Genomic DNA, 72,089 nt, shown 5'->3' on the forward strand with positions numbered 1-72,089 from the left:
AACATTTTGTGGAATCTCCATAGTGTTTTTCTATAGTGGCTGCAAAAATTTAGATTCCCACCAACAGCATATTAGAGTTCCCTTTACTCCACATCCTCACCAGCATTTATTATTTGTTGTGGTTTTGATGATAGCCATTATGAAAGGTGTGAAGTGATATCTCATCGTGGTTTTGATTTGAACTTCATGGATGCTTAGTGATGTTGAGCATCTTTTCATGTGTCTGTTGGCCATCTAGATGTCTTCTTTGAAAAACTGTCTATTCAGCTCTTCTCATTTTTTAGTTGGAATTGCTTATTTTATTCTGAAGTTATATATCTATTTTTGGTATTAACCCCCGATTTGAAACATCATTTGCAGATATCTTATCCCATTCAGTAAGCTATTTATAAATTTTTTTGATGATTTCCTATACTGTACAAAACCTTGTAAGTTTGAATAGGTCTCATTTGATTATTTTTGGTTGTTTCTCTTTTCTGAAGAGATAAATCCAAAAAAGTATTGCTAAGACTTATATCAAAGATTGAACTGCCTGTTTTTTTGTTTTTTTTTTTCTTCCCTAGGAGTTGTATGGTTTCCAGTCTTATGTTTATCTTTAATCCACTTTGAGTTCATTTTTGCATATGGTATGAGAAAAAGTTCTGATTTCAATCTCTTGTGCATAGCTGTCCAGTTTTCCTAACACCACTCATTGAAGACTGTCTTTTTCACCTTGTGTACATCTCCTTTGTTGTAGATTAATTGACCAGAAGTGTGTGGATTTACTTCTGGGCTATCTATTTTGTCCACTTGATCTGTGTCTGTTTTTGTGCCACTACCATATTTTGATTACTTTAGCTTTGTATCATAGTCTGAAGTCAAGGAGCATGATACCTCTAGCTTTGTTCTTTTTCCTCAAGGTCATCGGTAGGTAATTCAGGGTTTTTTGTGGATTATTTGTGCTAGTTATGTGGAAACTGTCATGGATATTTTGATAGGGATTGCATTGAATCTGTAGATGCCTTTGGGTAGTAAGGAAATTTTAACAGTGTTGTTCAAACCCATGAAAATGGGATATCTTTCTATTTCTTTGTATCATCTGCAATTTCCTTGTTTGGTGTTTTATAGTTTTCAGATCATAGATCTTTCACCTCCTTGTTTAAGTTTATACATAGATATTTTATTCTTTATGATGTGATTATAAACGGAGGGTTGGTTTCTTGCTTTCTCTTTCCGATAGTTCTTTATTAGCATGTAGAAAAGCAACAGATGTCTGTTTATTAATCTTGTACCTGTAACTTTACTGAATTCATGTATTTGTTCTAATTATTTTATCATTGAGACTTTAAGGTTTTGTGTATATAGTATTATACCATCTGGAAATAGTGACAGTTTTACTTCTTCCCATCTAAGTTGGATGCTTTTTGTTTCTTTATCTCTTCTGGTTGCTGTGGCTAGAATTTCAAATACTGTGTTAAATAGAAGTGATGAGAATGAGCATCCTTGTCTTATTTTTTATTTTAATGGGAAAACTTTCAACTTTTCACCATTGAGGATGATGTTAGCCAAGGATTTTTCATAAATAGCCTTTATTACTTTAAGAAATGTTCTTTCTGTATTTGTTGAGAGGTTTTAATCACAATAGGGTTTTGAATTTTGCTAAATGCTTTTTCTGCATTCATTGACCTAAGTGTTTTTTAAAATTTATTTATTTTTTAATTGAAGGATAATTGCTTTGCAGAATCCATGCAATATTTTATCCTTCTTTTGTTAAAATGGTGTATCATATTGATTTTTTTTTTTTTTTTTTTTTTTTGGATATTGAGCCATCCTTGAATCCCTGGGACAAATCCCACTTGCTCATGAGCATGATACTTTTTATGTATTGTGGAATCTAGTTTGCTAATATTTTGAGGAATTTTACATCTCTATTCATCAGGGGTACTACCTGTAATTTTCCTTTTTGTGTTTGTAATGTCTTTGGTATGTGTGTAACTAATCATGGCCTCTTATAGTGAATTTGAGAGCATTCTCTTATCTTCTTTTTTTTGGGGGGGGGGTATTAACTCTTCTTTATATGTTTGGTAGATTGCCCCTGTGAAACTACCTGGTTTTGAACTTTGTTGGGAGTATTTTCATTACTAATTTCATTTCAATACTAGTAATTTTTCTGCTTAGATTATCTGTTTCTTCCTGATTCAGTCTGAAAAGATTGTATGCTTTTAGGAATCAATCAATTTCTTCTAGATTTTCCAATTTGTTGACATATAGCTGTTCAGAGTATTCTGATAATTTTTTTGTATTTCTGTGGTATTGATGATACTATGTCCTCTTTCATATTTTGTGTTTTGGGTCCTCTCTTCCTACCCACTTTTTTTTTTAAGATTTATTTATTTTATTTTATTTTTTGCCTGTGGTGGGTGTTCGTTGCTGCACATCAACTTTCTCTAGTTGCTGCGAGCAGGGGCTGCTCTTAGTTGTGGTGGGCAGTCTTCTCGTTGCAGTAACCTTTCTTGTGGAATGCAGGCTCTAAGTGCAGACTTCAGTAGTTGTGGCTCATGGGCTCTAGAGTGCTGGCTCAGTAGCTATGGGGCAAAGACTGAGTTGCTCTGCAGCATGTGGGATTTTCCTGGACCAGGGATTAAACTGATACCTCTTGCACTGCAAGGCAGATTTTTAACCACTGGACCACCAGGGAAGCCCCTATCCCTCTTTCTAATGAACCTACAGGCTTAGCAATTTTGTTTTATCTTTTTGAAAAACAGTTCTTACTTTCATTTCCTATTTTTTTCCCCATTCATTTATTTTCTCTCTGATCTTTATTATTTCCTTCCTTCTGTTGACTTCGGACTTTCTTTGTTTTTCTTATTTTTAAATGGTAGGCTATGTTGTTTATTTGAGATTATTTTTGTTTCTTGAGACATAAACTTTCCTCTTAGAGTTGCTTTTTCTGCATCCCATAGATTTTAGAAAGTCATGTTTTTATTTGCATTTGTCTCAAGGTTTTCTGTGATTTCCCTTTTGATTTCTCCATTGATCCATTGAATTTTTTGTTGTCATGGTAACATGCTGTTCAGTCATCACGTGTTTGTATTTTCCCATTTTTCTTCCTGTAACTGATGTTTAGTCTCATACAAACAGAAAATAAGGAAACAGTGGCTTTAAATGAGAAAATAGATGTGTTGGACTTGATATCTATCGAACAGTCCATCCCTAAACAGCAAAAACAAGTATTCATTTCAAGTGCATATGGAACATTCTCCAAGTTAGATTACATACTGGGCCACAAGTCTCAACAAACTTAAGAGAGTAGAAAATAATTCAGACATCTTTTTCAATCACAACTGTATTCATGGTAGAAGAAACATTGGGTTAAGAGTTAGGAAGGCCATGTTTGAAGGCCCTGCTTATTTGCAGGACCTGTGGAATCTTAAGAAATCCAAGTCACCCTGCTGAGTCTACATTTTCTCATTTGTATCTGAGGGCAAATCATAGCCATTTGTCTCCTAAGCTCATTTCAGCAAGTCAAGTTTTGCTTGGAATATTTGATGGACAAAGTATATAGGCTAAGTCCTCATTTCATTGAAAGCTGAAATTTTTCATAATGAACTTACATCACATCTCTTTCATGGGTATTTATTTGATGTAAATGTCACCATGTGGGCTGCAATTTTTTGTTTTATTCAATTAGTCAAAAGGACCAGTAAGATATCCTGAAAACTCTTTTAAAACTCTGAATGTATTTATGTTGGATTAGCATTCTTGCAGTGATTAGTTTTAACTAAGCTGAGCCCTGGTGGCTCAGTAGTAAAGAATCTGCCTCCAAGCAGGAGACCTGAGTTTGATCCCTGGGTTGGGAAGATCCCCTGGAGAAGGAAATGGAAACCCACTCCAGTATTCTTGCCTGGGAAATCCCATGAAAGAGGAACCTGGCGTGCTATAGTCCATGGAGTCGAAAAGAATCAAACGTGACTTAGCGACTAAACAACAACAGCAAATTCTCTCTTTATTCTATGCAATTATTTTTTTAAAGATCTCAGATGTCACTGGGAGTTTAAGATTGTTCTGTAACTGTCTCATCACTCATGTAAGAAGTTGCATTAATTTTTTTTTTCCAACATAGTGTTTCTGGTAAGTCAATGTATCTGACAATCACAGGGAATAAACTACTTATCTTTTCAGTTATGTTTGACTAATTTCCTTTTTCTGAGGAGAATTGAAGAAGGAGGCCTCTGGAATTGTCTTTAGCTCTGCGGTGAACTGCTAATTCGAAACCACAGGGTGCTCTTTGAGAAACTGCAGACTTGCATCTGATAACCATTTTATGGGAATGTGCCTTGGTCCTTTAGTTGTGGTTCCCCACAAAATGCCAAGATGAGTGACATGCTTCCAGCAGATGAAAGCTCCACAGGGGTCTGTGCCAGAGACCTCTGACTACATCACTTGGCATTTGCTGATTTCTGCCTATTTTCGGTATAAGTGAATGTCTCTGGGCTACGCTCTCATTTGAATCTTTGGTATTTCAGTGAAATTCACATGTGGTCTAATGGAAATGCTGTCTCCAGAATGATACAAAGTGAACCAAGAGAATTAGATTCCAATGTTTGAGAAAATATATAGAGAAGTTCTCCAATCATTGCCTTTAGGTGTCTTTTTAGGAAGAGTGTTTTATTTGTAAGATGTTCAGCACCTCCATAAGCACTGGCTTTTGAATTTCTGCTCAGTTAAGACAGGGGTGGAAGTACATCAGAATAAAAAGGAGACAAAAATGAAATAATAGTTGTTGAATCCTAGGAATATAGTATGCATTTTTAAAATATAGTATTCTCTTAGGGAGGCAGCAAAATTGCTAAAGAGCCCTACACTGGAACTAGACCGCCTGGTTCAAATCATAGCTCTATCATTTAAAGCCCCAGGACTTTGAGCAAATCAATTCACTTCTGTGCCTTGGTTTTTGCACCTATAAAATGGAAATACTTTTAGTAGTATACAAGGTTCTTGTTAAGAGAACAAAGGCATTGGAAATTATGAAACATTTGTGATTTCTCCTGTAACACATTGTCTTCCACGCCCCTAGCTCCAAAAGGACTTGACATGCTCACTCACACAAGAGGCAAAAGATATGTTTTTTTTTTTCTATTTATTGATGGTTTACTCTGTTCTGATACACTACATGCCAGAAAATGGGCATTAAATTATACACCCCCATTGCCCTTCAGACATTTATAGTGGGATACAAAAAACACAGATAAGAACAAATAACTTACTATTACTTTTGTAAGCCTAGTTCTTTTTATGGAGGAAGTGTATTAATAGAAAAAATGTCTTGGTCTGCAGAGAAAATAACATTTGGGCTCTATCTGAAATAAATACTAGGGATTAGGCATTGCAGACAGAAGGAAAAAGCACTAACAAGACAGAGGCAGGAGAGCACATGGTGTCTGAGTGCACATTTGCCAAGCCTCATCTTTGGTTGGTTGTGGACATTTGATCTCACTCATTATATTTAAAATGGCCTAATGGCCAGCAGAGACTCTTCTATCTTTGCATTTCCTTAGCAGAATGTCCTATATGTGATGTAAGTTCAAGAAATGTATAGTGGATTGGTTTTAACTGAAAATGTGACTTAGATAATAAGTGCTATAGGATTTCAGAAGAAAGAGTAATTCATTCTATCCTGGAGGCTTTATGGACAAATGAAGGATCATGGGGCTTCCCTGGTTGCTCAGCAGTAAAGAATCTGTCTGCCAATGCAGGAGAGACCACAGGTTTGGTCCCTGGATTGCGAAGATTCCCTGGAGAAGGAAATGGCAACTCACTCAAGTATCTTACCTCGGGAAATCCTATGGACAGCGGAGCCTGACGGGCTACAATCCATGAGATCACAAGAATCGGACATGACTTAGCAACTAAACAACAAAACAACAACAAAGGATCATGAGGTTATTTTGCAAGTTAGATTTTGGTAGAGAGGAATCCAGTTATAGCAAAGAACATAAGCAAATGAACTTTTAACCCCACCCTAGTTATCCTTTGGGTTCCAGGAGTCACAGCGTCAGAGGAATATATAAGCTAGCTCCATGGTACTCATCTCCCCTTTGCCAATGTCTCTCTCTCCACCTTGAAAAGTATCCTATTCCAAATCTACAGGGATGGACACACAAGATTCAAGTTGGTATCTACCTGTCTTCACTGGTTGTCCTGAGAAGGACAGTTACCCAATCAGAAAGAATCACCCCAAAGATGATATAATCACACACCATGATATTATCTGAGATCCTCCAAAATTTCACAATTTTCCAGGTACATTGCAAAATAATCTCTCTTTTTCTCTCTTGTTGGTTTATATTTTCTTTCTGTGCTTTCAAATAAAAGATTCTACCCTAATATGAGATGAGTGGCAAAGGTTGAGAAACCATCATTTGGGGAATTACCTCCTTAGAATCAGAAGTTCAAGTAGCATATGGGAAGAAATTTTGCAGGTGTGATCTTAAAAACAGCTAACCAAAGAAGCCATGATTGGACTCAACATAAATAACTGATTACTCAGGTACAATCTAATGTTGACTCTCTATTACAGAAATTGGATAACCTCATACCAGGACTTGAAAGTTATACACATAAGCAACAGCCTACGGAGACTACATGTATAGCCCCAGTCTTTAGTGACCATGTACAGTTGTCATTAATTTATGACTCATTCATAACACAGACATAAATTAATTATTAGGGCATTCATTCAGCAAATGATCATATGACCAATTTGAAGAGTGTGAGAGAGGTTGGGTATATCCTAGAGAATGGGAAAGCTAACTGGTTTTAGAAATTATTTTCTTCAATTCCCTAAATTTGCCTAAAGCATACCTCCAGCCAGTGTTTCTGCCAACTACTGTTAAAATAGTGTTGTATAATTGTTCTAGGCTATAGAGGTGTTATAATACTTGAAATACTGTCAAAAGGCTTTCCCCAGTTTCTAATTGCCTTCTGACCTTTATCCCCTCTTTCCTCAACCATGTACTTGAAAGAGGACCAGCACTCAACCTGATACTTTTTTAGCTACTTTGTAACACATCTAACCCATATCTTACACATCTTCCATCAGCTATCATAACTTTTAAAAAACCACAGGGTACAATATAAATGGGGGAAAGGTGGATCACGGTGAAGTGAGCAGCATGGTGGCCTGTTGCAGAGCATTCGCAACTCATGTTAACATGGTAGAAGTCATGTGTCATTGGCTGAGACCTATTACAGCGAGGTTCACCAAAGGTCACTGCCCAACCAACTTGCTGAGAGTTATAAGTAAAAAATATACTAAGGGCAAAATGTCATATGTTGAGATGTGTATAAATTAAAACTATTATAGACACAAATAGCTTTCTACTAATCAATGCTATATATGGAGTCATTCAAGAGATACATGTTTTTATCATAAGTGCAGAAATCGCATTAAGAAAAACCTGGTAGATGTTATCCCACACACTATGCATTATGCCACAGAACTGGTGTGATCCCACTTCTGAGTATATGTGCAAAGGAAAGAAGATCATTATCTGAAAGAGATACCTGAACTCCCATGTTAATTGTAGCATTATACACAATAGCCAAAATGTGGGAACAACCTACGTGTATACTGGTGATGAATGGGTAAATAAAATGTGCTTGTGTATAGAGACAGAGACCGAGTGTGCATGCCTGTGTTTATCTCTCTTCAGCAGCAGTGGTCTTTCCCCAGATTTCAGCCTGTGTGGTTCCCTCTAGCTTCAGGCCTTACTGGGTTGAAAAAAAGCTATAATCTTCCACTCAATGCTCTTTTCCAGTATTCTATATATTAAGTAGAAATGGAACTCTACTCTTTCAACAAATGATTCTGGAAGACCCATGATATTTCAGTAACCTTTCTGTGTGCTGGAGTAACAGGTTGAAAATTTAGTTCCTAACTTTTAGATGCTCAGTCTTTTGAAATAAAAAATGTCTCATATTTTAATTCAACTTAGCAAATGCTCTTACAGGAATATAAGCAAAGAACTATAGGAATACAAAACACAAAGTGAATACTACTACATAGCAAGTTTAAACTGGATGACAGAAACAGTTACACCTGAGTTGGAGTTGAAAGAAAAACCTTAGCTCTGCTATGGAGTATTCAGAAAAGAATTTCATGCAGAAGAAACAGCATTTGAGAAAGCACAGTGCTGTGAAAAGTCTGTTGTGTCCAAGGAGTGTTCAGCAACTTAATGTGCCAGAAGCATGAGTGAGCATGTGGCAGGTGTGAAGTAGAGATCATCCGGTATGTAATAGATTTTAAAGCAAAGCCAAGTGGCTTCTATTGTTGTTATTGTTATTGGTTTTGATGTAATACAATTGGAACACACAGGTACTCAGGTACTGCTGGGTAGATTCAAGTAATTAAACCAAGTGGCTCATTTTTCTTTCAAAGATCAGTCTTCTCTGTTTTTATAGAATAGGTAATTCATGCCCAGTTTATTTTTTTCATTCACTGTAACATTTTAATTCCTATCTTCTCTTGAATTAAAAAAAACAAAATTCAGTTTATGTCATGTGGAAATCTCTATTTAGAGCTTCCCACAAATAATTGGAAGAGTCAGCACTTCTGGCTGGGATTCTTGTATGGGAGTGATAGACTGGGGCTGAGAGGCTCTTTCTTCCTTTGAAAAGACCGCGTGCTATCTCAGTCCCCACCTGAGATACTCCCCAGAGTCCTCAGCTGGCCTGCTTCACAGCGTTTCTTTATGCCCCTGGTCCCTGTAGCATTTTGAACATCTTTGCTCTATTATCTTCAAGTGCCCCTCTCATTATAGATTGGACTGCAAAAGTAGGAAGTCAAGAGCTACCTGTAGTAACAGGCAAATTTGGCCTTAGAGTACAAAACAAAGCAGATCAAAGGCTAACAGAGTTGTGCTAAGAGAACACGCTGGTCACAGCAAACACCCTCTTCCAACAACACAAGAGAGGACTCTACACATGAACATCACTATATGGTCAATACAGACATCAGATTGATTATATTCTTTGCAGCCAAAGATGGAGAAGCTCTATACAGTCAGCAAAAACAAGGCTAGCAGCTGTCTGTGGCTCAGATCATGAACTCCTTATTGCCAAATTCAGACTTAAATTGAAGAAAGTAGAGAAAACCACTAGACCATTCAGATATGACCTAAATCAAATTCCTTATGATTATACAGTGGAAGTGACAGATTCAAGGGATTAGATCTGATAGACAGAGTGCCTGAAGAACTGTGGATGGAGGTTCATGACATTGTATGGGAGGCAGCAATCAAGAACATCCCCAAGAAAAAGAAATGCAAAACGGCAAAAGGGTTGTCTATTGAAACCTTACAATTAGCTGAGAAAAGAAGAGAAGCTAAAGGCAAAGGAGAAAAGGAAAGCTACACCCATGTGAATGCAGAATTCCAAAGAATAACAAAGAGAGATAAGAAAGCCTTTCTCGGCAATCAATGCAAAAAAACTAGAGGAAAACAATAGAATGGGAAAGGCTAGAGATCTCTTCAAGAAAATTAGAGATACCAAGGGAATATTTCATGCTAAGATGAGCACAATAAAGGACAGAAATGGCATGGACCTAACAGAAGCAGAAGATATTAAGAAGAGGTGGCAAGAACACACAGAAGAACTATACAAAAAAAATCTTCACGACCCAGATAACCATGATGCTGTGATCATTCACCTAGAGCCAGACATTCTGGAATGTGAAGTCAAGTGGGCCTTAGAAGCATCACTATGAACAAAGTGGAGGTGATGGAATTCCAGTTGACCTATTTCAAATCTTAAAAAACGATGCTGTGAAAGTGCTGCAAATTTGGAAAACTCAGCAGTGGCCATAGGACTGGAAAAGGTCAGTTTTCATTCCAATCCCAAAGAGAGGCAATGCCAAAGAATGTTCAAACTGCTACACAATTGCACTCATCTCACACACTAGCAAAGTAGTGCTCAAAATTCTCCAAGCCAGGCTTCAACAATACATGAACCGTGAAGTTCCAGATGTTCAAGCTGGTTTTTGAAAAGGCAGAGGAACCAGAGACCAAATTGCCAACATCTGCTGGATCATCAAAAAAAGCAAGAGAGTTCTAGAAAAACATCTACTTTTGTTTTATTGACTATGCCAAAGCCTCTGATTGTGTGGATCACAACAAACTGGAAAATTCTTCAAGAGATGGGAATACCAGACCACCTGAGCTGCCTCCTGAGAAATCTGTATTCAGGTCAAGAAGTAACAGTTAGAACTGGACATGGAACAACAGACTGGTTCCAAATCAGGAAAAGAGTACGTCAAGGCTGAATATTTTCACACTGCTTATTCAACTTATATATGCAGAGTACATCACGCAAAATGCTGGACTAGATGAAGCACAAGCTGGAATCAAGATTGCCGGGAGAAATATCAATAATCTCAGATATGCAGATGACACCACTCTTACGGCAAAGAGTGAAGAAAAACTAAAGAAAGAGTGTCTTGATGAAAGAGGAGAGTTAAAAAGTTGGCTGAAAACTCAACATTCAGAAAACTAAGGTCATGGCATCTGGTCCCATCACTTCATGGCAAATAGATGGGGAAATGATGTAAATAGTGAGAGACTTTACTTTTGGGGGGTTCCAAAGTCACTGCAGATGGTGACTGCAGTCATGGAATTAAAAGACGCTTACTCCTTGGAAGAAAAGTTATGATCAACCTAGACAGTATATTTAAAAAGCAGAGACATTACTTTGCCAACAAAGGTCTGTCTAGTCAAAGCTATGGTTTTTCCAGTAGTTATGTATGGATGTGAGAGTTGAACTCTAAAGAAAGCTGAGTGCCAAAGAATTGATTCTTTTGAACTGTGGTGTTGGAGAAGACTCTTGAGAGACACTTGGACTGCAAGGAGATCCAACCAGTCCATCCTAAAGAAGATCAGTCCTGAATGTTCATTGTAAGAACTGATGCTGAAGCTTAAACTCCCAATATTTTGGCCACCTGATGCAAAGAACTGACCCGTTTGAAAATACCCTGATGTTGGGACAGATTAAAGGTGGGAAGAGAAGGGGACAAGAGAGGGTGAGATGGTTGGATGGCATCAAGGACATGATGGACATGAGTTTGAGTAGGTTCCAGGAGTTTGTGATGGACAGGGAGACCTGGCGTGCTGCAGTCCATGGGGTTGCAAAGAGTCAGACATGACTGAGCAACTGAACTGAACCAAACTGAACCCCTCTCATGTCTGTCTTCTCCCATCTCCCAGGCCTTACATGCCTGGCACAGGTCATGCCAGGGTGGTCTTCATTTTTTAAAGTATTTGTTGATTTATTTTGGCTGCCTCAGATCTTAACTGCAGCTCATGGGCTCCTCTTGCATCACACAGGCTTCTCTCTGGTTGTGGCACATGAGCTCAGTTGCCCAGCAGTATGTGGTATCTTTGTTCCCTGACTGGGGTTTGAAACCTCATCACCTTCCTTGGAAAGTGGATTCCTAACCACTGGACCACCAAGGAAGTCCCCAGGATTGTCTTCTTTAAATTCTCGTCATCAGTTATAGCCCCTGAGTTGAATTTACCAGACACATTCACATTCATGATTTTATTTGGCACTCATCTGTTGAGGTGTGGATAACAAATATAGAAAGTGTTCTATGTGTGAGTGTATAAACCCGTGTGTGTGTGTGTGTGTGTGTGTGTGTGTGTGTGTGTGTAGTTGTTGTTCAGTCACTAAGTTGTATCTAATTCTTTGCGACCCCATGGGCTGCAGCACACCAGGCTCCCCTGCCCTTCACCATCTCCCAGAGTTTGCTCAAACTCATGTCCGTTGAGTTGGTGATGCCATCCAACCATCTCATCCTCTGTCGTCCCCTTCTCCTCCTGCCCCCAATCTTTCCTAGCATCAGGGTTGTTTCCAATGAGTCGGCTCTTTGCATCAGTTGGTCAAAGTATTGGAGCTTCAGCATCAGTCCTTCTAATGAATATTCAGGGTTGATTTCCTTTAGGATTGACTGGTTTGATCTCCTTGCTGTCCAAGGGACTCTCTAGAGTCTTCTCCAGCACCATAGTTCAAATGTGTGTGTGCTAACTCACCTCAGTTGTGTCCGACTCCTTGAGACCCTATGGACTGTAGCCCACCAGGCTCCTCTGTTCATGGGATTCTCCAGGCAAGCATACTGGAGTGAATTTCCATGCCCTCCTGCAGGGGATCTTCCACATGGTTTAAATGTTTGAGGATATCAAGTCCATACCAGAGCTAGTAAATAACTAAAATTCAGCTAAAGACTTACATCTTTTGTCACTTAGTTTCAGACTTTTTCTCTTAGACACTGAGTTTCACATTTCCAGATTTTCTTTGTATAATTCCAACCAGAACTGAGCAGTCCACTCATTGCAATAGTCTCTCACCTCACTGCCTTTCTCCAGGTTTCCACACATTTTTGGTTTCCTTATTATGTCTTTCTCACTAAATTTGAGGTAGTCTGGAATGAAGCAAATGCAAATTGTTTTAGTGGTTTAAATATTTATGCTCCCACCCCCCTCCAAAATCAACAAAAGCTGCTGAGTCTTTAAATTTTAAAAGTAGAATTTAGACCAGTAATTATAGTTATAGAGTTAAAGAATTTTCAATGTTTTTTTTTTTTTTTCTTTTCTTAGACTTATCATCTCAAAGTAGAAATCTGAATTCCTGATTCTCTTTTCCCAGTAATTTCATGTGAGAAGAACAAATCTGTTTATATAGCATTCCTAATGACCATTAGTAGGGTAAATAAGGGGAATCAATAGACTTATTATTTGAGTCTGTCTTTTGAAACATAGCAACATCACATGACACATGTTCCCAGAGGAATCAACTGCCTTTTTAAGCAAGGTATGTTTTTAAGACAAGGAATGCTTTTTTATTCTCCCCAACCCAGAGGAAAGTGTGAGAATTCAGATAAGATCAACTCAAAAATGAATAATGTGGGTATTTGCTATTGTGTGGAATAGAAATAACTAACCTTTTAAAACATTGTTATTTATGAATTTGACTTTAGCTGTTCTGTGTAAATCTTTTTTTTTTCTTTCCTGGCCAAGTATTTGTGACAAGAAAAATGGAATGGCATTTATCACTAGTTTGATACTTTTAGAAGTATATTAAGTAGGAAGAAGTTGACCTCAGTAAATGAAAGGACATCACACCTGAGAATTCAAGGAGCAGTTCACAGCTATCCTCCTTGTTTTACCTGCTCTTCTATTCTACTCTGAAGCTTTTCTGTTGGGAGAGATCATGGCAATTGTATACTAAAATATGAATTAACCCTCCTCTTTCATTAGTAAGAAAAATAAGCAAAGATGGTATTTAAACTGGAGTAGAAAATGGCATCCCACTCCAGTACTCTTGTTTGGAAAATCCCATGGACAGAGGAGTCTGGCAGGTTACAGTCCATGGGGTGGCAATGAGTTGGACACGACTGAGAGAGTGAGCACACGTGGTGTTTAAAATAATGATTTTCATCAAATAAAATCATTCAGAATTTTGTGTATATATGCGTACATATGTATAATGTGTTTCTGTGTATGTGTGTGTGTACATATAGAGAGAAAGAGGTTAACAATAAGAGATTGGCTCCTATAATTATTAAAGTGGGCAAATTTTAAAATCTGCAGAGTGAGTCAGCAGCCTGGAGACTCAGAAAAGCCATTAGTTTATTTCCAGTCTGAAAAGTCCTGAGAACTAAGAGAGCTGATGGTGTAATTACCACCATAAGACTGGCAGACTCAAGACCCAGGAAGTGCTAACATTTCAGTTTGAGTCTGAAAGCAGAGAAACAAGTGGATGTTCCAGTCTGGAGTATGGGTCAACCTTTTTTTTCTAGCCAGACCTTCAACTGATTGGATGAGGCTCAGCCTCATTAGGAAGGGCAATCGGCTTTATTGACTCTGTTAATTTAAATGCTCATCGTGTTAGACCGAGGGCCTCTATTTTTTACTAGTTGTTAACTAGTGGTTACCCTCAGTTCCTTGTCATGCAGGCTTCTTTGACATAACAACTGGTTTCAGCAAAGACAAGAACAGAAAGATAATCTGCTAGCCAAATGGAAATAACAATCTTTTTTATCCAAAGCATAAAATTGAAAGCCTAGTACCTTTGCCATATTCTGTTGGTTAGAAATATGTCTCTGGGTTCAACTCATACTGAAGTCAAGGAAATTACATTAAAGTGTGAGCACCAGGAGCTGGACATCACTGGAGGCCATTGTTGAAGTCTACCTTTCACACACCTTCCTTTGTAGCTCAGCTGGTAAAGAATTGACCTGCAATGCAGCAGACCCTGGTTCAATTCCTGGGTTGGGATGATCTGCTGGAAGAGGGATAGGCTACCCGCTCCAGTATTCTTAGGCTTCCATGCTGGCTCCTGCAATGTAGGAGACCTGGATTCAATCCCTGTGTTGGGAAGATCCCCTGGAGAAAGCGAATGGTTACCCCTCCAGTATTCTGACTGGGAGAATTCCATGGACTGTATGGGTCCATGGGGTCACAAAGAGTCGGACACGACTGACTGACTTTCATTTTCACACAACTGAAATACATGATGAATGTTTGAGTGAGGAAAAAAGTACAAACATTTGAACCAGAAAAAGGGGACTTATCTGATATTTATAAAATCTGGATTTGAGAGTAATTTTTTAAAAAATGTATCATGCTAGCTCTATGAGCTTGTGCAAGCTAATTACTATCATTTAGCCAATTTCTTCATTATTAAAGTGGACATGTTTTTGTGCTGTACTCTCTTTTTCCTCCGGTTAGACAACTTGGTTTTCTTTTTCCCTCCAATCTCAGGTCAAGTGATTAAGGTAGCACTAATATAATTTTCCTGCTCTTATAGGGATTGGCATAAGTCTGGCCATGCAAAGCCATAGTGACCAGCTCAGGATGGAATGCAAGATCTATTCTGTGTTCACGAGAAGCAGGTATAGGGTGTTTTCTGGAAGTATTGGGCAAGAGAAAGCCTTTTCTCAGTGAGTTTAAAGCTGAGAGAATGTAAGCCTGCAATTGCCTGTGGCCATGCGGTTATCAGGTAGCAAAAGTCTTAAAGCAAAAGCTTTATAAGAATAAAGCTAATAAAGAAATTCAATTCTGAGATACAGAGAAAGAGGTGGATTCCTAAAGATACTGAACATGTGGATCCAGCCTCGCCTGAAGCTAGACAACCCTGACTCTTACATGGGGCAATACATTTCTGCTTAAATCCATCTGAGTTGTGTTTCTGGTCATTGCCTGATCCATCCAGCACCCAGAACAAACTGCAGCACACAGCCGACTCTTTAACACTGATTAATGTACAAATGGGCAATTTTTGGAAGATTGACATTGAAATTCAAGGGGCAGGAAGTTGAAATATATTCCCCCGCACTGAGTCTTCCTGAACCCTAAAATTCTGTGATTGGCTGCTTCCCAGAATATTTATTTGAGACTTGTCTTTTGAACTCCTATCCAAAATATTTAGGGATGGCTTAGACGGCTCACTTCTATTCATTCATCCCTATCCCCAGGCTCACTGCCGAGTAGGTGGGCCAAACTCATAAAACTCTATCGCTCACCAGCCTCAGGCACAGGAAACTGGCTCATAGAAGTTCCAAAAGGAAAAAAAAGAAAGAAAATCACCAAGCATATAAGACCCAGAACAGGAAGCAAAACTAATGAAAGAATGTCCTTGGCTTTCACAGGAAATTATTCTCACTCCAGCTCTATAAAAAGTAACAGATTTGACCCCTCATCTCTCCCTACCTCCTTCTCTCCATAACTTTCCAATAGAGGTGATGGGAGAGAGCAGAGGCAAGGCTGAGGCAATGAAAGACAGACCACTTTTCACAAAAATCATCATCAGAAACCACTTTGTCAGAGGCTGCCACTGACAAAAAAAAAAAAAACCCACTATAGCCAGAGGCTGCCATAGCCAGAGTAGTTAAGGCTAGTGAGTTGCTGAATTGGACAATTTTGAGTGAAGAAATTCATAGCAGTTACCAGTGATCATGGAAACAAAGCATCTCTTGCAGATAAGAAACTAGAGATCTGAACCGGGGGTGGGGGTGGGGGTTGGAAATGTTCAGGTTGCTTTTTTCACTGTATTTCTTACTGTTCATTAAGGGAAATGCAAAACATTCTACATCAAATACCTTGACTGGATTTTGGTACTATGTGGGAATTGAAAGGGAAAGGATAAAATGCAGTCAATGAACCTAGACCAACAGGGTCCCAGGCTGAAACCTCTGAAGAACTGGTTCATTCTGCATTTTTCTCTGTAACCCCAGCAGTTAGAATTTATTTATTTATTTATTTAGGCCAATCGGTCCAGAAAACAGTCTGCTATGCTCCCCAGCTGGGGTAGGGGTGGGGGCATTGTGAAAGAAAAGCCTGCAGCCATCACAGGCATGCAAAGAAACAAAAGGCTCAGGTGCAAGATTTCGCCAACCATGGGTCAAAGGAAAGGTTCAGGTACAAGATCTAACTAACCATGTATCAAAGCATCAGACCCAGAAGAGAGTCCAAGGGAGAAGGCATGACAGGACAGGCACTGAAGTGAGAAACCACTCAGCCCAAACCTGAGGGAATTTCTCAAGCCTCATCCATTGTGACTCTGATATCCACAAGGCTTGGGGCCTCTTTTCTGTTATTTCCACTCTCCAGTGTCTGCTATGTAGCTTGGCGGATATATTTATTGGTTGAATGAATGTGTGACTGTTTATGACATAAAATATTTAAGACTACATGATCAAAATGGAGTTAGAAAATGATTTTGGGACACTTCAATAAATTATTCCTTACACAGGTACACTGTTGTATAGTTTGGGGTTTAAAAAGAGCTTTAGTATTTAATATATGATTTGGTCATCATAATCTAAGATGTCAAACAGGCCTGATATATTATTTCATTTATTCCTGAATCAACATATGTTAAATTACTGTTACTGCAGTCAGTTGTTAGTTATTTGGGATATAGGACTGCCTAAGCTGTGATGAGATGTCTGGATGGCACCACCGACTCGATGGACATGAGTTGGTGATGGACAGGGAGGCCTGGCATGCTGCAATTCATGGGGTCACAAAGAGTCGGACACAACTGAGCGACTGAACTGAACTGAACTGAAGCTGTGATCTACTCCTGTGTCTCAAGGTCACAGTGGAGTGGAGGTTGTATATATACACACACACTGATAAAAATGACAATGAAATATGCATTTAGAAAAATAATTACAATAAAATATGGCAAGTGTTAATGGAGGAACCAAGAATACACATAAGATGTGGGGCAATTTGTCTATGGGAGCCAGAAAAGCTTCACAAAACTGATGATAGGTTAAATGAAGGAAAATATTTTGGCAACTAGAACTTCCTCAATGACTCAGCCGTAAAAGAATTCTCGTGCAATACAGGAGACATGGGTTCGATCCCTGGATCAGGAAGATCCTCTGGAGAAGGAAATGGCAACTCACTCCAGTGTTCTTGCTGGGATGATCCCAAGGAGAGAGGAGCCTGGTAGGCTGTAGTCCATGGGGTCACAAAGAGTCAGACATGACTGAGCACGCGCGCGTGCGCGCGCGCACACACACACACACACACAAACACACACACACGTAGGGCAAGATTTGCCAGAGAAAAAGTAGCTCAAACACAGAACGCCATTTAAACAACAGAACAAAAAACACTTGCCAGTCAGTGGCAGAATGAGACTGGAAAATAAGTTGAGGCCAAATCATGAAGGCTTGGGAAGCATCATGCTTTAACCATGACTTCCAGGTCATGGGAGTCATTTAGAAATGTTAATGGGGGTGTGTGTTGAAAGTGTTCAGACTTGCATTTTATTATCTAGATTTCCAGAAGAGGAATCCAAGCAACAAAGGTTAGGTAATTTCTCCGGGGTTATAGGGAGAATAATAGGAAAGCCAAGGTTTTGCTGGGTTGAAATTAAAATGCCCTATGTCTACTTCCTGCTCAGTGCTTACTCATTAGAGACAATATTTGTCATGTGGGAAAAGAGTTAATTATAATCAAACTAGAAATTCATGTACCTGAAAATCTTTAGAAGGGAATATGTAGGGGAAGAAACAAGATAGAATAGCAGATACGAATCAGTTCTTATCAGTCTGAATCTGTTTTACATTTCATTCCAGGCTCTGTAAATTAGCACCAACACAATGAATCTTTGTAAATTAATGAGGATAACAGCGGGGAAAGAATCAATCAGCCACTCTTGTTCCAAAACCCTCCTAGGTAATAACCTGAAGTGAACCTTAGAGTCATGACCCAGACTAATAGCCTGCTTCATACTCTTTGAACAAAACAATTAAATAATCACATTCCTCATGGCCCAACTTCCTGAATGTATTAATTAGATTAAAACACAACTTGTCAGGATCCCTTGAGAGGAAGGGGTTTGCTGAGTGCATTTTCTCCTGCCCTCCAGCTACCAATGGCACATCCTGCTTTCACAATGGAGGGAGCCTGTACCTGTCCAAGCAAACCTCTTTAACACACACCTGAGCATATTCCTTCTAGACCTGGCCCCCTAACACCTTCCCCCACCTGGGCTGCTCCTCTGATCTACTGGGCTCCTCCTCATCTACTGGGCAAACATCAGCATTTCAACTTCCATTGGTTACAGATCCTATCTTAAAATATAGAAGCCAGTTGACAGCTCTTCTTGGCTCAATTTTAACGTTCATTTCACATCCATTCATCATTTATCCATCCAGCTTCTATGAGAGATGTGCTCAAATCCTCGTACTGCTACTTCCTATCTCCGTGTTCCTAGCAAATTATTTAACCTCTCTGTGGCTCAATTCCTTCATCTGTAAAATGAAGATAATAACAAGTCATGCTTTGGGTAGTTTATATGAGGATGAAATGAGTCAATTGCTGTGAAGCCATTCCAATGGTGCCTGGCTCATTTAATGAGCAACTTCTCATTAGTAGGATTTGGGGGATTCAAGTATGAAAATGGCACTGTTCCTGCCACAAAGTTCTAAAACACAAAATGGATCCAGCCATACACCAAGTTACATGCAGTGACAGGTGAATATATCACCCTGAGAACACAATGGATGGGATGACTGCAGCCAGGCCAAGGTACTTCCTGCCAGGATTTCTGCATGTGCTGCCACTGGTCATGTGATGCTCTTGTGAGAAACCTAAAAACTTCAATCAGGTCTCTGCCAAGTAAAATGCCTTTTCTGATGCTCTGACCTAAAGTATCAGCACCCACCTCCCTGCATCATTCTGTCCCTTTCCTTGAATTATTTTTCTTCATGGCAGTTATCACTAGCTGGCATTATATTATGCATTTACTTGTTGATTTGTTTACATCAATATATTTATATTGCTCTCAAACTATGGTCCATGGAGCCAGGAAACTTACTAGAAATGCAAATTCTTGGACCCCATTCCAGCCCTAGAAGATCAGAATCTCTAGGTGAGGTGTTTAGAAATCTGTGTTTTAACAATCACCTGCAGGAGACTTAGATTCTTTCTAAAGTTTGAGAACCACTGGTTTATAGTTTGCCTCTACTTGAGAATGACAGCTCCTTGAGGCAGAGACTTTTTTGTTTACCACTGTATCCCTAGTGCTTAGATCTGCACTGAACACATAGTAGGTATGTAAACAGTAGTTGTTGAATGAATGGACAAATGAATGACTACATCTTACTTAGCAGCTGTGCCAAAATCAGTATCTAGCTAGTTCTTTATTGCCCAGGTCTGTTTTCTCACAACCTGGCTGCAAGATATAATTAAAATATCTTTTTTAATTAAAAATACCAGCATGCTAATATAAAAAGTTAAATCATTTATATTCAAGGTAAAAGACAGTGGATTTTTTGACATATATATTGATACACCTATCTTTTTGCTGGAGAAGATACTTAGAAAATGCTTAGTATTTATATAGAAAGATATACATGAAAACAACTGTCAGAAGCTCTTCAAAGCACAGTCTTTGGAGCTGCAGTTAATGTTGAGGCTGGTTTCATAATGCTCAGGAGACACAGGGAAAGGGAGTTTGATAGAAATTCAGCTTGCAGCAGATTTTTGTTAAAGTAAGCATTTTCAACTTGACAAGAATGTCTATATCCACCACAAACAGCACAAACATATGAATGGGAAAGGAGAGGGGAGGAAGGCAGGTGTTGACGATGGAGGCAGAGGGAACAGAGATGAATGCTCGTGTTAAAGATCTATAGCCTTTTCTTTCTCAAGAAAGCAGGCGCGCTGTCTCACCTGCTAGCACCATAGCAACAAGCCCCCATCACGTACCACCCCCTCAGTCCTGAGGTGATTTCTTGGCAAGTTAAGAAGCCAGAGATAAGAGAAGCAGAAAGCTTTCCCTAGAGAGAAGCTTAAAGATGGATGGTGAGAGCATTCCATGTGGTGACCTGGTGATCAGACAGCAAGTCATTCAAGTCGATTCCTAGAGAAGGAAGTGGACAAGCCCAGTCTGTGGCTAAATGTTAGCATATGTGTAGGGTAGGAGGTCAGGGTGGGGGCAAGGCTGCAAGGCACTTTAAAGACCAGCATCTTAGCAAAGACCAAAAACATCACAAAATACAAAGCAGTTTTTTTTTTCTAAAGAGGAGATGTTTCCCTTCTTCCCAACATTTGAGGTGTTTGATCTGAGCGTAATTATACAAGCAGCAACAGCAAGGAAAACAGTTGATATCTCAGGCCTTAGCATTAGCATCTTTCCATTGGATTTAAATTCCCATTTTTAAAGTTATTTATTTTCTCGCATTTGTACAGATACCATAGGTTCTTTTTTTTTTTTTTTTTTTTTTTTTTTTTTTTTTTTTGATGAAAACAGTTTATTTCTTTTTTTTTTTTTTTATTTTCATAATGAAATAACCCAGTTTTATTTACAAGTGAAATTTTAGTTTTCTCAACTTTTCTCTCCTGTACCTAATGATCATTTTTTTTTTTTTTAAATATTATTTTATTAGTTGGAGGCCAATCACTTTACAACATTTCAGTGGGTTTTGTCATACATTGGCATGAATCAGCCATATAGTTACACGTATTCCCCATCCCGATCCCCCCTCCCACCTCCCTCCCCACCCGACTCCTCAGGGTCCTCCCAGTGCACCAGGCCCGAGCACCTGACTCATGCATCCCACCTGGGCTGGTAGTCCGTTTCACCATAGATAGTATACATGCTGTTCTTTCAAAACATCCCACCCTCACGTTCTCCCCCAGAGTTCAAAAGTCTGTTCTGTACTTCTGTGTCTCTTTTTCTGTTTTGCATATAGGGTTATCGCCACCATCTATCTAAATTCCGTATATATGTGTTAGTATACTGTAATGGTCTTTATCTTTCTGGCTTACTTCACTCTGTATAATGGGCTCCAGTTTCGTCCATCTCATTAGAACTGATTCAAATGAATTCTTTTTAACGGCTGAGTAATATTCCATGGTGTATATGTACCACAGCTTCCTTATCCATTCATCTGTTGATGGGCATCTGGGTTGCTTCCATGTCCTGGCTATTATAAACAGTGCTGCGATGAACATTGGGGTGCACGTGTCTCTTTCAGATCTGGATTCCTCAGTGTGTATGCCTAGAAGTGGTATTGCTGGGTCATATGGCAGTTCTATTTCCAGTTTTTTAAGAAATCTCCACACTGTTTTCCATAGTGGCTGTACTAGTTTGCATTCCCACCAACAGTGTAAGAGGGTTCCCTTTTCTCCACACCCTCTCCAGCATTTATTGCTTGTAGACTTTTGGATAGCAGCCATCCTGACTGGCGTGTAATGGTACCTCATTGTGGTTTTGATTTGCATTTCTCTGATGATGAGTGATGTTGAGCATCTTTTCATGTGTTTGTTAGCCATCTGTATGTCTTCTTTGGAGAAATGTCTGTTTAGTTCTTTGGCCCATTTTTTGATTGGGTCGTTTATTTTTCTGGAATTGAGCTTCAGGAGTTGCTTGTATATTTTTGAGATTAATCCTTTGTCTGTTTCCTCATTTGTTATTATTTTCTCCCAATCTGAGGGCTGTCTTTTCACCTTACTTATAGTTTCCTTTGTTGTGCAAAAGCTTTTAATTTTCATTAGGTCCCATTTGTTGTACAGATACCATAGGTTCTTAATGTACATTATTTTAAATAAAAGTACATGAAAAATTCTTGGTGTTGGGTACTCTTTTTAGCAAGTATAAGCTAGGCTCTGCTGAAGTAAGGTATCTATGCAATTAGAATGACTTATCTAAAGTTTACTTATTGTTCAAACTACCTGTTCAATGAAATTCAGGAAAGGGGATGAGAAGCATCCTTTCCAGGTGGGTTTGGCATATCCTTCTCACTGGGTCAACTATTATAACCTATACACTCAACACCCTTTAAAATACCTGCCTAGCAACATCTTACCAGGGGTCCCCAATCTATAACCTTCCAGGGTGCAGACTGATACTTCGTGTCAGATCAGTGGTAGCATTAGATTAGAAATGAAAAGTGCACAACAAATGTAATGTGCTTGAATCATCCTGAAACCACTCCCACACCCACCCCTGCCCTGGTCCATGGAAAAATTATCTTCCATGAAACCAGTCCCTGGTGCCTCAAAGTTCGGGGACCACTGCTCTAACTACCTTTAAAAGCTGACTTTGATCTGCAGCTACAGATTTGACTGTTCTCATTTGTAAGAGAGAGGGCATTCTACATGAGAAGACCAGTATAATGAAAGACAGGAGGCTGGCTTTGAGAAGATTCTATATTTAAGATATGCAAATATTTTTCCTTAAAATTTCAATGTCAAGGCATTTTTTAGACACATGGGTCAATGGCCAATAAGCCACTGTGGTTTCTGATACCCTCCATTCCTTTTCTGTAAAGCATGACGTTCCCATAGCAACCAGACAGGACATCAGCTCATTTGTTTTGCCTTCTGAAGGTTGGAGGTGCTTGGGAAGGTAGAGAGGAGGAAAATGAAATGGAAGCAGCATGTGTGTAGCCACTGAGTGTCAGGCCCTTGGCCATCTGCCTTTCATGCCATATTCACTCTATTCATTCCTGAAATAAGTTTTACTTCCTCTTTATAGAATACAGGGTTTCCCTGGTGGCTCGGATGATAAAGAATCTGCCTGCAATGCAGGAGACCCATGTTTGATCCCTGGGTCAGTAAGATCCCCTGGAGAAGGGAATAGCTATGCACTCCAGAAAATCGCCTAGAGAATTCCATGAACAGAGGAGCTTGGAGGACTACACAGTTTATGGAGTCACAAACAGTCAGACATGACTGAGCAACTAACACAGAATACAAGATTAAAGTTCAGTTCATTTTAATAAAATGAACAAAACCAAATAGCTGCTTGATTCTCAGACTCCAGTTTGTCCAGTTTTCAAGATATTGCCAGTTTCATCACACTCTGAGGTATGGTCCTCAGGCCCCCACCATGGACACGTTCTGGGAGCCAGTTAGAAATACAGAGTGTCAAGGCCTTCTCTAGGCCTACTGAGTCAAATCTCTAGTTGTACCAGCTTCTCAGGTGATTCAGGCAGATTTTAAAGTTGGAGAAGCATGGTGCTCTACTCATGTTTCTCAACTTTAGATGCCCAGAAGAATCACTTGGAGAGTTTTTAAACAATCCCCATTCCTGGATCCCACCCGAAGTCAATTAAGTCAGAATCTCTGTGGTTGGGACTAGGACATCAGTGTGTCTTAAAAGCGTTCCCCATGCCAGTGATTCTAACGTGTAATCAGAGTGAAGAACTCTTGTGCACCATTCTACTTCATTATGGAGAAATATACTAACTCTACTCTGGTAACAGAACCCTCTTACTACCAGAGACCTGGATACCCAAATCAGGGTTGTTGTTACATGCTCTTCTCTTAAGATAAAGCCTACAATGCAACAGGACTAGGGGGACTGTTTGTTTCTGTCGATGTCATTCTCAGGGATGTCAGTTTTCCAAGTTCAGCAAAAAAACATACTTAAGGAAAATGCTTCTTTGCTTTTCATTCATATTCCAGAGCTGTTTAAAGTAAGGTCTGATGAAAACATGCTCTCTAAACATTTTACGTCCCAATTACCAAAATACTAGTAAATGCTATAGAGGTCTTTAAGTCCCATTCCTTTTTTAAGAGGAAGTGACAATTTGTTGGAGGGAAGATGGTAAAAGGTTGTAAAGTAAAATAATTGAAGCCTGAAAATTAAACCCTTAAAATTATAATGACTTTCAATCTCATGATAATGAGAAAATGTTCTTTCTTTTAGCATCTGGTGGGAGATTCCTCTTAGGGAAAGACCAGCCAGTATAGTGAAAATATGAGTGGTAGTGGTTTGTTGGTTTAGTCACTAAGTCGTGTCTGACTCTTGTGACCCTATGGACTGTAGCCTGCCAGGCTCCTCTGTCCATGGGATTTCCCAGACAAGAATACTGAAGTGGGTTGCCATTTCCTTCTCCAGGGGATTATCCCAACCCGGAGAATGAACCTATGTTTCCTGCGTTTCAGGTGGATTCTTTACCAACTGAGGGTTCAAACCCAGGAAGCCTGAATTGCAGACAAACTCTTTACAATCTGAGACACCAGGGAAGCCCTGAAAATATGGGTATCCCCTGCTATCTGAAAGCAGAGCATTCCTATGAAACTTTTTTGAAGCTGAAGTGTCTAAAGTGAAGAAGTGGTTGCCTTAGGACACCTCTTACTAACAGATGCACAAAATAAATCGAGCTAAAGCACAGATGCTCACAGACACAGAGCTGTGACAGACTGATGCTAGATGCTGAATCTAAGCACTGCAGAAGGAACTTGATGGAGCTACTCTTGCTGCTCAGAGTATGTGCTGCCTCTGTGACACTCCCTACAAAACAAATGCTAAATGTTGTTTTCATTTTTCTCCTTTTTTCACAAAAGCAAAATTCTTCTCTGAATTTCTTTTGGTTAGCAAAAAGTATAGGTCTTTGGTAAACACATAGTGGTGTACAGAAAATTTTGAAAACCAGGGAATACGTGTATATAAAAAAATGCCCCCTTGATGTAGGTGAGTCCTAAGTGATGTAGGTAGGACTGATGGTGTGGCTTTAGATGTAGGAAATACTTCTGCTTTATAGGAGGAAAAAAGAGAGAAAGGAATTCTGTGATTCTTTGTGCAGAGCGACACGTCTCCTTACAATGAAACAGTGAATCCCAGTCCAGTGCTGGGTGTGACTGAGTTTCTTTTAGACAGGGATTAAGAGACTTGGAACTTAGTTCCGCTTTTAGGTTTATATGGAACCAATTCAGAACAGAGGCTGAAAATAGAGTTGTTAGTTCTTGAGCATTTTGTAAAATCTTGGAGAAAACTTTGGGTAGTCCAAGCTGTGGAATTTAGCAGACTGAGGAAATTCATCCTAAAAAGAGAAAGTTCTGACTGACTAAAGCCTAGTACATTGGGAAAACATGTTGCTTTCTTCCCTGCATTATCACAGAAACATTTAGGGATTTTGTTGTGGTAGTTAGTGGATCACATCTCCACCAGAAGTTGAGAGTCATCTCCCCAAATAACGATGCATGTTTTTAAAAAATCAGTTCACAGGCAGTATGCAGTATGGGTATTTACATAAAGTAGGGGCATCTTCCAGGGGACTGGAGAGTGGATCCTTTAAATACCCACTTCTTCAGGGACTGCTTTCCATTGTCTGTCATTTGGTAAGCCCACATGAGCTTGACAGTCTCCCTTATTTGCTTGTTCATAAATCTTTGTTAGTGTCTGGTCTTCAACCAGGGTCTGAGGTAGACCTCACCAAGACATTAGTGACCCATGAGCCACTAATTACATCTGAGAATGAAGGAAGTTTTCCACTCAAAATCACACATACACACACATGCACACAAACAAATGTAACTGAGAGCCAAGTTCGAAATATTTCAAGAGGGTTGCATATCAGTACAGGTAAATTGCCTGAAGCTCTAGCTAGAGCTGGAAAAAGACAATGAAAAAGGTTAAAAAACAAAAAAGCTCTGGACGAATGAAACAGTCTTAAACTGTATAATGGATTAGACTGTTTGCTGTACCCCATCCCCCATCCTCCACCAAAAGATAAGTTCATGTCTTAATCCTTGGAACCTCAGAATGGAAATGTATTTGAAAAAAGGGCCCTTGGAGATATAATTACATTAAGATGGGGCCATACTGGATTAGGGTGGACCCTAAATCCACTGAGGCTGCACAAAATTCAGACACAACTGAGCACACACACACACACTAAATGTTAGAAGTGGAAAAATCACACAAAGTCACAAACACAAACAAGAAGGCCTTGGGAAAACACTGGCAGAGACTGCAATGATGCAGCCGCAGGCCAAGAAAATCCTGGAGGTGGCTCAGTGGCAAAGAATCCACCTGCCAATGCAGCAGTTGCAGTTTCAGTCTCTTGAGTCGGGAAGATCCCCTGAAGAAGGAAATGGCAGCCCACTCCAGTATTCTTGCCTGGGAAATTCCATGGCCAGAGGAGCCTGGTGGCCTACAGTCCGTGGGGCCTCAAAAAGTTGGACATGTGAGCAACTGAGCTCACATGCAAAGAAGAAAAAGATTCCTCCTTAGAACTTCAGAGAAAACACAATGATGCCAAAACCTTGATTTTGGACATCTAGCTTCCAAAAATGTGATAATAAATTATTTTAATACACCCATCTTGGGGACCATTGTTACATCATCCCTAAGAAACTAATACAGGCTGCAGTATAATTGGGGACCATACACGAAAATATATCTAGAGGTGAGCAGGTTATATTTAATCAGTTGTATTTCCTTGACTGCCTAGTTCAGATGTCCTATAATATTACACTGCATTGTATGTGTCTATTCATATATCCCAACCCTGGAGACTCCACTCACTGATAAGAGAGATCATGTCTGTCTTGTTCAGGGCATATCTTCAGCAGCAGGCCCAGTGCCTGCCACATAGTAGGTGCTCAATAAATTTATTCAGTTGAATCAACAGGTTGACCTGGGTCACAGGCAGATCCCTATCTGGACAGAAGGCAAGCACAAAGATCCTCCTGATGCTGGGTTTCCCTGCCATCAAAACAGAAACTTGCTTCTTCAAGTGCCCGGCTTCTCGTGTTGGCTGTCTTCCCCCCTTTCTTTTCGCCTGCATTTATATGTACTGATATGCCTGTGGAAGCAGAGGGCAATCTGTAACCTATCTGTGTGCACACAGCATCAGTATCTCAAAGGATCTTTGCATTGCTGTGTGCCAAGTGTTATCACATAACACACTGGCATCCTCTAGGATCTATAACCTGGATCCTGCCAGCCATTGGGATTCATCATTTTGACTATCCTCAGGCCTCTCCCTTTCAAAAGCCGGTGTGTCTGATGGATGGGATGGCCTCTCCCAGGGGCTCTGCCTGACTGCGATGCAATTTTGCAAGTCTAGCAAGAACTGGCTTTCATTTCAAGCACGTCTCAAGGATGGAGACTTTTAGAGGGGAAAGAAATTTACCAAGGAGGAAAGACTGCAAAACTCCAGGTAATAAATGGGGTTTGAAATAAGCTTTATCTTCCTCCTTTTCAACACCCTGCCCACATCTAACACCATTAAGTCTGCATCTAGTTATTGGAATTAAGCAACAATAAACACAGTTCACAATATATAAAGTATAGGTGTTTCTGTTCAGTTTTTTTACTGTCTTCCTCATGGTTATTACAGAAAATTGAGGAATAATCAATCAGTAGTTTCATTAAAACAGGGCCAGGCTATATCCAAAATAAATAAGGGGTTCAAGTGTTCAACACACAAGCATGTGCTGATAATGGCTAAGCCATGCCCTTTAACAGACATGATAAAACATAGTTCCTCCCTCATCCTGGCAATGGATCTTGACTCTTCCACCTAGTACTAGCATTGTCCCAGCAGGAAAGATTCCCCTAGACTCCTCAAGATCACTTTGATATACCTATTTAATAAAAAAAATAAAATATGCTTATAGTGACTTAGTCTTTATTAACCAGTCACAAATGGGTTTTCACACTATAAAATAAAATCATCATAATTCTACTTAGATACCAATAGAAAATTATATGAGATACCTCTCATGTATTTCTATATCTAGATTTATAGACTTGCAAACAATCTAAAATAAAGTAATAAATACATACATGTGTATCACAGACAAATATTTCTGTGTGAGTATATAAATGCTTTACACCCAACCAATCAGCATCTTTATTTCAAAGCAAGATTCTCTCTAATAAAGTCAATTCATATATTATGCTCAGAATCAACATTTCTTCCTTTAGGATTATATTGAGTACTGAATGAGTTAATGTGTGTAAACTGTTAGAAGAGTGTCTGGCTTGATAAAGGTCACTCATTTTCATTTTTGCTTGTATCATTTATTCAACTCACTTGTAGTTAGTTTGTTGAGCACCTATTATATTTCAAGGCAAAGGTAGCCACCTCTGCTCTTTTGGATTTTAAAATCTAGAGGAAAAATGAACACTAAATATTATCACTCTGTCCAATCAATGTAATTTAGAAGATGTGTGGTGCCTTTGTAAGAAGAGATTTGAATTGACATTCAATATCATTTGTGCCCCAGGCCTCCTTCTAAACTATAGGTGCCTTAACAAGGTCAGACTTATACTGAATTTAATCTAGACATCAAGATCCCTTTTCCATAGAGGGGTCATAGACCAGTTAATTTCTACTGACTTTCTGCCATTCTTGGCTACACCTTTGCCCTTCACTGTCTCAACAGCTCTCCGTGGTTCAACTGAGTTTTTTGTCAAGCAGTGCAATTTCTCTCCACTCTTACATCTAATATTGTTTTAAGAAACATCATATGTGTTGATCATTCATCACATTCTCTTCTTTTAACTTTCCTTCACCACCCTGACTCCAGCAGACATCACATTCCATTGCTTTTCAGGACCATTTTCTAATATAGACAATTGTAACCACTCTACTCCTGAAATGAGTTTTGCCATCTATAAAATCTTAAAGGTCAACCTTTCAGGCTTTGACCATGACTCTCCTCTGAGATTTCCCTTTGCCATATTTCCACCAGGCCTGATCTTTGGCTTCATTTTCCCTTTAAGTCTATGAAATTTTGCTTTGCCCCAGAAGAGTTTTTGTCCCTCTCTTATTTTTCTTTCAGCTCCTACTGAGCTTAGGTTCCTAGGCATATCTCCAGTGAATCGTTAATGTCTTTGGGCAACATTTCCATTTGTGTGCCCAGGGAATCCCATCTAAAGAAGGTGCCACAGCCCGATTACACGTTATCCTCTTTAACGATGCCAGCTGATCACACAGTGCCACGTGGGGGTTCTTTGTGTACTTCTGGATGTGTTCTCACCATTCTTCCTGAAATACAAGCCTGAGTCTCCCCCACCGAAAGCATATGTCTTGAAACCTTCACCTTCAATGTGATGGAATTTGGAGGTGGGGACTTTGAAAAGTAATTGTGTTTGCACATGCATGCTAAGGCGTTTCAGTCTCGTGCTACTCTTTGCGACACTACGAACCATGACCTGCCAGCTTCCTCTGTCCATGGGATTCTCCAGGCAAGAATACTGGAGTCAGTTGCCATGCCCTTCTCCAGGGGATCTTCCTGGAGATAGACTCAGGGATAGAACCCGGGGTCTATTGTGTCTCCTGCACCGAGAGGCGGGCTCTTTTATCACTAGTACCACCTAGGAAGCTGGTAATTATGTTCAGGTGAGGTCATTGGAATGAGGCCCAGTGGGGGATGATAGGATTAGTGTCTTTATGAGAAGAGGAAGGGATTAAAGTCCTCTTTCTCTCTCTTTGCCATGTGAGGTGGTGGTCTGCAAGCCAGCAAGTGAGATCTCACTAGACACATCCACCAACCACTTGACCTCAGGATTTTCAGCCTCTAGAACTGTGAGAAATGTTTTTTAAAACATTAATTTTTTTTTAAAGTCACCCAGTTGATGCTATTTTACAATAGCAACTCAAACTGACTAAGATATATCTCAACCAGTCTTCTCAAATTTTCTCCATCAGCATATTTTCGCTTCCTTCTTTTATAAAAAGAATTTAGTCCACATCATCTGATCCATCTCATCTTTATATTGTCAAATGAGGATTCATAATAATCTATGGTGATTAAAGTGGGATTTGTTTTCCAGACCATTTTTTTTCTTCCATTTGTATACTTCACCAGTGTGTGGACATCCTATATTTAATCTGTTATTATCTTGTAAACTTATTTTTTTCTGTGATCTTTCTTCTATACTATTTGACCAACCTCTGAATGTCATTAGATTCTAGATGCTGAAGAACCAGAATGACTGGTAGAATATTTCATCTGATATATTCAGAGACACTCATACAAGGATATTATCATTTAAGAGGCAAATGAAAATCTTCTCACTCAAAACTTCTCATTCTGTCTATTAAGCAACTATGGGATGATAAATCCATCATATTCCAGCATTAGGGTGGTGATGAAAGAACCATTGTCCATCAACCAATGCTTGTTTAAGATCAGAATGCTATGTTCTAGCTATAAAGCCAACTTCTGCCATTAATTGACTGTATGACTTCATACAACTTATTTCTACTTTCCAAACCTCTAGTCAATCATGTAGAAATTAAGGGAACTGGACTAGGTGATCCCTGAAGTCTTCTTTTAACCTAAAAATAGTTTAAAATTGATACTTCTATCAAGATATTTGTGTGCATACATGCTAAGTCACTTCAGTCTGTCCAACTTTTTGTGACCCCCCCCCCCAGACTGTAACTTACCAGGCTCTTCTGTCCATGGGATTCCCCAGGCAAGAATACTAGAGTTGGTTGCCATGCCCTTCTCTAGGGGATCTTCCTGACTCAGGGATCAAACCCGTGTCTCTAATGTCTCCTGCATTGGCAGGTAGGTTCTTTACCACTAGCACCACCTGAGTTTTAGTAATATGTTTAATGAGGGTTCCACACTGTAGTAAGTCATATGGAAAAGTGGAGAAAATATAAAATGTTGAGAATCTTAGACCCTGCTTTTGGGACCTAAGATTATAGAAATACAGTTTATTGGAGCACAGGTGAGGAAATCTGCATTCTAGTTCTAATTGTGGCACTAACATTTTGAATATCTGAGGGTAAGATACTGCCTTTTCTAGATACTGCCTCAGTTTTCCCTTATATAAAATGTGATGATGAATAGTTGGTCTTTAAATTCTGTGATGCTATTATCTAGCTACAGGACAAAGATGAAGACATCAATTAATTCAAGGATAAAACACAGTGGTACAGAATTATCTCCCCATATCACTGAGCTGCTTCTACAAAGGATACAGATGTGGAGTAATTTATTCAGCCACCTCTTTTCCAATGCTTGCTTGAGCTCTGTGGGAGCTGAGCCAACTCCTCAGTGTTCTTCACTCAATAGCTTGTCAGTTCCTCTTTTAATAGTAACATTGCACCCTCAATGAAGTGCTAAGGCATTTTTTTCCTTGCAAGATGAAAAGAGGTGGCCACAGACCTGGCACAATTCTGGGCTGCAGACAGCCTTCCAAATCTCTTTTCTCTGAAGAGCCAAATGATTCATTCAGGAAATGTACGAGTGCCCAGCATGGAGGAAATTAGGAAGATTATCTCCTCTCTCCTCCCTCAATTTCCCCCATCCTCTTGATGTTTGCATTTTGGTAGCTCTCAAAAGGTTTACTATCCAGTTCCTCAAATTTTCTTTCAGGAGTAGGGAGCATGAAATTGCAATCTAAAAATGCAGTGAATAAAAGCTATGTTTTATTTCTGAAAACTTAGTAATATGGAGGAATATACGAAAAAGACACTGTTCAAAGATATAGCTGTCTATTGAAGAGAGGCTCCAACCTCTGCCTTTAAAGCCTCATCACTTTCCTGACATCTGTCCAGTAGCTTCCTGTGGCACTGAGGTTGGGGGCCAAAAAGCTCAACTTCAAAAGCATAGATGACCTCACTTCCTTGTCTTTTCTCTTGTTCCTGCCTCCTCCCCTCTCTGCTGCCAAGTGCGTACATTCTCCCAACAGATCTCTGTTGAGTGTCTTGAGAGAATGCTTGGTGTCATGGCAGTTGTCTTGGGTTTGGACGGTGACTGGAGTTTGTGTTCCAGACCCGGATCTGGGTCCTATGTGACCACAGTAGGGCGGTTCTTTTCTCTGTGTTTCAATCTGTCCATCTGTCGTATTGTACTCCTCTGCCCATAATTAGTCACCCCAGTACAAACTGTGACAACTCTAACTGACCGGAAACTTTTTGAAGACAGAAATGTGGAATCTTTTATCTCTGTATTCCTCACCTCTAGCAAATGCCTTAGTCACAGAAGGTATTCACTGTAAATCTGCAAAATGAATAATTTAATGGCTAATCCTGGGGCTTCCCATCCTGCTACAAAAACTAAGGTGGTTGAGAGCTTCTGACAGGCAGGCAGTGGGACTCAAATGGAAGGAATGCCTCTAGCTATAGCACGGCAGGTGTGCGCGCACACACACAAACACACACCGATACACACACACACACACACACACACACACACGGCTCATATAGGTGCTTAATTAGTTGCTCCTATCAACAAAACCGGCCTTTGTCTATCTCACCTATTTCCATTAGATGTATCTTTTTCTCTACAATGATCCATCTTTGTGAATAATATTCTGTGATTTTACATAAGAATATAAGAAAGTAGAAGACATGTCTAATGCTGTATTTACCTGAGACTCATGTCCTCCATGTACCCGGGTCTATGGGTAGCAAAATGCTAGGACTATGGAAATTATGAAATGAAGTCTAGCAAAACAGAGGCTGTGGGTCATTTCTCCTTGGACTCATCCTAGCAATTCAACCTCCTTAACCGAGGATCTAGATATTTAGGTCCAAAAATATAAGATTCATCCCAGTTAGCAGATGACTATAATAAACTATAGCTAAGCTACTTCAACATTACCAAAAAAAAAAAAAATCTTCCTGGCACATCCTAAGGGATGTTGACTCACCAGGTAGCTTCAGCATTGGCTTTGAAATTGGACAGTTCTGGGTCAAAACTTAGCCCTGCCACTTTTTCAAATAGTGTTTTCTTGAAAGTCACTTAACTTTTCTGAGCTTGACTTTCTTCTTCTCCAAGCAGAAGCTAGTGTAATAATAATATATTTATAACTGATGAAATCATATGGAAAATCAAAGTGGAACGTGGAATTTTCTTAAACTCTAATATGTGTTGATGATCATCAAGACCCTGGAGCCATGGTTTGTTTTGGGGGGCCCTATATTCCAACTGGGGGGACAGAGTATAGTCTCATGAAAAGACATGTTGACAAGTGAGGAAACATTGCAGGAGATGACTTGAGGCAGTGGCAGATTGAGTGCTAAAGGAATGGACAAAATCTATCAGGCTGTGTTTTCACAACTCACTGCTGTGCCTGGCTCTCAGGGAGCCTTTGTTGTTTAAGTAGCTGTCTAGGGTTCCATAAAACATGTAGGAGCTTTGTCCAGTCCCACACAGAGAGCTTTAAAAGTTTAAATGGACTTTATCCCAACCTCAAGTTTCAGCTGAACATCTACGCAAGGATTCAGTTTAGTATCTTTGAGAGATTAAGGAGTCTCCGGGGGCCTTCCTACTAGTTCCAGAATCTTGTTAGAGGAAAACACACTGGCTCCATTTCAGAATTAAAGAGACAGATGCGCCAAAGTGATCTTCCCCTAATGTCCCGTGCAGGTTGGATATCCAGGCCTGGTGCCAACATTTCTCTTATTAGGGAAATAAGTGCTTGGACATCATCCTAACTTCCTGCAAAAGGACTGCACGGCTTCATCTCTTGCAGAAAAGAGACCACAAGCACATAACTGACATTGCTGGGTGAGACTGACTAGGATGTCTCTATAGCAGTGATATAGTCATAACAGTTATTTATCAAGGAGGTACCGTCGGCCACAAACTGTGCTAATCCCCCTTGATACTGTATTACTGACAAGACTGAGCAAGAGCTTTGTGAGCTGGGTATTTTATTTCTTATTTTCTGGAGGAGGTAACAAACTTCGGGAAGTTTTATAACTTTCCCAGAGTTGTTTGGGGCTGGTAAGTGTCAGAGCCTAGACTCTGGCCCATGTATTTATAATGATATGTATTGTTATAATAATCAAAATGCAATAATTATTAATATATCAATGACAAGAAAAGCCATGTGACAATCCACTGTTCTTGAAATAGTAATGATTGAATCTTTATAACAATTCCATCCTTTCGGTACCACCATCCTCATGTTATAATTGAGGAAAATGGGCTTTGAGATTGTAGGTACATGGTCCAGGGTTATGTAACTGGTGAAGGGTTGTTTCATTCCAAAGCCTCTGCCCTTTACACTACTCTGCACTGCCATTCAAAGAGAAAACATGATGTATAGTCTCCCTAGGCAGGAACTTTGCCATTTCAATCAAGAGCAGGCTGTCTTGTACAACATGTAGGATTTGTCTGATGGTGGGCGGGAGAAGTGAACTGTTTGGGTGTGTCTGGACAAAGGGCATAGAGTGAGGGATTTCCTACATACAGAAGCTCTGCCATTTGATTTCATGCTGAGGGCATTTGCCCAGATGGTTCTGAGTATAAAGAACAGCTCTACGCTTTCCTTCTGTGGTTTCCGAGCTCACAGCTCAAGTGAGGTTGATGACCATCAGATGTGAGGAACACACAGAATGGGCTTGGAGTGGAATTCAGACAAGGGCTCACAAAGCAGGGGCTTGCAGCCAGGCCCCGCTAACAGACAGATGGTTTTTATTTATTAAGACTGTGTGAACAAAAATGGAACTGGTTAATAACTTTTAAAAATCAAGAGATTTCATAAGAAAATCCAGATTCCAAGATTCTTTAGGAAAACAACAACAACAAACAAAACTCAAAAGTTCTGGTGGCTCTGGGCCTGCACACCTGCATGGCAGTGATCAGGACTCTTGAGATGATGGATGCTCTTGTTTGCTACAATGTTCTTCCTGCTCATGTCACTCATCTAGTTTGCTTGATCCTATAGATATTTGAGTTTGCCTCTCCTGCTCAAGAGTCAATTCTGCTACTAGCTAGGTGAACATAGACAAATCTCTCAATCTTTCTAAAAATAAGAGAGCATTGGATGAGATTAGCAGTTTTGAAAGGATTTTTGAGCCATGAATCACTTTCTGTTAATAAAACTTGCCCTTGAAACTCAAGAGTAGTAAAGGTAAAGCGTACTTACAATGAGTGGAGAGGCTAGCACCATTCTCTCCCCTACTTCTGGAAATACTCTGAATTCCGCACCCCCACCCACCCACCCACAGTGGGGTGCAATGGGTCTTCATTGCAACATGAGAGCTCAATAGTTGCCACATGGGTTTAGTTGTCCTGAGGAATGTGGCATCTTAGTTCCCCACCAGGGAACACCAGTCCCCTGCAATGGAAGGCAGATTCTCAACCACTGGACCACCAGAGAAGTCCCTGTCAGTACTCTTTAAAGGTGCAGCATAGAGCCCCCTGGTTCTAATCACTGTAGACTTAAGGTTACTCTTCACTGGCATCTGCAAACTGATCATTCTTGCATATCCATGGTTATTCATTGTCTTCTCATCTTAATTCTTTTTTTCTGTTCCTTTTTGATTGTTTTCTCCTTTCTTTTGTTGTTTCTTAAAAGGGCTTAATTTGATGTGCATATCACACAATACTATTTTTCAGTTCTTAAAAATAAGGCAATAATTTACATGCAAAACATTTACTATTTATTTTACAGCCTGAGTTTTAACAAATTTATACATACTAGCACCATCAAGGGAGAAGGCAATGGCACCCCACTCCAGTACTCTTGTCTGGAATATCCCATGGACGGAGGAGCCTGGTAGGCTGCAGTCCATGGGGTCGCTAAGAGTCGGACACGACTGAGCGACTTCACTTTCACTTTTCACTTTCATGCACTGGAGAAGGAAATGGGAACCCACTCCAGTGTTCTTGCCTGGAGAATCCTAGGGACGGGGGAGCCTGGTGGGCTGCCGTCTATGGGGTTGCGTGGAGCTGGACACGACTGAAGCAACTTAGCAGCAGCAGCACCATCAAGATATAGAGGAGCCTCATCACCTCCAAAATCTCTTCATGCCTGAAATTAGTCAGTTCCCAGTCCCTGGCAATAATAACGTATCCATTTTCTGTCCCTATAGTTTTGCCTGTGCAAGGATGTCATATAGACTGAGTTATGCAGTATGTAGCCTTTTGAATATAGCTTATTTCATTTAGAATAATGCATTTTGAGATTTATCTACATTGTCATGTATGTCCGTCGTTTCTTTTTACTGTTCAGTGATATTCTGTTATATATCAATTTTTTCATCCATTCACCAACTGATGACTTTTGGGGTTGTTCCCAACTTCTGGCAAACAGGAATAGAGCCGTAACAAGTATCTGCATACAGGATTTTGTGCAAACAAAAGTTTTTATTTCACTTTGGTGTTTACCTAAGAGTAGGATTGCCAAGTCATTAATAATATACAGGTTTCAAGGCTGAGGTACCATTTTGCTTATATGCTAGCAATCTGTGAGAGATTCTCTTTTTCTACATCCTCACAACCTTGGAATTGTCAGTTACACAGGGCTTTTATTTAATGGCTTGTCTTATTATTTCAATAGTCGTATAACAGTATCGCATTGTGAATTTCATGTGCATTTCCCTAGTGACTAACAATGCTAAAAATTTTTTATGTAATTATTTGCATCTATATATATGTTATGAGCTGAAGTGTCTGTTCAAATTTTTTGCCCATATTTTTTTGGGTTGTTTGTTTTCTTATTATGGGTGCAAAGAGTTCTTTACATTTGTAGGCCCTTTAACAGATGTGGGATTTGTAAAAAAATTATCTCCCAGTCAGTGACTTCCCTAAACAGCCTCTTAAAGTATCTTTAGAGGAGCATAAGTTTTTTACTTTGATGAAGTCCAATTATCATTATTTTTCTTTTATAGATTGAGCTTTTGCTGTCAAATTGAAGAATTATTGTCCTAAAAATAGTTTGCAAACATTTTCTTCTGTGTTTTCTTATGGAAATTGCTTTTATTTAATTTTTTTCTTTTCTTATTTTTCCTTCTGCAATTTTTATATTTAGTTCATTGTCAACTAATTCTTATGTGGATAGAAGTTTCTTTTTGCACATGGGTATATAAATATTCCAGTTCAAGACACTATTCTTTTTTCAATGAATTGCTTTTGTACCTTTGTAAAAAATAATTTGACCATATATGTGTGTATCTATTCCTGGACTCAATAATATTTTGAAATGAAGTATCTTCCACTTAAACATAGACATGATATAAATATATAGCCCAGATTTTACTATGTGGCAGAAAGAATAAACACAAAAAGAGTAGGGGGAGGACTTATGGAACATAAAACTTTGCATCGTCTCTAAGAGTAATGAGGAACCTGTAGATTATATAAGGAAAACTAGAAAGATCTTTGCCTAGGCATGAGAAGATCTGAATTAGAGTATGAGTTCTGCTACTAACTAACTTCAAGAACTTTTGCAAGTTACTTATGGTGGTTCTCTGCCACAGTATTGAGAAAGACTGTACACAGTTTAGTCTAGTGCCAGAGACACAGTCAGTATTCCAAAAAAAAAATAAACAGTGCAATGATTATTAAAATATGGTCTCTAGGATCCATTCTAGCTCTAAATTAGGAATCCAACAAGGTCCAGTGAACTCAAGAGACCTAATTCTACTCCACAGTCTGAGGCCCACTGGCCGTGTGGTTAAGCATAACATTCAACTTTTTGAACCTCAATCTCTTTACGTGTAAAATGGGGTAATTATGCCCCATCTGCCAACCACTAAAAGTGTCTCATGAAGATTAAGTGAGATTTCTTTGTGAATGTATTTTTAAAGTGCATATTGTATTGAAGGAATATGAAAGGTCTTTATAATTATCTGGCTGCATGAAAAACAGAATGATGAAAGGGTGTTTAAAATAACATCTGGGTAATAATTTGTCTTATATTTTGAAGTTTTAACTAAGTTATTTAAAACTTACCAAGAAACCAAGTTACACAGAAAGGTCTTAAACACCAAACAAGCTGTTCAGTTTGGAAAAGCATAGGCTGTAAATGTCTGTGCCAGAATAATGGACTGAGATTGCGGTCCACAGAAAGCAGTGAGGAATGAGATGCAAGGATAATGGGAAAACAGGTATTGTTAAAAGATAAACTAAGGCATATTAGAAAATTTTAAGAGTTTATTTCTGCAAACAGATTCAACTGGGCAGCATGAAAAGCTTTTAATAGAAAAGACACAGAAGTAAAGCAAGGAAAGTATTTGACTAGCTATAATGTAAGCAGTTGCCTTACATGGGAAAGTCCATTTGGCTTTTTGCGATGGCTTGTCTTTGGGCTTCAACTTCTTGTCCTTGAAGCATTTACAGTCTTAGGTTTTGGTTTGTTCATGAAACTGCTAAGGCATTACAATAACCTCAGTCTAATGGCCTCTTTATTTAATTAATTTGAAAACATGAAGACATTATCCAGAGGTCGAAGGTCCAGATGAACTCATTAAAAAGAAAAGTTCAAGACAAGCAATATGTTGGAAAATGGATGTCAGAACCACAGGAACATAATGGTGAGCAGGGAAAAACAGTATTAATATTTAATGTTTTGAGTGTTTGCTATGTTTCAGGTACTGTTCAAAGCACTTGACATGTGTTAACTGTTTCAACGCGCAGAACAGTTCTATGACAAAAAGTAGTATTATTGCTCAGCCCACTCCCATTGCGGATGAGCAACCAGAGCACCAAGATGGGAAGGGATGCCCTGGACTTCCTCGGTTGCTTCTCCACCAAGTTCCGTGCACCGTCTCCTCCACCTGTGCAGCCAGTGGGCTTCCACAAGCTTCCTTGCCCTGTGACACCCAGTTGGGTTCAAAGCAACAGAAAACCTCAGCTGGAGAACTCAGTGAGGAAGACAGGGCCTGCACCCTTCCCCACTGAGTCATGGAACTGACTGCATGCCTCGACCTTTGTGCTGAAAGCTCAGCCTCGTGCTTTGCTAGGCAAAGAGGGTCAAGAAGAACTGTGTGTCCCAGTTCTGGAGGATTTGGTGAGGAAATGGCAACCCACTCCAGTATTCTTGCCTGGAAAATCCCATGGATGGAGGAACCTGGTAGGCTACAGCCCATAGGGTCACAAAGAGTCAGACATGACTCAGCAACTTCACTTCCACTTTCGCTCTATATCCATCTGTTCAAGGGTGGGGTTGCTGATAAGGTTAGGTTGTGTACAGGGCCTGCCCTCTTTAATCTGGCCTTGGATGGGGTGGGGGTGGGGGTATCTCTGGTCATCTCAGTCCTGTCTTGCTCTTTGCAACCCTATGGACTGTAGGCAAGATTACTGGGATGGATTGCCATGCCCTCCTCCAGGGGATCTTCCCGATCCAGGGATTGAACCTGCCTCTCTTACCTCTCTTGCATTGGCAAGCTGGTTCCGTACCACTAGCTCCACCTGGGAAGCCTCTGGTTCTACAGGTTATCAAACCATGACCACTCTCTGTGGAATGAAGATTGCTTCATCTCTCATTTGTTGGGGGTTTTACTTCTATAAGATCTTTCCTTGGTGGTTCAGATGGTAAAGAGTCTGCCTGCACAGCAGGAGATGTGGGTTTGATCCCTGGGTCAGGAAGATCCCCTGGAGAAGGAAATGGCAATCCACTCCAGTCTCTTGCCTGGAGAATCCCATGGACAGAGGAGCCTGGAGGGCTGTAGCCCAGGGGGTCATAAAGAGTCAGATATGACTGAACAACTAACACTTCAATTCGGTAAAGAGCTCAAATATTGTTCCCTTGAGGCAGAGCCCAGAGCTGCACTATCATTCCTTGGTGGTTGGCTCCTCCCTTTTTGCATCCCCCACCACTTGCATGATTAAGAAACTGTTTGATTCTGGTCTGTGAAACTCAGGGAAGGTCTTGGAGACTGGACTGAGTTCCCTAAAACAAGGAACAGTGAACACAGAAAAGCTTCCATGCCCAGGAGCCCCACAGGGCTCAGGATCCCTTCTCTTTGGACAGTTCTCTTTGCCTTCTTCCTTCAGCTTTTAGGGTAGTAAAGGAAACCAGCTAGTAGTCGCCCCGGGGTTCTGCACTGCCAACAATCAAACAGGCTCTCACTTGGCACCTGAGAGCGAGGTGAAGCCGTTTTTCATGTTTTAAACAGGGACGTGTTAATTCCATTTAGGATGAAGGCACTGCTTTAAGTGCTGAGCAGAGAAAAAAGTCAGCAAAATTCTGCTCTCAAAGGACTGGTAGACTGGCTGTGCAGATGGACAGAGTTAATATGAGCTCACAGAAGAGGAATATATGATCTATGGAAGAAGGCAAACGAATGTGGTGACTGGAGCAAGCTTAGAGGGCATGTGGCTTGTGTAAAATGATGTAGTGATCTTCCAAGCTCTTTGGATGAGGGCTTCTGAATGCAAAGAATTGTTTAGAGAAAGGTAATTATTTTCTTTCAATGTTAATAGATTATACTTATATCATGACAGATACACATTTTTTTAGGTTATGAAATATAATAAAAAATCAGATAATCAAAACCTATCCAAAACATATGAAACAATATATATACTTTACATATATAAATATCCTTTATATATAAATGATTATACAGGGTATAATATACCCTGTCCTTTTTCATTTTAGAATATATGATGATTCTTTTACACTAAGTTATTTTTATGTTATTATAGAAGCCACCCTAGTTTGCCTGCAAAACTGCATTTTTTTTCTAGTACAGTATTTAACCTATGATTTAATTTGACAGGCTCCCAACTTTTCTGAAACATATCCTCATAGTTAGAGGAGTTTTGCCAGCATTTCAGGAAAATTTCCACATAGCTGTGTCTACTTAAGACAAATGTTTCCAGCCACAATAAATTATAGGGCCACAAAAATATCAAGCATCTTCCAAAGAATGTCTTTTGGTCTAATAAGGCAGGTACAAGTCCTTTATCTATACAGTTTTGGTCCATGAATAACCCATTCTTGGGAGGCCTGGTCATGGTCTTAATAATAAATAAGGTACTAATACATACAGGAAACAGGGAAAGTTCAGCCATCAGATTTTCATCTATTCATTCCTTCACTTATTTCTTCATTTATTCAACAAATATTTAAAAGGTGCTTCTATAACTCTGGTCCTGGAATGGCTTTGGGTTTGGGCTGTGCTGAGCCCAAGCTTGAGATTGTATGTGATGTGCTTTCCAGGGCTTGGTCTGTAGATTTGGTTCTGGAAACATCTGTGTCATCTGGCACTGAATACTTGAAGCATTTCAGACTAAATACTTTTTCATCAAGGCTACACCTCCCTGTCTATGTCCATGATTTTTGCCTCTTTTGTACACTAAATTAAATGTTCCGCTACATAGTGCATTATTTACAGACGTTTTAAGTGTCAACACAGTGTAAAAGTGAGGATTTGGGGTCATACCAATGCCTGAATACTATCTTTGCTATATATCGGTTGTATTATTTGGATTAGGTCGCTAGCCCAGCTTTATATCACAATATTCCCAACCTAAATAAGGGTAATAACAATGAGATAACTTTTATGATTATATGGATTAAATAAATTAATCTGAGCATTCAACATAGTCTCAGGAATGTAGAAAAGTCCAATATCTATTATTTTGAATATTTTCACATTATTGACCAGGGGATTTTTGTAGAAATTACAGTCTGTAGCCTTAATATATCCCTAGTCAACATGGTGCTAACAGTATGAGGAAAAAATGCAAAGTGATTTTCAAGTGCTATACAAAATTAGTCCCGGCAATCTATTGCACATACTCAGCTTTATTGTTGCTCAGTCACTAAGTCATGTCCGACTGTGACCTCATGGCCTGCAGCACACCAGGCTCCTCTGTCTTCCACTACCTCCTGGAGTTTGCTCAAATTTATGTCCCTTGAGTCATTGATACTATCTAACCATCTCATCCTCTGCCATCCCGTTCTCCTCTTGCCTTCAATCTTTTCCACCATCAGGGTCTTTTCCAGTGAATCGGCTCTTTGCATCAGGTGGCAAAAGTATTGGAGTTTGAGCTTCAGCATCAGTCCTTCCAGTGAATATTCAGGGTTGATTGCCTTTAGGATTGACTGGTTTGATCTCCTTGCAGTCCAAGGGTCCCTCAAGAGTCTTCTCCAACACCTCAGTTTGAAAGCATCACTTCTTTGGTCTTCAGGCTTCTTTATGGTCCAACTCTCACATTCATACATGACTACTGGAGAAACCATACCTTTGACTAGACAGACCTTTGTCAGCAAAGTGATGTCTCTGCTTTTTAATACACTATGTCTGTCATAGTTTTCCTTCCAAGGATCAAGCATCTTTTAATTTCATGGCTGCAGTCACCATCCACAGTGATTTTGGAGCCCAAAGTGGGGGAGGGGGGGGTTGCGGGGGGGAATCTGTCACTACTTCCATTTTTTCCCTTTGCATTTGCCATGCAATGTTGGGACCAGATTCATACTCTGCTTATTCAATCTCTACTTGACATTTCGTCTTTGAATCTAGGATAGAAAGTTGGCTCTTGATGTTTTGGGTACCAGATTCAGTCGGATACCTGAAGTGAGGAAGAAACTGTGAGGAAGCATAGTTTTTCTTTTAAGATATGTAGAAACACTTTTCTCAGTGGAATCTTCTATCTTTGGGGTAAAGAGTAGCTTCTTTCAGAATTCTTCATTGCCAATCACATGGTGAGCAGCCCTCGTGGAATTCACTTTCACTTTTTACTTAACTAGAACTGAAATTACAAAATTGACGCTTACATTATTTCTTTAAATTCTCTCCAGACCTAGCCTTATTTTCATGTTTTTATCTTGATTTTGCAATCTGGATTGGGGGGGAAAAATACACATTCATATGATCTCTGATTTAGCATGACAACCTAATTGGTGATACAGGAGGAAAATGCTTTCCCTATAAAACAAGAAAAAAGCTTTGGACTCTGTAGAACAGTCCAAAATGATCTATTCCAGGTTTTATAGATTAGCTCCAGGATATCAAGGTCAGGCTACCCCTATCTCCCATCTTTCGGATGTGGTTTAACTACGTGATTCAAGATGGCTATGTGTCCTTCAGCTAACAATACCTGCCTTTTGAGCAGCAAAATGGAAAATAGGGAAGAAGAAAGCTTGTCCCTCCTTTTAAGAATTCTCCAAAGTGACACAAAACATGTAACTTGATTTTAATGAAAATATCTTCAATAACGGCCATAATTTACATAAAAGGGAGCAGGAAATTATAGTCTTATACTGTGGAGGAGGAAATGGCAACCCACTCCAGTATTCTTGCCCAGAAAATTCCATGGACAGAAGTGGCGGCCAGGCTATGGTCCATTGGGTCTCAAAGGGTCAGACGTGACTGGACACACACACACACACACACACCTAGGTGGCAATATGACCAGCTGTAAATGAAGGTTGAACTTCCCAGTTGACCCAGTGGTAAAGAATCCTCCTGCCAAGCAGGAGATGTGGGTTCAGCCTGTGGGTTGGGAAGATCCCTGGAGAAGGAAATGACAACACACTTCAATATTTTTGCTGGCAAATCGCATGAACAGAGAAGGACTGGCAATAGTCCACAAGATCACAAAGAGTTGAACACACTTAGCAACTAACCAATAATAACTGAATGTTATATAACTAAAGAAAAATATAAAATCATTATTAGAAGTGAACAAATAGATTTCCACACATAATAATACCTAGGTCTTCCAGACTCACTCACCTACTCCAGCACACAGACCTGGGCTCAAAATTAGGAAGAACATTAAGATAATGCTCACATTATCTTAATTCTTTTTTTAATTAAAATTATTGCGTGCAATTCCAGTTGACTTATTTCAAATCCTAAAAGATGATGCTGTGAAAGTGGTGCGCTCAATATGCCTGCAAATTTGGAAAACTCAGCAGTGGCCACAGGGCTGGAAAAGGTCAGTTTTCATTCCAATCCCTAAGAAAGGCAATCTCAAAGAATGCTCAAACTACCGCACAATTGCAGTCATCTCACACGTTAGTAAAGTAATGCTCAAAATTCTCCAAGCCAGGCTTCAGCAATACGTGAACCGAGAACTTCCAGATGTTCAAGCTGGATTTAGAAAAGACAGAGGAACCAGAGATCAAATTGCCAACATCCACTGGATTATCGAAAAAACAAGAGAGTTTCAGAAAAACATATATTTCTGCTTTATTGACTATGCCAAAGACTTTGACTCTGTGACTCACCACAAACTATGGAAAATTCTGAAAGAGATGGGAATACCACACCACCTGACCTGTCTCCTGAGAAATCCGTATGCAAGTTTAAGAAGCAACGGTTAGAACTGGACATGGAACAACAGGCTGGTTCCAAAAGGGAAAGGAATGCATCAAGGCTGCATATTGTCACCCTGCTTATTTAACTTATATGCAGAGTACATCATGCAAAATGCCAGACTGGAAGAAGCACAAGCTGGAATCAAGATTGCCCGGAGAAATACCAATAACCTCAGATATGCAGATGACACCACCTTTATGGCAGAAAGCAAAGAACTAAAGAGCCTCTTGATGAAAGTGAAAGAGGAGAGTGAAAAAGTTGGCTTAAAGCTCAACAGTCAGAAAACTAAGATCATGGCATCCAGTCCCATCACTTCATGGCAAATAGATGGGGAAACAGTGGAAACAGTGAGAGACTTTATTTTCTTGGGCTCCAAAATCACTGCAGATGGTGACTGCAGTCATGAAATTAAAAGACATTTGCTCCTTAGAAGAAAAGTTATGACCAACCTAGATAGCATATTAAAAAGAAGAGACATTACTTTGCCAACAAAGGTCTATTTAGTCAAGGCTATGGTTTTTCCAGTGGTGATGTATGGATGTGAGAATTGGACTATAAAGAAAGCTGAGTGCCAAAGAATTTATGATTTGGAAGTGTGGTGTGGGAGAAGACTCTTGAGAGTCCCTTGGACTGCAAGGAGATCCATTGGATCTCCATCCTAAAGGAAATCAGTCCTGAATATTCATTGGAAGGACTGATGTTAAAACTGAAACTCCAATACTTTGGCCACCTGATGTGAAGAACTGATTCATTGGAAAATACCCTGATGCTGTGAAAGACTGAGGGTGGAAGAAGCAGGGGATGACAGAGGATGAGATGGTTGGATGGCATCAAGTACATAATGGACATGAGTTTGAGTAAACTCTGGGAGTTGGTGATGGACAGGGAGGCCTTGCATGCTGCAGTCCATGGGATCGCACCAGTCAAATGGCCATCCCTCAGTCGGACATGACTGAGCAACTGCACTGAACTGAGTACATGCAAATTGTTTTCAAAATAGAGGAAAAAATAAACCCAGGAGTATAATGTGGTACACAAGCATTTTTTTTTTCCTTTCCTTTTGGATTGATAGACCCTGATTGCATAAATGTCTCTTTATCAAACATCTTGTATATTCATCCAGAAAAATTTTTAACCACAGTAATGTACCTCACAAATGTTCCTACCTTTGTGTTTTTGTTTAAATAATGATGTATTTTTGTTTAAGCATGTGTTCTTTAAAGGTTATATGGAACTCAACTCTGAAACTGCATTGCTCCAATACACCTATTTTCCTGATTATACCTTTAATTACCTTTACAATTTCATTGTCATCGATCTATTCAAATTTTCTGCACCTTAAGAAGAAATGTTGGAAATTTCCCCTTGATTTTCAAATGTCTTATGTAGTCTCATGGAGCATATGAGAATAATTTAATCTCTTCATTTTTTTTTTGTTTTGTTTTTAATTTTTTTTATTGAAAGATAATTGCTTTACAGTATTTTGTTGTTTTCTGTCAAACCTCAACATGGATTAGCCATAGGTACACATGTACCCCTCCCTTTTGAAACTTCTTCCCATATCAGGCCACATTCCACCCCTCTAGATAGATACAGAACCCCTGTTTGAGTTTCCTGAACCATAGAGCAAATTCCCATAGGCTATCGATTTTACATATGGTAATGTAAGTTTCCATGTTACTCTTTCCTTATATCTCACCCTCTTCTCTCCTCTCCCCACATCCATGAGTCTATTTTTTTTGTCTGTTTCTCCATTGTTGTCCTCTAAATAAATTTTCAGTACCATTTTTCTAGATTCTGTATATATGCACTAGAATACGATATTTATCTTTCTCTTTCTGACTTACTTCACTCTGTATAATAGGTTGTGAGGTTCATCCACCTCATCAGAACTGACTCAGATGTGTTCCTTTTTATGGCTGAGTAATATTCCATTGTGTGTATGTACCACAACTTCTTCATTCATTCATCTGTAGATGGACATCTAGGTTGCTTCCATGTTCTAGCTATTGTAAATAGTGCTGCATTGAACAATGGGATACATATGTCTTTTTCAATTTTGGTTTCCTTGGGTATATGCCTAGGAGTGGGATTGCTGGGTCATATGCTGGTTTTATTTCTAGTTTTTTTTTTTTTTTTTTTTAGGAATCTCCATACTGTCTTCCACAGTGACTATATCAGTTTACATTCCCACCAACAGGGCAAGAATGTTCCCTTTACTCCACAGCCTCTCCAGCATTTATTGCTTGTAGACCTTTCGATGATGGCCATTTGACTGGTGTGAGGTGATATCTCATTGTAGTTTTGAATTGTTTTTCTCTAATAATAGTGATGTTGAGCATCTTCTCAAGGGTTTGTTACCCATCTGTATGTCTTCTTTGGAGAAATGTCTGTTTAGGTCTTTTCCCCACTTTTTGATTGGGTTGTTTGTTTTTCTGGCATTGAGTTGTATGAGCTGCTTGTATATTTTGGAAATTAATCCTTTGTCAGTTGTCTAATTTCCTATTATGTTCTCTCATTCTGAGGGTTGTCATTTCACCTTATTAGTGTTTCCTTTGCTGTGCAAAATCTTTTAGGTTTAATCAGGTTCCACTTGTTTACTTTTTTTTTATTCCTGTTACTCTAGGAGGAGTGGGTCATAGAGGATCTTGTTCTGATTTATATCGAGTGCTCTGCCTGTTTTCCTCTAAAAGTTTTATAGTTTCAGGTCCTACATTTAGGTCTTCAACACATTTTGAGTTTGTGTATGGTGTTAGGAAGTGTTCTACTTTCATTCTTTTACATGTAGCTCTCCAGTTTTCCCAGCACCATTTATTGAAGAGGCTGTCTTTGCCCCATTGTGTATTCTTGCCTCCTTTGTAAAAAAATAAGGTACCCATAGTTGCATGGGTTTCTTTCTGGGCTTTCTATCTTGTTCCATTGGTCTATATTTCTGTGTTTGTGCCAGTACCATACTGTCTTGATGACTGTAGCTTTATAGTATAATCTGAAGTCAGGAAGCTTAATTCCTCCAGCTCCATTCTTCTTTCTCAAGACTGTTTTGGCTATTTGGGGTCTTTTGTGTTTCCATATGAATTGGGAAATTTTTTATTTTAGTTCTGTGGGAAATGCCATTGGTAATATGATAGGAATTGCACTGAATCTGTACACAGTGATTGGTAGTATAGTCATTTTCACAATATTGATTCTTCCTACCCAGGAACATGGAATATCTCTCCATCTGTTTATGTTCTCTTTGATTTCTTTCATTAGTGTCTTATAATTTTCTGTGTACATTTCTTTTGTCTCCTTAGGTAAGTTTATTCCTAGATATCTAATTCTTTTTGTTGCAGTGGTGAATGGGATTGATTCCTTATTTTCTTTCTGATTTTTCATTGTTAATATATAGAAACACAAATGATTTCTGTGTATTGATTTTGTACTCTGCAACATGCTAAATTCACTGATTAGCTCTAGTAATTTTCTGATAACATCTTTAGGGTTTTCTAAGTACAGTATCATCTCATCTGCAAACAGTGAGAGCTTTATTTCTTCTTCTCCAATCTGTATTCTTTTTCTTCTCTGTAGCTAGGACTTAAAAAGCTCAGAAAGCTGAGCACCAAAGAATTGATGTTTTTGAACTGTGGTGTTGGAGAAGACTCTTGAGAGTCCCTTGGACTACAAGGAGATCCAACCAGTCCATCCTAAAGTAGATCAGTCCTGGGTGTTCATTGGTAGGACTGATTTTGAAGCTGAAACTCCAATAGTTTGGCCACCTGATGCAAAGAACTGATTCATTTGAAAAGACCCTGATGCTGTGATTGAGGGTGGGAGGAGAAGGGGACGACAGAGGATGAGATGGTTGGATGGCATCACCAACTCAATGGACGTGGGTTTGGGTGGACTTCGGAAGTTGGTGATGAATAGGGAGGCTTGGCGTGCTGCAGTTCATGGGGTCGCAAAGAGTTGAACTGAGCAAATGAACTGAGTTGAATCATAAATGGGTGCTGGCTTTTGCCAAAGGATTTTTCTGCATCTATTGGGATTATCATACGGTTTTTATCTTTCAGTTTGTTAATATGGTGTATCACATTGTTTGATTTGCATATACTGAAGAATCCTTGCATTTCTGAAACAAACCCAACTTCATCATGGTGCATGAGCTTTTTGATGTGTTGCTGAAATCTGTTTGCTAAAATTTGTTGAGGAATTTTGCATCTATGTTCATCAGTGATATTGGCCTGTAGTTTTCTCTTCTTGTGTTGTCTTTGTTTGGTTTTGGTATCAGGGTGATGGTGACCTCATAGAATGAGTTTGGAAGTATTCCTTCCTCTGCAACTTTTGGGAGAGTTTTAGAAGGATAGACATTAGCTCATCTCTAAATGCTTGATAGAATTCTCCTGTGAAGCCATCTGGTCCTGAGCTTTTGTTTTATGGGAGATTTTTTATCACAGCTTCAATTTCAGTTCTTGTAATTGGGTTGTTCACAGTTTCTATTTCTTCCTGGTTCAGTCTTGGAAGATTGAACTTTTCTAAGAATCTGTCCATTTCTTCCAGGTTATCCATTTTATTGCCATATATTTGTTCATAGTAGTCTCTTATAATCCTTTGTATTTCTGCATTGTCTGTTGTAACTTCTCCCTTTTCATTTCTAATTTTGTTGATTTGATTCTTCTCTCTTTTTATCTTAATGATTCTGGCTAAAGGCTTATCAATTTTGTTTATCTTCTCAAGGAACCAGCTTTTAGTTTTATTAATCTTTATTGTTTCTTTCATTTTTTTTTTCATTAATTTCTACTCGGATCTTTATGATTTCATTCCTTCTACTAATTTTGGGGTTTTTGTTCTTCTGTTTTCAGTCGTTTCAGGTGTAAAGTTAGTTTGTCTATTTGATCTTTTTCTTGTTTCTTGAGGTAGGATTGTATTGCTATAAACTTCCCTCTTAGAACTGCTTCTGCTGCATCCCATAGGTTTTGAGTTGTCGTGTTTTCATTGTCATTTGTTTCTAGAAATTTTTTTATTTCCCTTTTGATTTTTTTGATTTCCCTTTTGATTTCTTCAGTAACCTGTTGGTTATTTAGAAATGTGCTGTTTAATCTCCATGTGTTTGTGGTTCTTACAGTTTTTTCCTTGTAATTGATATCTAGTGTCACAGCATTGTTGTCAGAGAAGATGCTTGATATGATTTCAATTTTCTTAAATTTACTGAGGTTTGATTGGTGACCCAAGATATGATCTATCCTGGAGAATGTTCCATGTGCACTTGAGAAAAAGGTGTATTCTTCTGAATTTGGATTGATTGAATGTCCTGAAGATATCAATGAGATCCATCTCATCTAATGTATCATTTAAGATTTGTGTTTCCTTATTAATTTTCTGTTTTGATGATCTGTCCATTGGTGTGAATGGGGTGTTAAAGTCTCCTACTGTAATTGTATTACTATCAATTTCTCTTTTTATGTCTGTTAGTGTTTGTCTTCTGTATTGAGGTGCTCCTGTGTTGGGTTCATAGATATTTACAATTGTTATGTCTTTCCCTTGGATTGATCCCTTGACCATTATGTAGTGTCCTTCTTTATCACTTATAATCTTCTTCATTTTAAGGTCTAATTTGTCTGATATGAAGATTGCTACTCCAGCTTTCTTCCTATTTGCATGGAATATATTTTCCATCCTCTCACTTTCAGTCTATATGTGTCTTCAGGTCTGAAGTGGGTTTCTTGTAGACAGCATATATGTGGGTCTTGTTTTTGTATCCATGTCCTTTGGTTGAAGCATTTAATCCATTTATATTTAAAGTAATTATTGATATATATGTTCCTATTGCCTGGGGAAAGAAATGGCAACTCATTCCAGTATTCTTACCTGGAGAATCCCATGGACAGAGAAGCCTGGCAGGCCATGGTCCATAGGATCGCAGATAGTCAGACACGACTGAAATGACTAAGCATGCACACACGCATGCATGTCCCTATTGCCTTTTTCTTTATTGTTTGGTGTTGATTTTGTAGACGTTTTTTCTTCTCTTGTATTTCTTCACTATGTAAGTTGTTGTTGTCAAGCTGGTTTAGTGGTACTGAATTCTCTTAACTTTTGCTTGTCTGAAAAACTTTTATTTCTCCATCAATTTTGAATGAGATCCTATCCAGATACAGTAATCTTGGTTGTAGGTTTTTCCCTTTCAGTACTTTAAACACATCCTGCCATTGCCTTCTGGCCTGCAGAGTTTCTGCTGAAAGATCAGCTGTGAAGCATATGGGGTTTCCGTTGTATGTTACTTTTGATTTTCCCTTGCAGCTTTTAATATTCTTTCTTTGTGTTTAGTCTTTGTTAGCTTGATTAGTATGTGTCTTGGCATGTTTCTCCTTGGGTTTGTCCTCTTTGTGCCTCTTGGAGTTGATTGACTCTTTCCTTTTCCATGTTGGGGGAATTTTCAACTATAATCTCTTCAAAAATTCCCTCATACCCTTTCTTTTTCTCTTCTTCTTTTAGGACCCCTATAATTCAAATGTTGGTGTGTTTGATATTATCCCTGAGGTCTCTGAGACTATCCTCAGTTCTTTTCATTATTTTTACTTTATTCTGCTCTTAAGAAGTTATTTCCACCATTTTAGCTTCCAGCTCACTAATTTGCCCTTCTATTTCAGATATTCTGTTATCGATTCCTTCTAGAGTATTTTTAATTTCAGTAATTTGTTGTTTGTCTCTGTATGTTTATGCTTTAATTCTCCTAGGTCTTTGTTAATTGATCCTCTCTGCATTTTCATTATTATTTTTTTAACTTGTTGTGTTTGAGGTCTCCTTTTCTCAGGCTTCAAGGTTGAATTCTTTGTTCCTTTTGGTTTCTGCCCTCCTGGCCCAGTGTTTTGTGAAATCTTAGTATAGGGTGAGACTTATGCTGAGTTTTGCTCATTTGTTTGCTTTTCCTCTGAATGGCAGGGCTGAGTGAGGTGATAATCCTGGCTGCTGCTGATTGGGTTTGTATTTTTGTTTTGTTTGTTGTTTATATGAGGCATCCTGCATGGGCTGCTATTGGTGGTTGGGTGATGCCCGGGCTCATATTCAAGTGGTTTCCATTGTGTGAGTTCTCACTATTTGATACTCCCCAAAGGCCCGTCTAGTCAAGGCTATGGTTTTTCCAGGTGTCATATATGGATGTGACAGTTGGACTGTGAAGAAAGCTGAGCACCAAAAAATTGATGCTTTTGAACTGTGGTGTCAGAGAAGACTCTTAAGAGTCCCTTGGACTGCAAGGAGATCCAACCAGCCCATCCTAAAGGAGATCAGTTCTGAATATTCATTGGAAGGACTGACGCTGAAGCTGAAACTCCAATACTTTGGCCACCTGATGTGAAGAACTGACTCATTGGAAAATACCCTGATGCTGGGAGGAATTGGGGGCAGGAGGATAAGGGGATGACAGAGGATGAGATGGCTGGATGGCATCACCAACTCGATGGACATGAGTTTGAGTAAACTCTGGGAGTTGGTGATGGACAGGGAGGCCTGGTGTTCTGTGATTCATTGGGTCGCAAAGAGTCGGACACGACTGAGCGACGAACTGAACTGAGGGTTAGTTCTCTAGTCTAGGGTCTTGGAGTCAGTGCTCCCTCTCCAAAGGCTCAGGGCTTGATCTCTTGTCACGAACAAAGATTCCACAAGCAGTTTTTTATGGCATTAAGTAAGATTAAAACAAATACCCAAAAACAAGAAATCAAAGATGAACCCCAGTAATGGCAGTTACAAAATCAGGCAAATAATAATTAATATAATGGAATATGCACATATACATATATACCCATAAGTAAAATCAAAACAGTCCAACAAATATAAAGTATAGTAGACTGACCTGGTGAAGAAAGGAAACTAAAAATTATATATACCAGTTAAGAAAAAAACTAACTAAAGCACAAACTGGAAAACAAAACTAAAGCAAGGTGTCAAGTGGGGAATAAAGTAATGGGAAAAAAAAAAAAACTAACAAATACCTTGAGAGGAAAGGAAAGAAGGAAAAGAGAGAGTAGATATACAAAGTTAAATAGAGGTAGATGAAGAAGATTTATATACATTAAAGATTAACTGCAAGGGGAAAAGAACAGTAGGGAAGGCAAACAAAGGAGTAAATGTAGAAAAAATATAATAGGTTTTAAAAAATTAAAAAATAATATAATAAAAAAATAGTGAAGAGGGAAAAAAACAGAAGAAGAAAGAAAAAAGGGAAAAAAAGGAAAACTGCACAGAACTGCAAAAGCCCAACACAGAAGCAGAGGTTTATAACAGCAATAAAAAGTGTGACTGAATATACACATATACATATACACTCATAAGCAAAATCAATAGAGTCCAACAAAAATAAAGTACAATAGATCGACCCAGCAAACAAAGGAAATCAAAAATTATATCTACCAGAATAAAACTAATTAAAGCACAAACTAGAAAAAAAACTAAAGCCAAGGTGCCAAGTGGAGAATAAAGCGATGAAAACAAAACTAACAAATATGTTGAGAGGAAAGGAAAGAAAGAAAGTATAGATATGCAAAGTTAAATAGAGGTAGATAAAGATTTATATATTTTTATATAAAGATTAGCTGCAAGGGGAAAAGAACAATAGGAAAAGCAAAGGAATAAATGTAGAAATAATAATAATAGTTTTAAACAATTAAAATTTAAAAAGAGGGAATGAAAAAGGGAAACTGCACAGAACTGCAAAAGCCCAGTGTAGAGGCAGAGGTTTATAACAATAATAAAAAATGTGACTGAGAAGAAAAAAAAAAAAAAAACTCAAAAGTTTAAGTAGATTTCATAGTGCCAATAAAATCAACAACTACAACAGAGAGGAGCTAAAAGGAAGAAAAGAAAATCAGAAAGAATCTACAGAACAAGTGAAAAGAATAATAAATGTTTTTCTCGAGTCACTGCTGTCAGAATCCTTTCCCTCACTGGGAGTCACAGTCCACCTCACCTCCCTAGGATGCCCTCTAACACTGTTCTGATCTCTGGACCTGCTTTGGGGGCAGCTCAGATTTTAATCTGGTCCCATTCCTGTGTGTTCTTGCCTCCAATGTCCACAGCTATCATAACTAATGTGTTTTCTTTTCTTTCAATGAGCTTTTATATATTCCATAGACAGAGTCTGCCTAGTTGACCGTGTGGGTTTAATCTGCTGTGTACAGCTGGTGGGAAGCTTTTGGGTCTTCTTTCTTATCCACACTGCCCCTGGGTTTCAGTTGTGGCTTTATTTCCACCTCTGCATATGGGTCGTCCACTGGGGTTTGCTCCTGAGGCTGCCCTGGAGGACTTGGGTTTGCCCCCGTGAGGGTCAGGGGTGGAGGCGGTGCAGCTGCTTGGGTCACAGGGGTTCTGGCAGCATGAGGTAGTCAGGGGAGCTGGCGGCTAGGGCAGCAGGAAATATGGTGCTCTAGAAGGGTATGGCAAGCAGTAATGGCCAATATGCTCCAGTGTTCTTGCCTGGAGAAACCCCCTCCCTGACAGAGAAGCCTGGCAGGCCACAGGCCACAGGGCTGCAAAAAGTCGGACACTATTGAAGCGACCCTGCGGGCATAGACACAAGACTTTTTTTGCCTGTGGCAGCTCTGCCCCAGGGAGAGTTTGAGCATGAAGGTGGCGCAGCTGCTTGGCTTGCAGGGACCCTGGCAGCACCAAGTGTGCAGGGACACGGACTGCCTCCGTCACAGGAGTTATGGCCCTATCGGAGTCTTTTTTCTCTTATATCTGGCAATCAGAAGGCCTCTTTGGCCAGTCTTTCTCTGTAGCTCCACCCATTCAGACATTTAGAGGGCTCCCTTACCGGGGGTCCTTCTCTGTTGTTGGGTGCATCAGGCACTTCAACGGGCACCTTGCTGGGGTCCTGTTCTGTAGATCAGGCATCAGGCGCTTAAAGGGGCTCCTGGGGGGGGGGGGGGGGGGTCCTGCTCTGCAGTTCAGTGACAGCTGTTTGATGGGCCAGCCTCTCTATTGTTCATCTGCCGATGCTGGCAGTGTGGGGAGAGAGGCTATGCTGAGGGCCCCACCCCCTATGTGTGACTCAGCAGTATCGCCTTGCTTCCATGGCTGCCCAGCTTTCCTCCACAGGCATTTGCCACCACAATTTCCTCCCTCACCTCCCCTTGATCCATCTGTCCACAGTTAACAGCAGTCCTTGCCCTGGGATTGCTCCACAATCCTTAAACTCCAGCTCCTGCACCTTCCTGGGGACCTGCATCCCTGTCCAGGGCATGTATGGTTGTGGCAAGGACTTTCTGATTCTTATTCCATTTAGGCTGCCACGGATCAGCTGTTCACTCTCAGCCTTAAATGTTTTTCCTCTGACTCAGAGGATTGCCCCGATGTAGGGATCAGACCCCTGCTTCGGTTCCCCCACCCACTGAGGGCAGTTTCAGTCCTACTAACACTCTTGTTTTCCCCCCTAGTTCCTTCCTCCTACCGAGTTTTGCGTGGGTCTATATATTCTTTTCCTCTGGTCAGGGACTCCTGTCCACTCTCAGCTGGAGTTCTGCATGCACTTCTGTGTCTGAAGGGGTATTCCTGAGGTATCTGTGGAGACAGAAGTGCTCCACGTCCACCCACTCCTCTGCCGTCTTGTTCTCCTCCAACTGTTTCAGCTCACTTCAGAGATGCCGGGTTCTTCAGGGCCACAGGGTTCTTGCTCTCCTCTTCATTCTTAACATTGCTTACCTTTGATCTCTCTGTCATTCATCTCTTTAGCAAGTTAAATAGAACAATTTATTTTGTAATTATTTTAAAGTAACTTTTCTTAATCCTACTCATACACTTTTTTATTTCGCTTTTGTTCAAACATATCTTGGAGATTATTCCATGTTGGTATATGCAAATATAGATCTTTTTTCTTACAGATATGTGTTACTTCATTTTAAAGTCGTGATATATAATCCTTATAGGGTTTCCCTGGTGATTCAGTGGTAAAGGATCTGCCTGCCAAGCAGTAGATGTGGGTTTGATCCCTGGATTGGGAAGATTCCCTGAAGAAATGGCAGCCCACTCCAGTATTCTTGCCTGTAGAATCCCATGGGCAGAGAAGCCTGGCGGGCTATAGTCCATGAGGTCCTAAGGAGTCGGACACGACTGAGCAACTTAACCACAACAAATAGTTTGTTTAACTAGTTTCTTATTAGTAGCTGTGGATCGAGCTGGAGAATTATTTGTCAAATCTGTTCCCTTTGCCTCTGAGTGAACAAGTAGGCTACATTTTCTAATAGATTCCCATGTGAGTGGGTGTGGCCATACAACTGATATCTGGCCAGTGGAATGTAGGCAGAATTTACATAAGCCTCATCCTCTCTGGATGATTAACATTTGTGGCTACAATTTCCCCTCTCTCTTTTGGAGACCTTAGAAGTCCAAGATTAAAGATGGTTGGAGTCACATAATGGAATCAAGCCACGTCCCTGAATTACTATTTGGTAGAGTGTCCCCCACCAATCAAAAATACCCATATTGACTACATGAGTGAGAAATGAACTTCTGTTGCAATAAGTTCTTGTGGTCTATAGGTTGATGTCATTTACCTAATTAAAACATACCCTATAAGTATACAAAAATAGAACAACATTGTATATTCTTTTACCAAAGACTGAAGTCCTATAAATTTAACATACAGAACCAGTTTCTGAAGATAACATTGTTAATCAAAATGTATTCAGTTTCAAAGATAATTTTAAAGCACCTCACTAAGAGTCTGAAGCACTTTATGCTTTTACAACTATTCTAACAGTATTCTGCACTATCAGATTACTTGCTCTTTGGTGATCTGTGAAAAGTGGTAGCTAATAGTTTTGAGTTAATAGTTGAGACTGAGCATCTTCCCATGCTTGTGGTTTCCAGAATTGTTCATAATCCTTGGATATGTAGACTGCCCACTTATGTCATTTTTCAGTTTGCTCTTGAGATTTGAGCCATTTTCTTGGTGATTTCTGATTTCATACATCAAGATTTTAAAACATCCTAAAACATATACATCACAAAAATTAACTACTCTTTCTACATATACTGCAAATTGTCTCTAATTTTATGTTCACCTTTTGACTTAGATTATAGCTTTATGACAAATCCTTTCAAATTATTATTTAATCAAATTTATATTTTTTTTCTTTCAAGAACTTTAGGCCACTTTTTCTTATAAAGGCCTTGCCCTATTTTCTAACACTACTCTTGTGGTGCTCATATTTAACTTCAAAGATTAATTTAAGGTAAGTGGGGGCTAGAAGGCATAGCTTAATCTTTTTTTTTTTTTAACCAAATGGGTAATCAGTTGTTGAAACACCTCTTATTATTCTTGTCTACACTGACTTGACATGCTTTCCTTATCATATATTATGTCTACACACATATGTAGTTTCTTGATAGAATCCAATTGAACAACTGTCTGTCTATTTGTAGACCAGAATGAAACAGATTTGTTACATCATTAAAGCACACCTAAAAATTTAGGTTAGTCTAAGTGTCTCTTTGGAAAACTCAGCAGCGGCCATAGGACTGGAAAAGGTCAGTTCTCACTCCAATCCCTAAGAATGGCAATCCCAAAGAATGCTCAAACTACCACACAATTGCACTCGTCTCACACACTAATAAAGTAATGCTCAAAATTCTCCAAGCCACGCTTCAGCAATACGTGAACCAAGAACTTCCAGATGTTCAAGCTGGTTTTAGAAAAGGCAGAGAAACCAGAGATCAAATTGGCAACATCTCCTGGATCATCAAAAAAGCAAGAGAATAACAGAAAAAAATCTATTTCTGCTTTATTGACTATGCCAAAGCCTTCGACTGTGTGGATCACAATAAACTGTGGAAAATTCTGAAAGAGATGGGAATACCAGACCACCTGACCTGCCTCTTGAGAAACTTGTATGCAGGCCAGGAAGCAACAGTTAGAACTGGACATGGACCAAGAGACTGGTTCCAAATAGGAAAAGTAGTACATCAAGGCTATATATTGTCACCCTGTTTATTTAACTTATATGCAGAGTACATCATGAGAAATGCCAGGCTGGAGGAAGCAGAAGCTGGAATCAAGATTGCCAGGAGAAATATCAATAACCTCAGATATGCAGATGACACCACCCTTATGGCAGAAAGTGAAGAGGAATTAAAAAGCCTCTTGATGAAAGTGAAAGAGGAGAGTGAAAAAGTTGGCTTAAAGCTCAACATTCAGAAAACTAAGATCATGGCATCTGGTCCCATTACCTCATATATAGATGGGGAGACAGTGGAAACAGTGTCAGACTTAATTTTGGGGGGCTCCAAAATCACTGCAGATGGTGACTGCAGCCATGAAATTAAAAGATGCTTACTCCTTGGAAGAAAAGTTATGACCAACCTAGATAGCATATTAAAAAGCAGAGACATTACTTTGCCAACAAAGGTCCATCTGGTCAAGGCTATGGTTTTTCCAGTAGTCATGTATGGATGTGAGAGTTGGACTGTAAAGAAAGCTGAGCACCAAAAAATTGATGCTTTTGAACTGTGGTGTGGGAGAAGACTCTTGAGAGTCCCTTGGACTGCAAGGAGATCCAACCAGTCCATCCTAAAGGAGATCAGTCCTGGGTGTTCATTGGAAGGACTCATGCTGAAGCTAAAACTTCAGTACTTTGACCATCTGATGTGAATAGTTGGCTCACTGGAAAAGACCCTGATGCTGGGCGGGATTGGGGGCAGGAGGAGAAGGGGATGACAGAGGATGAGATGGTTGGATGGCATCACCAACTCGATGGACATGGGTTTGAGTGAGCTCCGGGAGTTGGTGATGGACAGGGAGGCCTGGCATGCTGCGATTCTGCGATTCATAGGGTTGCAAAGAGTTGGATACAACTGAGAGACTGAACTGAACTGAAGTGTCTCTTTATTCCCATTGCGCAGCCTTTGATATCCTTTCCTATTTTTCTACTTATTTCTAAAAAAAACAACCAATTGATATTTTTATTGGACTCATATTAAACATATAGATTGTTAAGCCTAAATATTAACAGAGAGCTAAAAGCTTTATATCAGTCTTAAAAAAAAAAAAAAACAAAAAAAACTTGTGTCAATTACAAAATATCAGACTCCTTAAAATTCTTTTCTAATTTTTCAAAATGATTTAAATTTGTCTTTTCTAAGTACACTTAGAAAATAATGACAATTTTATCTTCTTTCCAATCTTTAAACATATTTATTCTTCTTGACAAGAGTCATTGACTACTGCTTTCTAGAACAAATTAAATAATTTAGAGCTGGAAGTCAACTTTTTTACTAGCAAAGACAAATTTGCTTGCTTGCAAGCGGACAAAATCCTCTTGCCTAAATTTAGCAAGTGATGTCCTTTTTTTCTGTTTGATTCAAATGGATCCATGTCTGGAAAATATTCTTCAGAGTAATTTATTGGGAGGTACCCATTCCTTAGGCTCAGGGTTAATAATGTTTTATTTCTTCTTAATCCTTTTGTCACTTTTGCTTCCTTTTGATAAGTTTTGGGAACAGAAAATATGTAAACATGCATGTACTCTTCACATTTCCTGAAGTCCAAGACTTTCATAAATCTTTTTGAAGCATTTTATTATTCCTGACATCTTTTATGAGAAATAGTTAGATGGATAGCTCACAGATTGTTTTGGGATCCCAAACAGGAAGCACATTTGTGTTTAAAGCCGAAATCACTCACGCAATTATATTTATGTTAACCTAAAAGCAGAGAGTTTCTTAATTATTATTATTGATGACTTCTACAGAGGATTTCCTGAGAAGCTCACATATGTTCTGAATCAATTGCATTGTCTCTAGTTAGTCCTAAAACTACCATGACTGAACCCAAATCAGGCAGCCTGGGCACAAGCTGGGTTCATGGCTAATTAATCTCCTTCATGGGAAGTCAAGTGAGTACCAAGACTCAAGTGTGGGACGGTGAACAGAAGGAGCCCCGGGCATGTACTTTCTGCTTGTGAAAGGAGTAAAGAAGAGAGGATGTACACTTTTGAACTTTGTCTCTCCCAGTGGAAAGGAAACTGAAGCTATTTGGTTCCTCTCACTAGAAGATACCAAGATATCTGGCCATGACCTCCATGCCTGAGCAAAGCATCACAGAAGTCTGTGTGGAACATGAGGCTGTCTGACTCTTATGGGTACCTGTGATAGAAAGTTAATTAGGGCCTGGTATAAAATGAAGATCAAATGCCCAATAAGTCAAGGCCCTGGGCTAGATGTATTTGAAGGGATTGAGATGCAGTCTTTTTCTCAATAACTTTCTAGTTTAGTTGGTGATGAAAAGATAGTTTAAGTCAAGCCAAGGAGTTTCTGAAACTAAGATTATGACATCCAGTCCCATCACTTCATGGCAAATAGAAGGGGGAAAATGGAAACAGTGACACTTTTTATTTTCTTGGGCTCCAAAATCACTGCAGGCAGTGACTGCAGCCACAAAATTAAAAGATGTTTGCTTCTTAGGAAAGTGATTATAAACCCAGACAGCATATTAAAAAGCAGAGACATCACTTTGCCAACAAAAGTCCACATAGTCAAAGCTATGGTTTTTCCAGTAGCCATGCATGGATGTGAGAAATGGACCCTAAAGAAGGCTGAGTGCTGAAGAACTGATGCTTTTTAATTGTGGTGTTAGAGAAGACTCTTGAAAGTTCCTTGGACAACAAAGAGATCAAACCAGTCATCTTAAAGGAAATCAGTCCTGAATATTCACTGGAAGGTCTGATGCTGAAGTTCCAATACTTTGGTCACCAGATGCAAAAGACCGGTGCATCTTTTTGACTCATTGCAAAAGACCATAATGCTGGGAAAAAGTGAAGGCAGGAGAAGAGGGCAACAGAGGATGAGATGGTTGGATGGCATCACTTGACTCAATGGACAAGAGTTTGAGCAAACTCCAGGAGATGGTGAAGGACAGGGAAGCCTGGTGCACTGTAGTCCACGGGGTCGCAAAGATTTGGACACAACTTAGGAAATGAACAACAAGAGGCACTAGACTGGTCACAAGTGTATATATGCTAAAAAAGACACAAGCATATGAATTTGAATAAGACACAGAACAAAACAGATCTATATTAGAATCCAGGAAGGAAGTTGGAAAAGACAGTAGACCATTAGAAACTATAATAAGCACTAGGATTGCAATAATGGAAAGTAGTGTGAAAACATACAAGGCCAGGTAACTGAGCTTATATGGAGTAATTGAATGTTTCACCAAAGAAAAGAGCTCCCTGGATGTCTTGAAGGGTGTGTAAGAGTTAGATAGGCAAAGAAGGCTCAAATAGATTTTCTAGATACAGGGAACAGGAAACAAGTAATAAAAGGCAACATTTCTTATGATTCATTTGCAAGCTGGTCACTATCTGAAACATTTTAACCTGTATTCACTCATTTTATCCACACTACAACAAGCTGTAGAGTGATCTGAGGTGGAGGGATGGATGCAGGAGGTGCGATAAAGAAGCTGGTAGGATGCAGGTCACGGAAGCTTAAACAAACAACTGGGCTCACAGGCATGACAGTGCAGCAAACAATGCTGAAGAACATGCATTGTGAGGGTCTCTGACATACTCTAATAAAGCAGATGCTTGCTGAAGAATGTTCTTGTTTGTAAAACAGGAAGGATAATTCTCTTTGCCCTGTTAACATGATTATTTTGAGAATGAAAAAATGAGCCTATAAAACACTAAAGTGCTCCATGAACTATTAGGTCCTATGCAAAGGCTGAAGGATAAAGGGCCAGAGGAGTTCATTTTCCTATGGATACACTTGCAAGTTGTTTGCAGGGAGAAGGACATGGCCTCCAGATACCCTGAGAAGTTCCTCTTCTCCCAAAAGTTTTGGCTGTAGTTTGGACTGCCACTCAAGGGAAGGAAGAGTGTTGGCCCTGTTCAGATTCTAAGATCTTTCTCTCTGAGGATAGTACAAAGAACTTACATAGTTCAATCTGATTATTTTCTGTTGAATATAAATGCATGGCAGGCAAGGCACCAATCCATTTCCGCATCCAGAGTACAATCAGCACTTGCAGAAGAGGCTGCCAGCAAGCATTCATAAGGCTTCCAGACATAACTTTGTTAATCCATTAGTACAGTGGATTAGCATGTCTCATATCCGTTTGGCAGTGTGTAACTCAGAGTTCTTCAGGCATTCTCCTCCTGGTCAATGGTCAAACTAACTTTTACTGAGGGGCTATAATTTACAAAGTGCTGTACATAGATTATCTACAATCCATGCAACAGCACTGTCCACAAGGTCACCTCCCCAGAAGGGAACAGACTTATGTCTAACTGCAAGATGTACTTTATTTCTTTCAAAATACATTTTTCTGCACACTTACAAAGGATAGGGTTGCAAATTAGAGACAAAAATAACCAAGAGTATTATTCCCTATGCTTCTTTCTAAGTAAGATTTTGGATAAGACTATCTAGTGTACTAGGTCTCAATTTTTTACCCATCTGCAATGAAGGGATTGGACATAATCATTTTTCATATTGCTTTTCCCTATACATCCATGCAGAGGGGTACAGTTCCACTCTCCATACCTCTATGTCTGCCAGCCAGTCAGCTGAGTTAAGGCAGCAAGCAGCACAGTGACAGATGTCACAGCCAGATCTCCCCAAAACCCAGTATGTGAACCTCAGCTAACATTTTCCATATGTCCTCATCCACAAGGGATAAGAGAAGAACAAACACAATCTAAGGAAAACTTCAGTATATTAAACTCTGCACCTGATTGGGAAATGTACAGAGTTTTAAGATTCCTTTCAAATGAGACTGAGTGGCTGATAGCCAGAAAACTAAAATCTTAAGCAGACATAAGATGGAGAAGCCAGATCTGGGGGCCAAAAAAAAAAAAAAAAAAAGGCTGGAGTAAACATAGTTGAAACTAAGAATTGGGAACAGCATCTGAGGAAAAGACGAGGCATACATATAAACTCTTCTGGACAAGTAGGTATCTCATACAGAAAATCTAAGAATTTCTGGTATTCATGCAACACCTCCTCTTCCGAAAAGTTCAAAAGGCTAGGCAGTCACACCAGACTTCAAATGCAAGTGCAGTGAATTCTAATAAAGAAGGGATGTGCTGACCTGGAATTCATTCCTCTCAGGGGCATCACTATCCAGAGGAAATGCTTTCAGCATGAACATTCTGGATGCACTAAATTGTAGCAAGATCCTTGATCACTGTACTCAGGAAGAGAGGCTCTTACAGCAAAAAGTCTCAGAAAGGTGATTTCTTTCCCTCCCGTCGTCCAGCCATTTTCCTCCCAAGGTTAAATGGTATAAAGTTAAATGAAACCTATTAATTACCCAAGTGGTGACCACTGAAAGGGGGGGAACATTTATTTCAATATATATTGATAGAGAAATAAGTCTTAATGCTTTATTATTATCTCTCTCATAGTGTTATTCTTTCAACATCCTTATAATGAAGAGTAGATGTTAGAGGGTGATTTGAGGTCTAAAGTCTTGAAGGTATGATGATGGGGGAAGGGAAACACAAACTGAGCGCCTACTATGTATGTCAGGCATCTACAAGGTGTTTTCTCAGATTATCACACAGCTTTATGAGGTGGGCAATATACTCATGCTTTAACGTGAGCAAAGCCAGGCTCAGAGAACTTTATGTGAGTAGTTCAAGTCTAACCTTTTTCTGGTATCAGTTCAGCTCAATAGAGTCCAACTCTTTGCAACCCTGTGGACGCAAGGCCTCCCTGTCCATCACCAACTCCTGCAGCTTGCTCAAACTCATGTCTATCGAGTCAGTGATGCCATCCAACCATCTTATCCTCTGTTGTCCCCTTCTCCTCCCGCCTGCAATCTTTCCAAGCATCAAGGTCTTTTCCAATCAATCAGTTCACATCAGGTGGCCAAAGTATTGGAGTTTCAGTTTCAACATCAGTCCTTCCAGTGAATATTAAGGACTGATTTCCTTTAAGATGGACTGGTTGGATCTCCTTGCAGTCCAAGGGACCCTCAAGAGTCTTCTCCAACACCACAGTTCAAAAGCATCAATTCTTCGGCACTCAGCTTTCTTTATAGTCCAACTCTTACATTCATACATGACTACTGGATACCACAGATTTTATAGTATCACTGTCCTACTGTTTAGTTCAGGATGAAATGATAATTTAATCTCTCACTCTGTCTTCAATACCTTGTACTTTAGCAAGAACAGAATTACTATCAGTTCCCTGAATTGATCCTTCTCTCTCATGCCCTCGTGATCTTCGTAAATGTTTTTACCTTGGTCAGACGAGTCCTTCCTGGACACCTCCATGGCTCGTCTCCGTCCCTCTGGTGAACCTCGGAGTGAATTAGACTCTTCCTCCCCTGTGCTCCCACTGCATGAAATTATTACACAAGGAAAAAAGTGCCATTGAAATTATCTATTTTGTGTCCATAACCCAATGAGAATTAAATCCTCCTTTGAGGGCAGGATTGTGTTTTTAATGTCCATAGCTTTGGGACACCCAGCATGAAGTGAGCGTTCATTATAACTTTCTAATGGAGGAAGGGAAGTTGGGAGGAGGAGAGAGGTAAGGGAAGACAAAAGAAAAGAAAGAGATGTTGATGGAAACTCAGCAGGATATAAAAGGGGGAACAGGGTAAAAGGAAGAGACGAGGAGGAGCAGGAGGAGAATTAATGGAGAAAAGGAGAGATGTGAACAAAAGAGGAGGCAAGGAAGCTAGGCTAACTATCTACAAAAACATAAATTATTCCAACATTTAGTAGCTAAAATAGTAAGTACTTTCTCCCAGTCTTTGGTTCAGGAATTCAGAAGTGCCTTAGTCTAGTAGTCCTGGCTCAGAGACTCTGAGGAAATTTCAAGCATCCACTCGAGGTGGATCATTTGGAGGCTCAGCCGCCCAGCTGAGGACCTGTATCCAGGATGACTCCTTCACATGGCTTGCAAATAGGAGCTAATTGCTAGCAGGAGACTTCAGTTTTTCACCATGTGAACCTCCATAGGGTAGTGTGAGAATCCTCATTATAGAGTTGGTGACATCTCCACAAAACCTAGAGCGTCAGGTTTTGAGATGAGAATAATTTTAGCTGCACATTGGTTCATTCAGTTCCTGTAGCCAAGAAATATGCATATGCTTCATCACTCAGTTGTGTCCGACTCTGCAACCCCACGGACTGTAACCCACCAGACTTCTCTGTCCATGGGATTCTCCAGGCAAGAATACTGGAGTGGGTTGCCATTCCCTTCTCCAGGAAATCTTCCTGATCCAGGGATTGAACCCAGGTCTCCTGCATTGCAGGTGGGTTCTTTACTGTCTGAACCACCAGGGAAGCCCAAAGAGACAACAACCAGATTATCAATCCATGCTCCAAAAAAGAGGGTATTTTCTCTCTTTACCGGGATTAGAAACACAGGAGAAGAAGAGTTAAGGGTCTTGAGTGCTGTATCAGTTCCTTGTGGATAATGCAGCAAATTATCACAATCTTGATAGCCTGAAACCGTAGAAGTTTATTCCGGAAGCTAAAAGTCTAAAACTGAGGTGACAGGAGGAGTGCACTCCCTCCGTAGTCTCGAGGGAAGAAGACTCCCTGTCTCTTCCGTCTTCCGGTAGCTTGGGAGTTCCTTGGTTTATGGATGCATCATGCCAATCTGTCTCTCTTCACTTGGCCCTCACTCTTTTCTGTTCACATCTTTTTTCCTTCTGTCTCTTGTAAGAATACTGTAGTTGAATTTAGGACTTCTCTGGAGGATCAGACGGTAAAGAATCTACAAGCTAATACACAGGAGACCCAGGTTCGATCCCTGAGTCAAGAAGATAGATCCCCTGGAGAAGGGAATGGAAACCCACTCCAGTGTTCTTGCCTGGAGAATCCCACAGACAGAGGTGCCTGGCAAGCTATAGTCCATGGGGTTGCAAAGAGTCAGACATGACTGTCTAAACACACACACACAAGTAATCCAGCTAAACTCATCTCAAGATTTATCTGCAAAGACACTTTTTCTAATAAGATCACTTTCACTTGTTCTGATTAGACCTATTTTTTAAGGGGCCTTCATTCAACCCACTACAGTGTATTTAATTACTATAAAGTGCTTTTATCTTTTTTTCCTACTTGGTTACTGCTAATATGTAGAAAATGTCTTGACTATTTGAAGATGTATCTGTATCTCGCCTTCTTTCTGAGCGCTCTTTAGTTCTTATTGTTTTTTGTTTTTTTTAAGTGATGCTTAGAATTTCTAGGGAGACAATCACATCATCTGCATAAATGGTAATTTTGTTCCCTCCTTACCATTCATAACTGCACTTGACAATCGTACTTTTGAGACGTGGATCTTAAAAAGCAAATTATCTTAAGAGCAGGCGTAGGAGTTATTGCTAACAGTTAAAGGAAATCAGATTTGCCGAGGCACAGGAACAAAGCAAGAATGTCAGGGTAATTCAGGTCACAGACTTAAAGAGCTGTTTTGTCTTCAAAATTATTTAATCTCTTCCCTTGATTCTGCCAATGGATACAGCGAGGCTCAAATACCTGAAGCTACAACAGAGAAAGAACAAACAACACAAAAAAATAAATCTCGCCTTTCAATCTCCAATAGCTAAAATGACATTTTAAACTTGAATGTGCAACCATGTTACTCACTTTAAAATCTTCTTTGATGGCACTGTTTCAAAGGCAAACTTTGCATGGCCTGCAAAGCCCTGGGCAACCCTGCTCCTGCCTGTCCCTGCAGTCCCCTCACATTCTGTCACTGTTTCATTCTGTTCAGGATACATTTCTCTGAACCTGCCAAGCTGCTCTCAGGGCCCTCAGCTTTCTGGATGAAGGAGAATTATACATAAAATAATGCACATGCCTCCATTCTCCCCTTGCCTGACCCTGCTCTCTGTTTAACTTGGGTTGCCCAAAAGAAGACCGGTGTCACATCCTCCCTAGACGTGATCACTGCTAGGCTTTTCACTCTCATCACAAATCGAAAAGTACCTTCATATCATGTATAGCAACTGCAGTTAATTAAAGTCTTTATATAATGTATTTGTTCAATGTCTTTCTTCCCCACTAGAATGTAAACTGCGTGAAAACCAAAACTTACTTATTACCCATTATTATATCCGGCATCTTGCACATTACCTGGCCCACAGTATTCATTTAGTTTTAAAAACTGTTGAATAAATGAAACACTCATATTTATGCTTGTTTTGTGACACTATAGCTTTCATTCTTCATTTCTTCAAATATTCCATTGGTATCTTTTCTTGCTATTGTTATGTATTTCCTGAGACTCTTCTATCTCATTTTCTAACCACCTAAGGCAGAGTGGTGATTTTAGAAAAACAAAGAGCTTAAATAGCATCAAATAATAATTTTAAACACTTGAAAAAAATCAGAAAGATTGTATAAAAATTAGTGTGGGCAGAATTAATTATGATTCAGGAAATGTCTTAAAGGATCCTTTTTTAGTGACCTTTATTTATACAATAATGAGAACAATAAACTTAATAGCATTTATGAGATGTCTTCTTTATATAGACATTTATTTATCTCAATTCTCGCTTCCTTCCCAGACCTAAAGGATCTCATCTTTCTAGAGTATACTGTAAATTGAGGAACCAAACCCATAATTCCTTCCATTGTTTTGGAAAGTTTTGCAGGTCGTGAGCCATCTTCTAAAACTGACCTAAAGCTTAAAGTTTCCCAAAATGAGCATATCTAGCCACCCTACAATTGTCACAATTACATATTGTTCTTGTTTTCTATTTTATGCATATAAAAACAAATAATAAAATACAGCAAATCAATTTTTCATGAAGGCAATAGAGTACAGTAATTATTTCACTAAAAGCCTGCCAAATTATTTTCAGGAAGTACCTATAGAAAATGGCTGTGTTCTCAGCATCCCTCACATAGCATCAAGTCTCAGGCACAAATTGCATGGCGTGAAGAAAAACAAAATGCCATTCCAAACATCAGGTTTTTATCCTCTTGCAATGTGTGTGAAATGCACCCATGATGAGGTCCTGAGGGTGAAATCATTCTTCCTCCTTCTTGGTAACTTTCTTAAACTGTGCAGTGATTACTGAGTAGCACCAGATTTCCAAACCTGAAATGTTATGCACAGTGCTTCTTTTCTGTGCCCTGATTATACAGCCAAGTGACCATATGGGACATGTTAACAAATATTAACAATAATTCCTCATTATGCTGGATTGGTCATGTTCCACATGGAGGGAGTTTCATCTTTAATTCTAAGTGCTTATGTAAATGAAAGAAAGAGAATGAAATATGGTATGCCCAGTAAACCCAGATGGGATAGGAACAAAAACTATGTCATATGGTCAAGAGTTAAAGGAAGGAACAGGTGGTGTATAACCTGGATCTTACAGACAGACACCTGAAAGCTGCCTGCACCCACCTGAAGGACGGTCATGTCAAAGATGGTTAGCCTCTTTATCTTTAATGCCTCATGGGAGAAAAGGACCCAGTGGATAAAATCCAAAGTTTAGTTTTCTTTAGGGAAAAGTATTCAAACTTCAGAAATACAAACTTTAGTTTTAAGGAAAAGTATTCTTTTTAAAATTAAATTTTAAATTTATTGAAGTATAGTCAATTTACAGTACTATATTCGTCTCAAATGGACAACCTGGTGATTCAGTATTTTTATAGATTACACACCATACAAATTTATCATAAAATATTGACTATATTTCCTATGCTGCACATTACATCATTGCAACATTTATTTTTTATAACTGCTAGTTTCTACCTCTTAATCTTCTTCATCTATGGGGGTAGTTGAGGAAAAGTATTCTTAAAAGAAATGCTGTTAAGGATTAATGGTTATCTTAAGAGGATTGGGATTAGACTCTCTACCACCACCCTCGCTTTGGCAGAGTCTGACAGTGTGAGCAGCCCTTGGCTGGCGCATCCTTAGAGAAAATGTGTGTGTCCTACGGAAGCAAGTCCTGTTTCAGTCATTTTCAAACCACAGTCTGGCAGGGCAAGAAAAACGTATGAACAGGCGGACATCTGGGTCTCCTGTTTCTGTTTGTTTGCATTTTTCCCACTGCTAAGAATTTTGTGTCCAGTCGCTCTCTGTGGTCATTGCTGAGGGCTGTTGATTTTGTTTTGGGCTTCTTTTGGCATCATTACCAAATGGTAGGCCGTGATGTATTTACTATATTGAAGTCATTATTCTTTCTTGATTCCTGGATGTCCCATCTTAGGCCAGTAAGAGCTCCTTCAAATTGTCCCCTGTGTCCTTTTGATGTGACATCATCAGTCTCTGTGTGTCTTTTCACTCTGGCACAAGATGTCCCAGGTTCATCAAGTATAACCCTGCCTCAGACTGGAATCAGCCATTTCTCCAAGGAGTGCTGTTTCCTTTTGTCCAAGAAAGTATTTAGTAGGGGCAGAACCGGTCCATTTATATACGCCTTATATATAGGAGTTTGGGTAAGTATGCACTTGAAAATAAAGCAAAACTTTGCCATAAAGTGATTTAAAAGATAGTCATCCCTTAAATCCCTTCTCTTTTTGAGTGCCTCTAGATAAAATTCATTCCTAACAGAGGAATTCAGTATTTTGCACAGAATTCTTTTGGACCTAGAAAGTTCATTGTAGGAATTCCACCTAACAATAGTTTCCTATGTAATACTTGGGAAAACTCTTGAGTTGGTAAGCAGAATTTTTTTAAAACATTGAAAATTTGTGACTTTGGGACCAGATTGATATAGCTAACTTTTTGGCTAACACAGTTCTAACTGCTTTTGAAAAGGGGCTTTCATCATAAAATAATTCATAAAAGCATAGACTTCCTTAAAATCATATATCTGTATAGCCAGAATCAAAATTTTAATATTTTGCCATATTTAATTTTTTCCAGGTAAATCTTGCTTCTGAAATACAGCCTGCAAATACATGTAGTTCTTTTTTATTTGTGTCAAGTGCTGTATTATGTTCCACTTCATGAAAATCCTATAATTTATAGTAGTGATATTACTAGTATCACGTAGAAGACTACTGAGGTTGCTTCCAGTTTGTGTTATAATAAGTGCTATTACAATATGCATTTTTAAACATGGGTCTTTGTGCTTCTGAGAGTGAGCTGCTTTAGATTATAGACACAGAGAAATTTCCAGGTCACATGACACACATCTTTAGCTGTACTGTATATTACAGAATTGTTTCAAAACCAGTTATACCATTTTTCACTCCCACCAAAGATGGATGACTTCCCCAAGCATAACAAACACATGCTTTCTTATTGTTTCCAGATTTCTGCCAGTTTATTATATTACCATATTTCTTAAGTTTTAAATGTATTCTATTTATCCAGTTAAACAGAGCTTTGATTTAAATCCTTTATCATTTATATTTATTACTTCTGATTTATAAATAAATATCTCTAGGTTATAAATTTACTGCTAAGTAAGTACCACCTTGGATATTATACTTTTATTGACATTCCATTCTACCTTGTTTGTGTGGTGGTGTATGCGGTCTTGAGTAAGATTTTCTGTATACGTGAATGTGCTTGTAGGGTCTATTTTGATCTATTTACCTACCTTGGGGCATGTCACACTGATTTACTTACTGTAGCTTCACAACACATTTTGATGTCATAAAGGAAAATTCCCCCAGACTTGTTCATCCTCAAAATTATGTTAACAACTCATAGTTGTTCTATGTATAATTTTAAATCAGCATATTAAATTCCACAGAAAAGCTGAACTTGAATTTTATTTACAAACCATTTTGGAGCAAGTGATATATTCATGGTATTTATTTCTGACTAAAAATAGTTATATTTCTCAATTGACTTAGGCTTACTTTAATATTGCTTAGGAAATATTAAAATTAAATTTCCTGGTGAACAGTATGTATATCTTTTGTTAGGGTTGTTCTTTGGTTCTTATATTCATTGGTGATTTTATAAATGGTATATACTATTTATATTTTATTTTTAAACTACCTGTGACTACTGTTTATAAAGTAACTGTATTTTACCTATTGATAGTCAATATAGAAAGTCTGCTAAACATTCTTAACTCTAAAAATGCATATAACCTAGACAGTTTAGACAGAAAACCATATTATCTACATGTAAATCAGTTTGCTTCTTCATAGAAAAATGTGTCTAATTTCTGACTTTTAAGCAGATAGTTCTAACATTTCACTGTTAAATATTACCTGCTCTAGAGTTATGGTATATATTCTTTGTCAGGAAAGCAATTATGTTTTATTCCTAAATTTTTAAGAGCTTTAAAAATTAGGAATAGTTTCTGAATTTAACCAAAGGATATTTTGTTGTCCATGCAGATTATTACTTTTTCTTTCTTCATTAGTTTGTAATAGATATTTTAATATTAAGCCATCCTGCATTTCCTGAGAAATTTTTTAAAATATTTTGATACTTTTATATTGATGGTTACAGTGAAATCCTTCTATATTGACTCTTGTACTTGTTTGACAATTAAGTAATATCTGTCTAAGATTAGAATGACCTGTTGTAATTTGTGCATGTGTGTTGAACTCACTTGGAACCCATCTAACGTTCTCCTTTAGAGAAATTTTAAGCTAATCATTTAATTTCTCTAGTGGTAACTAGTATATTTATTCTCCTTTTATTCTTGAGTCAATTTTGGTAATATATATGATCTTGCTTACTGTTCTTTGACAATCTTGGATATGTTATTTGTTGTCTTCTATTATTTCAGACAATTCTTGGCCTTAAGTCTTCACATACTTATGTGTTCCCTGCTCTCTCTTTTCTCCTGGGAATTAATCATGTTAGATAACTTTATATTGTCCCAAAGCTTTTGGATTCTAATTACTGTTTGTTTTTTAATTTACTATATTTTTTCTCTTTACATTTATGTTTCCATCAACTGTCTTCAAAATCTTCATGGAAGAAATAAGCTTTGCAAAGATAAATTTATTTTCTCTCTCGATGACAGACTTGGACATATACCTATATACCTTACATTGGCAATGTAATGTGGGTGGAACTGTCATTTGTCTTAGAGACATATACTATTTCTGCTTGTCCACTTGGGGCTATGAAAAGAATGTAACCTGGGAAGTTTGACATTGCACTTGACCCATGATCTGGAGAAAAACCCACCTAAGCCCTACCTAGATCAACTAAAGCCTAGTTGTCCTGTATTTATATGAGTTAGAATGATGCTCGTTGCTATATAGCACAAAAGTTCCAGGTGGTTTCCTACTTAGAATTACGTGAAAATTACAAATTTGTACACTGGCTGGTAAGGTTGTGCATTTGTTTAACTTTAGTAGTTACCACTAAACATTTTTCCAGAGTTATTGTATAAATCTATACATCAACCAGCAGTGTTCAACAGTACTCAAATTTGGAGTTGTAGGTTGAGTTAATTTTAGCCTGTATGGTGGCTAAAAAAGACCACCGTTTTATTAAACACACAAAATATGAGAGTAATTATGTAATTTTAAGTATTTTAAATTTAATAAAATTTAATAAAGTATTAACATCAGTAAATGAATATTTTGAAAATCAGGCAGGTATCATTATCTGGAAAAAATTTAAGTGAAAGTACTTTACATGGTAGAAGCAAGACAACTGCTAATGACCTAAATAATTCAAGGACATTGAATTTTTAAGGTTGTTTAAAAAAATCAGTGACAACAGGTTGGAACATACCTACTTCAACAGGATAGAGTCTACGTAACATTGGTTTTATTCATTGCGATGAACGGCACCTGTACAGTATGCCTGCTGTTCTTGTCTTTAACCTTAAAGGAAAAGAGAAAGTCTTTTGTTGCACCCATTTGAAATAACTCTGAAACAAGACTACCTTTACTATAGTATCCATTCAGGTGAAAATACTCATTCACAT

This window comes from Muntiacus reevesi, chromosome 12 (assembly GCF_963930625.1).
Source record: "Muntiacus reevesi chromosome 12, mMunRee1.1, whole genome shotgun sequence".
NCBI classification, from domain to species: domain Eukaryota; kingdom Metazoa; phylum Chordata; class Mammalia; order Artiodactyla; family Cervidae; genus Muntiacus; species Muntiacus reevesi.